At 38.5% G+C, this 72,089-nt stretch overlaps 2 protein-coding genes and 1 long non-coding RNA gene across 4 annotated transcripts; 2 read left to right on the top strand and 1 right to left on the bottom strand.

The window, feature by feature from the left end:
* Positions 1-18,710: 18,710 nt before the first annotated feature.
* Positions 18,711-19,325, top strand: LOC133814923 (uncharacterized). The gene is made up of 3 exons (XM_062247826.1): positions 18,711-18,782; positions 18,891-19,068; positions 19,132-19,325. The coding sequence occupies exons 1-3, from the start codon at positions 18,711-18,713 to the stop codon at positions 19,323-19,325; spliced, it is 444 nt and encodes a 147-aa protein (XP_062103810.1).
* Positions 19,326-28,554: 9,229 nt separating this feature from the next.
* Positions 28,555-33,856, bottom strand: LOC133818708 (inositol transporter 1). Of its 2 annotated transcripts, none has more exons than XM_062251740.1 (6): positions 33,130-33,856; positions 32,275-32,345; positions 31,591-31,926; positions 30,126-30,248; positions 29,837-30,022; positions 28,555-29,420 (listed from the first exon to the last, which is right to left on the bottom strand). In XM_062251740.1, exons 1-6 carry the CDS (start codon positions 33,269-33,271, stop codon positions 28,770-28,772), a joined length of 1,509 nt encoding a protein of 502 aa, XP_062107724.1. In that variant the 5' UTR covers positions 33,272-33,856; the 3' UTR covers positions 28,555-28,769. The 2 variants fall into 2 exon arrangements, with proteins under 2 accessions (XP_062107724.1, XP_062107725.1); XM_062251741.1 differs by having other exon boundaries at positions 30,126-30,233; positions 33,130-33,855.
* Positions 33,857-35,039: 1,183 nt separating this feature from the next.
* Positions 35,040-36,340, top strand: LOC133816408 (uncharacterized). Its single transcript, XR_009885217.1, has 2 exons — positions 35,040-35,239; positions 35,919-36,340. It is a non-coding gene; the product is annotated as an uncharacterized LOC133816408 (long non-coding RNA).
* Positions 36,341-72,089: the final 35,749 nt, after the last annotated feature.

Genomic DNA, 72,089 nt, shown 5'->3' with positions numbered 1-72,089 from the left:
CAAACACTATTCTATAAATACGATTCGTGCGCTTGCGAGTATAAATTTTTAAAACGTACCTGTTTTGGGTCCATCAACTCTCTGTTTTCTCCCTTTCTTTTTCTTTCTTTTCCTTCTTTTCTTTCTTTCCTCAGCCTTCTACCCTTTTCTACAATTCCCACTAAGTATAAAACCTCAGCATATCTATCCCTTGCAAGCCAAATGACCTTACTGCCCTCCCCTTTAATCTCAAGTCCTTTAATCCACTTAAGGGCATTTTAGTCATTTCACCCCAATTCCCGCTAACTCCTCGAGTGTCTCTAATATTTACCGCTTAATTCCCAATACCTAATTAATCTCCAGTTATATTCCTCGATGTCAAAATAGACTCCATTATACTCACTAAATTCCCATGTATACCCCTAGGCTCACCCCAAGCCGGGTATAAATCCCCGCCATGACTTTTCGCTACTTTGCTCACTAGGATCGTCTCGAGTCACAGATCATAGATATATCCACATAATAATGTGGTCTGAACAATTATCACATACATCAATACAGTTATGCCCATAATGGCCAAAATTACGATTACGCCCTTCTAACCTAATAAGTGCCTACATGCATACTAATACACATAGTCATGCATCTCGAATGTTCAAATAGTCATATAACATGCTTTAAATCATAATCATGCATTCTATTCATTAAAGTCGTACATAATTCCCATTATTCCCTCCAGGCATACTAATCAAGGCCCTTAAGCCTTATTAGCAAATTTGGGTCGTTACAACTATCCCCTCCTAATGAGAATTTCGTCCTCGAAATTTACCTGAACAACTCAGGATATTGATCACGCATCACTGTCTCAAGCTCCCAGGTCGCCTCCTCGACCTTACTATTCCTCCACAGTACTTTAACAAGAGGAATCGTCTTATTTCGCAATGCTTTATCTTTTCGATCCAAGATCTGAACTGGTTGCTCCTCATAAGCCAAATCTGCCTGTAACTCCAAATCTTCATACCTCAACACATGAGTCACATCTGAGACATACTTTCGAAGCATAGAAACATGGAATACGTCATGAACCCCAGATAACGATGGCGGCAAAGCTAATCTGTAAGCCACCTGACCAACCCTTTCTAGAATCTCAAATGGTCAAATGAATCTAGGGCTTAGCTTGCCCTTCTTTCCAAACCTCCTCACCCCTCGCAGAGGTGAAACTCGAAGGAATACGTGATCCCCTACCTGAAACTCCACGTCCCTACGCTTAGGATCAGCGTAGCTTTTCTGTCTGCTCTGAGAAGTGAGCATTCTAGCCCGGATCTTCTCTATCGCTTTACTTGTCTTCTGAACCATATCTGGCCCCAAATATCTCCTCTCACCCATCTCATCCCAATGAATGGGTGATCTACACTTCCTCTCATACAACGTCTCATAAGGAGCCACTCCAATCGTTGATTGATAGCTATTGTTGTACGAAAATTCAATCAACGGAAGATACTTACTCCATGAACCCTCAAAGTCAATCACACATGCTCTGAGCATATCCTCTAATACCTGGATCGTCCTCTCAGACTGCCCATCATTCTGAGGATGAAAGGCTATACTGAACTTCAACTGAGTCCCCAAAACCTTCTACAAACCACCCCAAAACTTGGAAGTGAAAATAGGATCCCGGTCTAACACTATGGACTTAGAAACCCCATGGAGACGTACGGTCTCCCTCACATACAACTGCATACTGATCCACAGTATATGTCGACCTCACTGGAAGAAAATGGGTTGACTTGGTGTATCTATCCACTATCACCCACACCGAGTCATGAAGTCCTACTGTCCTGGGTAAACCTCCCACAAAATCCTTAGTAATGTCCTCTTATTTCCATTCAGGAATACCCAAAGGCTGAAGCAACCCTACTGGTCACTGATGCTCAGCTTTCACCTATTGACAGGTTAAGCATCTGGCAACGTACTCTACCACATCCTTCTTCATCCCGGGCCACCAATATAAAGTCCGTAGATATATCGCCCCCTAGAGCTGCGATATATCGGCATACGCTGAAATATTAAACATGTAATTATACTTTTTCAGCCTATTTTGAATTGAGTAAACAACCTTGACTAAGTCCTTTAATGATTTCAAAGCTGCTGACAGACCCTAGGATGTTCAAATATTGCTCTTAATAAACTTATTCCTCAAAAATACTTAATTATCATTAAACATACACAAGACAAGTGTTACTATCTTATTGGATCTATCTAAACCTTATAGTATAATAATTATCACCTTCATAATCAGTCATATTAATCAAACCTTAGGTTATAATTAATATTCTTAAACTATAGGTTAAACTTAGAAAATCTACAAGTGTTACTACGAGTGTCCAACTAAGTCCCGGTTTGAACCAAAATCCACAGTCATAAACATACTACAACTATTACTACTACTATCTAACTAGCTAAGTAAAGTTCTTGGACTCTACATCATTTCTGTGATTAAAGTTCACAGAAATATCATTTACAAGGAACTTAGTAGTATTAATGGATAAAATACAATGAGGGGTAAAACGGTAATTTGAACCCAACCCAGTTGTAGATTATCTATAGAGGATTGAATGACAAATTATGGTTGTAACAATGGATAACGTATTTACTTTAAGTGTAAAGCATTCTATGAGTTCAAAAGTGCAATTTTGAGTCTTTGGTGGAGTCACGAGGAATTAATAAGGTGGTGAAATTATTCGATAATAATTTTATGGTAACTTATTAGAGCTTGAATTCATGGGTCCATGGTCCCCACAATGCCTTTGATTAAATCATCTAGATAGTCTTGATTAATTGATTTAATTATCAATTAGGATTGTCAAAATTATTTTGTGTCAATTTTAGACAATTTTACTAAGAAGTATAATTTATAAAAAAAAAAACAAAGAGAGAGAGAGAGAGAGAGAAAGAAATTTGGACAAAATTATTTATTATGACAAATTTGTGTCAAATTGATAAATAGTGTTAAATCAAGGTTCAAATTATAATTAGTTAATTTGAATAAGTGATTTAATTATTAATTAATTATTGTTTAAATATAATTATAATTATATATATATAAAGTTTTAAAAATACTTTATAAGATTTCGTATATAACCAAATCAGTTTTAATATATATTATATTTATTTAATTAATTAATAAATAAGGGTTTTTGTTTTATTACATAATTATAGAAAATAATAATATTTGAATTTAAAGGCTTTTATGCTTTGAATTTAAAAATGGAAAAATCTCAAGGCTTGGAAAAGACTATAGTATTTGACCATATAGGGTATTTTTAAGCTATTATTTTAATTATTTAAGTAAATTTAATTAATCCTAAAGTGTTGCTATAAATAGGTACTTAAGTCTAGAGTTTTTAGGTAAGTGTGAATAAACAAAACCTAGACTAAAAAGACTTATTGTGGTCGCCCACTTCTTCTCTATTCTTCTCCATAATTTTCCCATCTCATGTGTTGAGAATTATCCACCCTAGTCTAGGTGATGAAAGGTAATTGTGGAAGATTGTGTAAGTTGAAGATCCAGTTCACTCTCTTGTCATTACTCAGCGACATAAAGGAATAAGGGTTAGAGAGAGTAAAGGAAGGAGTCTCAATATCCGCTGCGTAAAAGTAAGATTCTTAAACTATGTTATTTGATTTACTTTATGAAATTCATTAGAAACATGTTTCTAGGTTGTTTGATATGTTAATTTGTTTAATATATGAAACATACATGAAAATATTTATGATTCTATAAAATGTATTCCTAACATACTTATGAACATCAGATTTGTAAATTAAAACAAATACAAAAATGTAGAAACTTACAAATACGCAGCGGAACAATGACTCGTTCCTTAATATTCTTTAACATTTGATTTCTGGTGGTAGCAAAGTATTTTCAAGAATCTAAACTGATTAGATTGTGCCAAAGTCTTACAATCCTATCTCTAAATCAAGTTTAACAAAGAGTGGGCAAGTTCTCAACACATGAGATATAATTAGAGAGGGAAGAACAAGAGAATGAGGGGCCAAGATAGGATTAGATTGTATAGGTTTTCACATATCCAATGAATCAACTGAGACTAACTTATGAAAACCCTAAACATCACATTTCTTATATAGACAACTTAATGGGCTTTATTTAAATTAATTAAAATAATAAACAAAAAATCAAAGTCTTGGCCCCCCGACAATTGACTTGGGCTCTGTAATGCCCTAGTATCTTAGAGTCGTTACCATGTGATTTATAAATGTGTCATTAGCTCACTAATCAAGATTTTAGGTTGAAAAGTGTGATTAAATTGAAATAAAGACTCATTTGACAACATTAGTTATAAAGATTTGGACATCCATTTAAATTCATAAAAGTTATACATTGGGATCCCAAAATACTGTTTCAAAAATGTTTTACAACTCAAAAGTGTAGATACAGTCGACCTAAGAGAAAAAACAATCTATTACAACATATCCCTCAAAACAACCACGGTAGTGACACACGCCGCTCCACGCTCTCCAACTCATGGTTGATCAACCTTTCCCTTGCCCTTACCTTCACCATAGAGCACCCGTGAGCCAAGGCCCAGCAAGAAAACTCAACGCATAACATATCACAATTCAATCCAATAATATACAACTTAAACAAACAATAGATTAAACATATAGCAGACTATGCCGACCCAGGTGCTTTACCAGGCACTGGGTTCACGGTCTTCACCGAGCGGGTGAATACAACACCCTCAGAGGTTCTCACCCTAGCGGCCTGCACTCAGCGTGCTTAAAACTGGCCTTTGCCTTCACCGACCTTCGCGTTCCTGACCTTCACCATTTCTGGCCTTTGCCATTCATTCACAATCATGCACAACATAGCATAACAAATCATAACATTCACATAAAACACTAAACACAGATAATTGGGCCATGCCCTACTCTACGGGCACAAACAGTTTTCTTACATGTGTCCCGAGCTGATTCATTACTTAGATCCCGAGCACGATCCCCTAAACCCGAGCCTTGACGTAGAACCTAGTCACAACGCATCAATACATAGACACCATCAAGCCCTAATCAATTAAGAACTTCATATTAATATTCTAGCCTTCGGGACCTCAAATTATACTAAACCAGGTAGTAGAATCCTTCCTGAGCCCTAACATTTAGGTTCCCGAGCTTAAAACCCAACATAGGACATTTCCCCTAATTTGAGTCGCGGCCTGCCCCCCAGGGTCGTGCCCCACTGCAAGTTAGAGAGCATTGGCTCTCTCATCTGGGGAACACGAGCCGCGGTGCACCCTACTTGCGCCGTGGCGCCTGGGCAAAACCGGAGGCTTGCCAGGCTTCTTTGCACACACGGACTGCAACGCATGAAGAACAGGGCCACGACTCGAGCCCAACACCCAGAAATCCACAAGAAATTTTACAAGCTAAACTCCCTAAAATTCACCAAATTCGAACCTTAAACCTGGAATTCAGTCTAGGATTCATATCCAAGCAACCTAATCAGTATAAACACCTCAAAATTATCCCATAAGCTCATCAAAAACCCACAAACCAATCTAAAGTTCAAACCTCATGCAAGCCTATGGATCACATCAGAATTCAACAGAAAAACACCAAATTGAAACCCTTACCTTACTAAGAATTCGACCTGAGCTAATCCCCAAACACTTCAAACCTCCAGTTCTTCAATTCCTTAGCCAAACTCCCCAAAAATCACCAAGCTTCCAAGCACACCAAAGAGAGGGAAAGAGCCAAGTAGAGAGAGAGAGAGAAAAGTCTTAGTGTTTCCTTTTATTTTTCTTCTGGTTAGATCTAGAGCCTAAGAAAAGTCCAAACCCATCCTCAGCCTCCAAATTGACCAAATTACCTCTAAGATCTAGCCTAGCCACCTAATGCCTCCAAGGGAAATCCCATCATTTGCACCATTCCCGTTAATTCCTCGAGTATTCCTATAAATCCCCATTTAATCCCAACATACCCAAATAATTGCTAAATTACTACCTGTTACCCGGTAAATCCCAAACACATGCTACCCTCCCAGAATACCTCTAGGCTCACCCCGAGTCGGGTATTCAACCCCGTTGTGACTATTTAGTTATTTCGCTCCCTAGGACCGTCTCAAATCACACACCACAAATATATCACCACAATCTCATGGTCTCAAGCACAACATACATATAATTTACATTTATGCCCTCAATAGGCCAAAATTACAAATATGCCCCTATCAACCAAAATGGGCCCACGTGCATAATTAATTCACCTAACACATGCATTTATAATCACATTATCATTTAATCCACGTAATAACATAATTAAATCAATTATTTCTCTCCCGACACGCTAATCAGGAACTAAGCCTTATTAGAAAATTTAGGACGTTACAGGCTCAATCTCTTTGTTTTTAATTTAAATCACAATTGGGCCTAAACTAAAAAAAATTATATATTTATCTTTCAATTAATTAATTCAATAAATAATTAAATCCTTATTCAAATTAATCAATTATAATTTAAAACTTGATTTAATATTATTTATTTATATTGACGCTAATTTATCAATATTGATGAATTTTCTGAAAAATTATCTTTTATTCACAAATTCTTATTACATGTAAATATCACTAAATTGGCCTAGTCAATTTAATATTTCTAATTGATAATTAAATCAATTATTTGAAACTATTAAACTTGATTTAATAAGAGACGACATGGGAACCTGGATCCATGAACCCAAGCTACAATAAGTTCCCATGGATTTATTTATTACAATAAATTATCTCACAACTTATTAGTTCCTCGTGACTCCGCTATAGACTCGGAATTGGACTCTTGAGTTCATAGAACATATTTTTACCAAACCACAAATATGTTATCCATTTTTATAATGGTTACAGTCAGTCAATCCTCTATTGATGCCTTACTAACGAGTCAGATGCAAATTACTATTTTACCCCTCATTTGTATTTTATCCTTAACTCCCACTATGTCCCTTGTAAATGATAAATCTGTGAACTTTATCACAGATATGAGCGCTCAATCATATACCTTTTTAGATTAAGCTATTAAGGAAGTCATAGTTTCACCTCTCATACAGAAGCTATAGATTTCATATCTATGATTAATACTCTCACTCAATTACACTACTAAATCTCCAAGATGTAAGTATGGGCTAGACCATAGGGTAAGCTAATAACGAACAAGTCAAAAGAATTAAATAATATAATTAGCATAATATTATCACTTAGAATTAAAATCAACTTGATCTATGGTCAATGTTGTGACATTGATTGGATTCGATATCAATGATACTTATTTATCTATCAATAATCAATATTGGTCCTAGTCCAATGTTCTTATATACATCTGATCTTATCTACTTGGTCAATGTCTTAGATAAGACATCACTCCCCGAATGTGTAAGTAGATCATATCGTTGATTACTAGATCAGTAAAAATCCAATGCATTGACTTAATTTTAGGACTCGTTCATTTGAACATATAATTACAATTATAATCCACTGTGACCTAGTCACTATAATTGTAACTATTTATATGTTATGGATTTTATAAATGTTTTTATTATTCCAATAATCATGTAATAAAGCAAGCAAGTGACATAGTTGTCAAACTAAATGAATTCTATTTCTTTTATTGATAATATAAAATCGTGTTACATATCTGACATGGTTTTATAAGGGCATAAAACTCAACACATGTGGCTCGACCATGGGGGATATGGACTTTGAAAAAGGCATCTTGCATGACGTTTAGTACTTTTGGGTTTATTTAAAAATGTTTAAACAATGTTATTGTATTACTTTGAGTATGCACATACTTTCTTTTAAAAAGTTTTATTTTATGTGGATTTTGTGACTTATAAAATTTTAAACCTTTGTTTTTTCGCAACGTTCGGTCTTGTATTTTGTTGGGTCATTACATCTGTATTCCACACTAGAGATTTGCGCAGTTCTAGCAATAATGTTAACACCACTGTTTTGTGTGGTTTTATTGTTATCACGCTCTCTAGTGTTAAATTGAGTAATATTGATCATATGATGAAAACTTGATGACATGAAGAGAAGGACCTCAAGAAATCCACTTAACGATGTCTGACATCTTATTGGATGTGTTTTTCAATTCATTCACAACATATTGAAAATAAAACTAATCAAACAAAGCCAAAACAAATTATTAAAAAAAAACTTAAAAATCAGGACAATATACCTTATTTTAATCCAACTACTAAAATTATGATAATATTCGTCTTATAACCATTTTGGGTCCTTTTGACTTGGATGAAAATATTGTCTTAATCTATTTAAAATGATCCCTTAAAATAAACATTGGTTGTTAGACAAATTATTTTATAAAATTACACACCATACACTTTATGAATTATTTGAATATAAACTTATTCGATATAAGGCTGAATTTCATTAATATTTTGCGCTACAAGACAATGTGTTTTATCTAGTTCATGTCAGATAATTATGCATGCAACACTACATTGATAATTTTGAACCTCAACATTTTCAACTTCATTAACTCCAATGCTCCATACACCAGACATGTATTTGGAATAAAATTCAGCTGCCTCTCTTATGCAAATATTACATTCCACGATGCAACCTTCTGGCCAACTTCTATTCCTGACATACATACTAAGTGAACTGTCAGATGAATCATTATATCAAAAAAAGGTGGGCGGAATATATGTCTCTAACTCACACAAGACCTCGACAATTTCATCTTGTAACTTGGCTAACTTAAGCATATCAACCACCTTACAACACAATGACTTGAAAAACAAATACAACCTTGTGATTATCTCAATTTTTTGTAGGTAAGACAAATCGAATTGCCACTAGTAGTGTAAGTTGCATTAGAATATGGCAATCATGAGATTTTATTCCAGTCATTATATAACTTTTCATGTCTACCAATGACATGATATATGAGGAATATCTATCTGAAACTTTTATATTAAACATACATGTGCAAACTTCCATTCTTTCATCTTTAGTGAGGGTGTAAGCATTAGGAGGCAATATATTCATCCTTTATCTAGTTTCGGAGTTAATCCCTTACATATACACATTGCAGCCAAGTCTTGTCTAGCCTTAATTCCATCCTTAGTTTTTCTAGAAATATTTAACAAAGGTCCAATCAAAATATCACATGCATTTTTCTCTATGGCGTAACATCTAAATTTTGGCATATAAGTAAGAATTGCCAATATTCAAGCTAAAAAATAGATTTTTTTATAACAACTTTTGGGCTCCTCCATAACCTTAGCCTTCCCACGACTCTTCTGCTTAATAGGTGTACAAACTTTAGGCTTCCCTAACTCGAACATCATTTTAGAAACGTTCTTAAGTACTTGACTCTCACTTAAAGGTTGAGGAGCCTCCTCAAACTCTTGTTTACCATTGAACGTCATCTTCCAAGTTCAAAGTTTATGAGAATTAGGCAAGAACTTCCTATGTCCCATATAACAAACTTTTTAGGAGTGTTTCAAGTATTCAGAGCATGTTTTTTCTTCACAAATGAGACTAGCCTTATATCCTTTCACACTAAGCCCAGATAAATTTCCATAAGCAGGAAAGTCATTAATTGTCCACAACAAGGTCGCTCTAAGATTAAATTCGTCCTGCCTATACGCATCATAAACCTTAACCCTTTCATCCCGCAATTTTTTAAAGTCATCAATAAGAGGAGCTAGATAAATGTCAATGTCATTACCAGGCTGTTTAGGTTATGATATCAACAAGGTAAATTTCCACTTCATACAAAACCATGAAAGTAGATTGTAGATGATAAGCAATAATAGGCCAACAACTATACTTACTGCTGAGAGAAGTGTGCGGGCTAATCCTATCAGTAGAAAGAACTAGACAAATATTATGAGATTCATTTCCAAAAGAAGGACACTTCATACCAACTCTCTTCTAAGCTTCAGTGTCAGCTGGATGTCTTAATTAACCGTCATTTATTCTCTCATTATCATGCCACGACAAAATTTTTGCATGTTCGACATTTCTAAACAACCAAATGAAACGAGGAATAGGAGGAAGTTTCCACAAAACTTTGGCGAGTACTCCTTCCATGACATCCTCACAATTTCTTTTGTTTCTCTATTGTGACTCATCACAAGTAGGACATGATTTTGCATCTACAATGCTATTCTGATATAATTTGAAATCATTAGGACATGCATGAATTTTTTCATACTTCATGCCTAATGAGCATAATGTTTTATTCGCTCGTAAAATTAAATTGGCATTTCATTACTTTCTGGAAATAAATCCTTCAAAAAACTAAGTAAACCAGTAAATCGAATATCACTCCTGCCATGTTTAGCTTTCAAATTTTACAACCTAAAAAGTGCAGATAATTTTGGAAATTTTGCACTGCTGGGGTAAATCGATTACTTATCATCACTAAGGAGTGTCTCAAACTTTTTTTGTTCTAATCTTGATCCATAATGTGCATCATTAATCATTTCATCTAATGGATCCCAGTTCTCCTCTACTCTATTCATCCTCGCTTCCTTCGGTCTACTTGGCAGAGTTAGAGTGACAGGAACTCTCTCCCCATGTCTATACCAAACCATGTAAGTCTTGTCGATTCCATTGAAAATAGTGTTATTTGATCTTACTAAGATTCATCTTTCTTACAATTTCTCACTTAAGACATGGGCAATAAGTAAAATTTGGGTCTCTCATATTTTCCAAACAAATCGACCTCGTTCCTATATTCCACAGATAATTAATTTACTAACATCAATATTCTATCCATATCTTCTCATATGTTTATGAAAAAATAAATAAACAAAAATAAATAAGCAATCAAGCTTATGTCTATAGTAAAGATAATTCATTAATAAAAAATTGGGCAGCATTTTCCCTGTATTAGTAACCTAATCATCTGTCAATATAATCAAACCAATCAAACAAGGACAACACAATTTAAATACAAGAAAATAATACATAATCCTAGATAAAATCGGGCAGCATTACCCTTACAATAGGGACCTAACAATTTTTCAATAGCAATTCAAACCATTCAACCAACACACAATGAGTATCTTCCTTATACCTCCGTAGGACACAAACAAATTTTCCAAAACCTACTTCACTAAAACACACAAGTACTACACTTTCTGTTATCAGCACAACACACAATTTTATTCTCAAAACCTACTTCACTATGGATGAATATTTAAGATATTCAAACTCCTATAATATTTTTATAATAATATTAAAAAAATTAGAGAATGCACATACCTCTAGCAATTAACAATCAAACAAACTGCAATGGTCCTTGCAAGTTAAATCCACAACCTAAAAAATTAAATTAATTAATACATGAAAGATTACTAAACAAATAAAAATTCAATAAGTTTCACTTTACTATTGTATATATATATATATCTTAATTTTTTTAGTAAATTAAAAATTAATAACTGAGATAATTAATCTAGCTCAAAAAAACTTTACAAATATAATTTAACAAAATAATGTATGAGATCTTTTTAAAAAATATGGAATTTTAATAGTTAATATATAAAAATATGGCATTCTCATATGTCTAATCTTTACTTGAATTATTTTTAAAATGCCATATTTTATATTACTTTTGTTGACATTAAGTTTTAGAAAAATTCATATTCTCACAAATGTCAACCATGCATTCAACAACAAGAAATATTAATCCTGAACAGTTATAAAAAGTACATATACCATTAAGGTGTTCCTGCTATAAGTTAGTTAGACAAACTAACGAATTAATAAACTCAACAATTTCTCACACAGATCTGCACGAATTACACTCCAAATTGCGTGACTTACGATCATAAAGGATAGATTGCTAGATCAATTAACTCGAAGGTTAATCTAAAAACTTATAACAGTAGTTGCCTTTAGATATGATCCGTATTTCATACTATCTCTACTTTAGAAATCTCTGAAGGAATGATTTAGAAGAACATTTTTTATAATAAACACTCTGATATTTTATTACTTCATAATTCTCTGCCTTACACAAAGAGAGATGATGGCCTTATATAGACATGTACTCAAACATACAAACTTAACCCACCCTAGTCAAAATCAACCATAGTTGGGACAGGATAAGGGATAAGATTCCCCTAGAAAAGATAAGGGATAAGATTCCCCGACAAAAGCATAAAGATAAGGGATAAGATTCCCTGACCAAAGGCTAAAAGACACAATATTTATTTAAAGATTGTTTCATGGTTGGCCCTATAGTCAGAGTCATATGTTGGGTCTTCATGAAGTGGGTTCCATCCTGTCGGTTCTTCTTCATCCTGATCACTGCTAGCTGGAGGGCAGGCGTCGTAGTCTGTATACCCCATGTTCCATTCTTTTCCTGTGTACTGGAAAAGATAAGGATCTTGCATATCTGCAGTGTCAACATATGGGTCTTGAGAATATTCAAAGTAATTATTTTTTCGCAAAATTACCCCTTCAGTGTCGGTCAATTTGTATAGTGATGGATATTTTTGCTCTAAAGTTTCTTCGAGTTTGGTGGCTTGATTTGTTTTATTTTTTGAACTATGGAAGGCTTCAAGGGCCCTCTTTATTTTGCGAGTATAGTCAGAAAGGAACATCTCCCAAGGAGCATCTTCTTCTGGCTTGGGCCATAATTCAGGAGGTATAGTCTGATTAATCTGAAACAGACTTTTTAGGATGTCTATTCTTGGCCCCCCAAGACCACATAATGGATCTTCTTTTGACCCATAGACTTCGAATGCGGGGTTTATAACTATATTATGTTCTGCATCAAGCTTGGCATTAAGACTAAGAAAGAGAACAGTATAACAGTTCATTAGGCTGGAAACATTTGGGCCTGGTGGGTAGATAAAAGTAGGCCTGTTATTTTGGACATTTTTCCATTTTTCCAATGGAGCGAACCAGTACAGAATGTCCATTTGGACTTGGTAAGCTGGTTTGAACCTTTCTTGGTCCAAGAATGATTTTATGGATGTGTGCAAGGCCATAGTTTGTACCTCGACAGCTATGGTTAAAACACTGGCCAATTACTAGAAAAGGTGAGCTGCTGGTTTTGGTGTGAAGATAGCATCTCGAAGAGGTAGGATTTGGGCAAATGGATACTTTGGATGGATTCCAAAGTCATTTTGTATAAAAGGTCCAAGTTTGGAAGTCATAAAATTCTGAAGAAAGATTGCTCTGTGAGTTGCTCTTTCTCTGGCTGATTTGTTGGACGTCTTTGAAAGGATATTTTTTGCATCCCAGGGAAAAGATTGGTTGTGTGTGATAGAAGAGGAAGAAGCCATCATGAGTATGAATGGGATGGTATGTGATGATTTTTGGACAACAATGTCAATGGTTCTTGGGGAGTATCCTGAGGCTAGATTTATAGCAGGAGGTGATTTGGATAAGAAATCAGCCACAGTATTGTCTTTGCCTTAAATGTGTTTGTAACGACCCAAAATCACTAATATGGTCTAAGGGCCTTGATTAGTGTGCCAGGAGGGCATAATTGGTTTATGTGTGAATTTATTGATTTAATGCATGATAATCATGCTTGCATGATTATATGAATATAAATGTGAATAAATGTTATACTTGTGAGAACCACATTATTATGTGGGTAAATCTGCAACAGGCGACTTGAGGCGATCCTAGGGAGCTAGATAGCGGGAAAGTCACAACGGGGCTTAATGCTTGACTTTGGACAAGTCAAGGGGTATTTCAGGTATCGGGTGGTTATTTAGATTACCGGGTTATGAAAATAAATAATTGGAGATATATTCGAGATTAGGAAGTCTAGGTGGGAATATTGGGGAAATTTACCATTTTGCCCTCGGGGACGTTTCCGGTACCCCGGGCCTTGGGATTAACTTGATTACTTAAGGATAGACTTAAGAAGATTTAAGAAAATAGTAGAACAAAATAAGACCGACACTTTTCTCAGCCATTTTCTCGCTCTTCTCTCTCAAGGAAAAACTCTGAGAATTTTGGAGAAATTGCTGGAATTTGAGCTGGGATTTCAGAGGAATTCAAAGGGGAAATTAGAGGCTAGCTCAAGGATTATCCAGGGAACATTTAATCAAGGCTAAGGTAAGAATTAAACTGTGTTTTGAAGTTAGAAACTTTGAGCTTTTGGCTGAGTAATGAGGTGATTGTGATTTTGATGTTAAGGGCAGAATTAAGGTGGAAAAGCTTAGGAATTGACTTGGATTCTCCTTAGAGAAGTGGTTTTGCAGCTGAGGTAGGCTCTAATCTAAGGTCTAATGGCTGAGTTATAGTGTTTTCATGTCTGGGTTTTGTATTCTTGAGTTAGAAAATTTCAGTAATTGAAATGGGTTTTTGATGGGTTTCTAGCCTAGGTTTCAGCTGGGTTGTGTTGTTGGAATCTTGTGGGAAGTTTTTGGATAATTGAGTTATGGAATTGGGGTAGTTTTGGGTGAGTTTGCATGAGGTTTGAGAGTTAAAAATGGAGGTTTTTTTGGGTTCGAAGGGGTCGGGCCGCGGCATAGTTCTTGGTGAGTCGCGGCCCTTCGAAGCTGATGTGTGCTGAGGAAGGAGGGCGGGCCGTAGCATGGTCTGAGTAGGGCAGCGGCCCTTAGCTATTTTTCGGCATTGGGAGGTCTCTGATTGGGGCCATGCCATGGCATGGGTGGCTAATGCCACGGCCCTTAAGGGATTTTGGGATTCTAGGCTTGGGAATTTAACCTAGGATGCTCGGGATTGAATCTTTTATCATGTTTGGTGAAGTTCAAGGTTCCAGAGACTAGAAATTTGTCTAGAATCTCATTTAAGATTGTTGATGGTATCCTTTATCTTGGTTGTGACTAGGTTCTAAGCTAGGGCTCAGGGATTGGATCGCGCTCAAGGAGCATCGCTCGTAACTAGTTCACTTGGAAGCCAAAGGTAAGAAAACTGTACCTGGTTGAATATCTGTAATGGGACTAAGGGTTCCCTATTGTGTATGCTTGAAAAGATGGTATTATGCCATGCAAGCTAATTAGTGAACCAACGGCCTAAGGGTGCCAAGGGTTACACTAGCACACAGGGCGTGGCTTGGCCACTGGTAGCCGAGGACAGCTTAATATGCACTGAGCTCGGTTTAAGCGGGCCGGAGTCAGTGGGATAAACAGAGGGTGCGGCCTAAGTTGTCGGCCCTGATTATTATGTGATAAGATTGTTATAAGTGATTGATTGCATCCATGATTCTAAATATATGCTGAATGATTAAAGTGGATTATTTGATGAGAGTTCATGCTTAGTGAATTTACTATCTGTTGTTATTGTTTGTGTTGCACATCATGTTTTCTTGCTGGGCCTTGGCTCACGGGTGCTACGTGGTGCAGGTAAAGGCAAGGGAAAACTTGATCAACCTTGATTTGGAGAGCTCTACAAGCGGAATGTACATGGCCAACTGTTTAGCCGCCACGGTTGAGGTTTAGGTAGGGACGCGAGACCCAGAAATTGTTCATTTTGCCTTAGTATGGTTGACAGATGTCTGTATTTTTGGGAGTCTGTAATCCAACTTTTAAACTCTGTTTCTTTTGGGATCCCATGTATATAACTGCTTAATTATATAAAATGAAACTTTTGAGACCAAAACCTTTTTAACCCTAGCTCATACATGTTTAGTTACACGTTTTTAAATTAATGACTTGATTAGCAAGTCTTGCACCTTTATAAGTACACAATGTAGCGGTCTTGGCTATCCAGAGCGTTACAGTGTTTAATGTCAAAAGAGTAGTTGTCAAACCAGACTGCCAATCTCAAAAGTTGGACATTTGTCGTTTTGCTCTTTTTTAGACCAATCATTCCTTTTGACGGGGCAAAGTCCGTTTCTACCAAGAAATGATGACTTATCAGATGGAATTCAAATTTTGTAATACCCATCTTTATCGCCAATAATTCTTTTAGGGTAGAATGATAGTGGAGCTGAGAGTCTTTGAAGTGGCCACTCTTGTATCCACATATTTTTATTTTCCTTATCTTGTCTTGTTCAAGTAGGACAACTCCCCAATACCGATCACTAGCGTCTGTTTGCAAGATTCTTTTTCCATCAGAAGAAATCTGCAAAGGTGGTAGTGTCTGCATTATCTCCTTTATTTTTTTGACTGCTACAGTTTTCTCTTGTGACCATGGTGGAGTTTTCTTTTTAAGCATGTCACTGAGTGGTCTTGTCATTTCTGAAAGTCGCAGGACAAAATCTCGTAAATAGTTTACAATTCCTAAGAACTGTTGTATTTGGACCTTTGTGAGTTCTTTTCAGGAAACTTTAACAATTATTGGGCTATGTGAGGTTGGGCCTCATATTGGCCTTTAATAAACTTCATCCCCAGAAAGTCAATTTGGGCTTGTCCAATGATCATCTTCTTTTCGGATAACATGACCCCTTGGGCTTCTGTGAGAGAGATGAACTAGGCTAGTAAACTGTGATGGGTTTGTTCATCTTGTGAGAAGAGCAATATATCATCAATGCAGATCAGGGCCTTATCTAGAATGGGGTCGTAGATTTTATTCATGGCCTTCTAGAACAGTGATGGGGTTGTTTTGAGACCAAAGGGAAGGACAGTCCACTGATAGTGGATATTTGGAATGTAGAAGGTCATTTTGGGCCTATCTTACTATTTGATACCCAACTGTCAAAATCCCGCCTTTAGGTCGAATTTTGAAAATATTTGAGCCTTTGACAGACTTGCGAATAGGGAATTTTTTTTTTGGGAGGGGGAATTTATCATCTGCCAAAAATTCCTTCTGGGGCTTGTAATTGATGACCAACCTTTGTTTTCCCCGAGCCTGCTCTGATCTTTTATTGACGTAGAAAGCATGGGATGCCAATGAAGAGGTGGTTGGTCCGATCAATCCTTGTTGTTTTAGTTCTTTGCATTCTTCAGTTGCCATTTTCTGATGCTCTGGGTTCATGCCTAGGTGACTGATAAGTGAATTTTAGATTCACTTATTAGTTTCATTTTATATCTAATTTGTAGGTGTCTAGGTTGTTTTGTTTGGTTTTATGCTTGTGTTGTGTATGTGTAGGGTCCAAGGCGAAGTGGTGCGAAGTTCGTACGAAACGGGAGTGAAACGGAGAAAAAATGAAAAAAATTGTGAAATAGGGTTGCAGCCCCTTGTTCTAGCGCTACAGCCCTGTCCTGGAGAATCAGCATTCCAGAATTTGTCCAGACACTGCAGCGCCATCATCAAGGGATGCAATGCAATTTCTGACTTGAATTAGGGCTGCAGCGCCTGACTGTTACAGAGGGCATGTATTTGGCCTTCCAGAAGCGCAACAACACCTGTTCGAGGGGCAACGGCGCTTGGATCCGTACGAAAAATTTAAGTTACGAATTTTGAAGGGAAAAAGAGGTCTTTTTGAGGGGTTATAAAAGAAAAAGCATAATTAGGGTTCTAATTACGTTTTGGAGGAGATTAGACCGGGGATTACATGCTTGGAAAGGAAAAAGGAGGCTAGAATTCATCAACATCACCATCATTACATCTAGTTTCTTTCTTCCTCCTTTTATTTTAGTTTTTAATTATGAACAACTACATTGTGATTGTGTTTAAGTTTGTAATGGAGAACTAAATTCCTTTTGTGCTAGAGTAATAGATGAATCTATTTTGATTATTGAATTAAGGTTTTTATTATTATCTTTATGAAGTTCTTCTTGTTTGTTCATATCTTCTTGATTTAATTTTCTCATATTAATGTTTGGCCATCATTATTGTGAATTGAGATCTAGGGTTTATGCTTGAGAAAGATAAACTTAGATTGGACATAGGAAGATTTGACATAGAGTGATTGTGAGATTGAGAGATTCCTTGAACTCTATGAATTTGGCTTAGAAGAATGTTTGCTTAATGAATTCTGTATTAATTAATAGCGAATAGAGATATCATATTGATTAATTGAGATTAATTGCATATATGCTTGAGAAAGATAGATGCATTGTATTAGGATTCTAGAAATTACAAATGAGGAGAACTAATTAGGATAATAAAGAAACCATGGTTCATAATTAATATAGTGAAATCATTACTCTAGTACATTTATCTTTTATCTAATCACTTTCCAAGATCATTAGCTTCCATTATTTTGCTAGTGCATTTTCTTTATTTTATTGTTTGAGCTATTTGTTGAATTTTCTAATTAAAATTATAGACTTACAAAGTTATAGTAATTGGTGAATTAAATATTTAATCCCTGTGGGTTCGACATCCTTTAAATTAAAACTATATTGAAATACACCGTACACTTGCGGTAGAAAATTTTGTACCAAGTTTTTGGCACCGTTGCCGGGGATTAAAATTAATTTTACTAATATTGAAACTTTAAGTCTTGATTTTTAATTAGATTTTAATTTGTTTTGTTACTAACATTATAGATTGTGCTTGTATTCTCAGTATATGGGAAGGAATAAGAGTTCTACACCTGTTGAGCCTCTGAATCTTGAAATTGAGCACACACTCCGTCAGTTGAGAACTAAGAAAAGGACTGAAGAGCTTTATATGGACAACAACGGGGTGAACAACAATGGTGACAATGGCATTAATAATAATCAACCAACAGCTGGTGGGGCTCTACTTAATCCAGCGCACCGGGCAGTGCGTGACTTTTGCATGCCCGTTGTGAATGAAAATCTCAAATCCAGCCATTGGTGCCAGCAACTTTGAACTGAAACCTAGACTAATCAATATGGTGCAACAAAATCATTTTGGGGGTTTAGCTACTGAAGACCCTAACATTCACTTGGCCATATTTCGGGAGGTATGTGCCACAGTGAAGATGAATGGCGTGTTTGATGATGCCATCAGATTGCATCTCTTCCCTTTCTCTTTGAGGGATAGAGCCATGAGTTGGTTGTAATATTTGCAGCCTGGAACAATTACAACATGGGATGAGATGGCAAGAAAGTTCCTGATTAAGTTCTTCCCTTCTTCCAAGTCAACCCAATTACGCAGTGATATTGGGCAATTTCAGCAATTAGAGGAAGAACCATTCTATGAGGCTTGGGAAAGGTTTAAGGACTTATTACGACGTTTCCCACAGCACGGTTATCAAAATTGGATGCAAGTTTAGATTTTCTATCAAGGGTTAAATGCTCCAACACGAACAGTAGTTGATGCTGATGCTGCTGGGGGTGCTCTATTAGCCAAGACAGTTGATGAAGCCTTCACTTTGATGGAAGAAATGGCAACCAACAGTTATCAATGGCCCAATGAGAGGTCAGGCCCAAGGAAAGTTGCTAGGTTATATGAAGTTGATCAGATGACAGCCATGCATGCCCAAATTGCTGCTTTACAAACCTAAATGGTTGCTCTGTCAGCGCAGAATAATCCTTTGGTTATGGAGAGTGTAGCAGCAGCTGCTACAATGCAAAGGCAAGATATGAGTCCAGAAGAAGCCCAATTTATGGCAAACCGTTCTTTCACCAATAACTACAGAAGCAACAACATGCCTAATTATTATCATCTAGGATTGCGTAACCATGAAAATTTCTCTTATGCTAATAACAAAAATGTGCTGCAACCACCTCCGGGATATAATTCTCAATAGCAACAAGAGAAAAAGCAATCATTGGAAGATATTTTGGGCACTTGTATTATGGAGTCTAACAAAAGGTTTGGAAAAAATGAAGCAAGATTCGACAATATAGAAACCCATATGACTCACATGGGTGCTTCAACGAAGAAAATTGAGACTCAAGTGGGCTAATTAGCTATTGCTGTGAATTCTAATCAGAAGGGAAGTTTTCCTAGTGACACTGTGGTAAATCCAAAGGAATCATACCAAGCAGTTTCTTTGAGAAGTGGTAAGGTGCTTGATGAGGGTAATGTTCAAGAATGTTCAAAGGAGAAAGTTGAGCCAATGGTACAAGAGGTAGACAAGGAAGATCAAGCCAAGAAGCAGAGTGTAAGTGACAAGATTGGCATGAGAAAAGATAGCCTTCCAATGTATCAACCTCCCATTCCTTACCCTCAACGATTTCAGAAGAATAAATTAGATAAACAGTTTGCAAAGTTTTTAGAAATCTTCAAAAGAATTCACATAAACATTCCATTTGCATATGCTCTTGAGCAAATGCCAAATTATGTGAAATTCATGAAAGAAGTCATGTCAAAGAAAAGAAGATTAGAAGACTTTGAAACTGTGAAGCTAACAGAAGAATGCAGCGCCATCTTACAGAAAAAGTTGCCTCAAAAGGTGAAAGACCCTGGCAGCTTTACTATACCATGCACTATTGGAGGTTCATCCTTTGATAAGGCATTATGTGATCTTGGAGCGAGTATTAATTTGATGGCACTTTCAATTTTTAAGAAGTTGGGGGTAGGAGAGGTGAAGCCCACTACCATTACTCTTCAATTAGCAAATCAGTCACTTACTTATCCTAGGGGAGTGATTGAAGATGTATTGGTTAAGGTGGACAAATTTATTTTTCCCGCTGATTTCGTGGTATTGGATATGGAGGAGGACCATGAAATCCCCATTATTCTTGGTCGTCCATTCTTGGCTACTAGAAGAGCTCTTATTGATGTACAGGGTGGTCATCTGACATTAAGGGTTAATGAAGAGGTTAAATTCAACATATATCAAGCACTAAAGCAGCATGACAACACAAGCACATGTCACCGTGTAGATTCTATTGAGGTAGTAGTAGAAGAGACAATGAGAAAAGAATTATGTGGTGATCCTCTACAACATTGTCGTAATTCAAGTATTACTCAATCTGATTTGAAGAAGGTGAATGGTAAGTTTGTGGGTGATGAAGTGGCTGAATGTGTGATGGCTCTTAGTGGTATTCCTAGTGCTAGTGGTATTAAAGTTGAAGAAACTCTTTGTCAAGCTAAAGAAGGTGAAGTTGAGAAGGAAGTGGTGGAAAAGCAAGATTTGAAACAACTCCCAAATCATTTGCGCTATGAGTATCTAGGAGAGAATTCCAGTTGCCCGATGATCATTTCATCAAAACTCTCGGAATGTGAAACTAAAAAATTGCTAAGGGTTTTGAGGAAATATAAATATGCAATAGGATGGGCAATTTCAGATCTGAAGGGAATAAGCCCAACTGTTTGTATGCACAAGATTCTGTTTGATGAGAATTACAAGCCCTCCATTGAGAATCAAATAAGATTGAACCCAACCATGAAAGAAGTGGTGAGGGCAGAAGTTTTGAAGTTGTTGAATGCTGGGATTATTTATGCTATTTCTTATAGTAGTTGGGTTAGTCCTGTGCAAGTTGTACCCGAGAATCAAGAGGATGACAATGTTCTGGAGAATATAGAGGGGCCAATGAATATGGATGTTCCTTTGGCTATTGGTGGTCCAATTGATCTTAATATGCAATACTCGCATGACATGATGCACTATATTGTTCAACAAAACATAATAACTCATAACTATTTGGCTGCTCGGGGGGAATATGAGCATAACCAGGTTGATCAGCTAAATTTTTTGGTGGCTCAGTGGACATTAAACAAAGGACAGACTAATTATTTCGCTTATCCTCCTCCGTTTCATGGGACACAAGAACCACCACCACCACCTCCTCCTTATTAGCGAGCATGGACTGTTTGTAAGTTTTCTTCCTTTTCTTTGTAGTTAAACATTAGGGACAATATTTGATTTAAGTTTGGGGGAGGGACTTTACGAAAGCTTTTTTTTATTATTATTTTAATTTTCATTTTGTTAATGTGTTTAGAGTCGGGTTGTTGTGAGTCATGTTTGAATCAAACCAATAATAAAAATTAAGGATACGTAATGAATGTTATGTACATAAAGTTAGGAAATAAAACCACTTTGCATCTGTGTGCTTGATTTTTCTGCTGCCATGATTGACTAATATATGAGAAAGGATTGAATTTTTTTCCATGATTGTTAAATTCGTGCTAATTGATTGTGTTATGCGTGTTAAATGGGATTTGTGGAAAGATTTGGTTGATTGCTCTAGAATTTGTGTTATTTGTTATTTGAGATGAAATCATAGATAATGTGTGCGTAAGAAGAAGATGTAGGCAATTTTGTTTGGTCCATTTGAGCCTTTCTAGCCAACCTGAGAAAAAAATTGTATCTTTAGTCACCGTAATTGAGCCTAGGCCTATTTGTTGTTTGAAACCCTAAATTGTTGAAACTTAATGAAAATCTTATCAAATATCCTAACCAAAATAATATCATGAGCATACAAAGATAATTTGGGATGAGGTTTTGTAATGGAAAGCATTTTGGGTTTTCAAGAGAGGAAAAGATGAATGAGAGAAAGTTTCTTCTTGAAAGAGAAAAAGAAAAAAAAATTATCATGGAGATACACTCCCTTAAGGAAATATATTGTATACACAAATTTTGGGGGAGTGAGCTTTGAAAAAAAAAAAAGATGAAAAAGAAATATATTTAAAATAAAAAAAGAAGAAACGAAGAAGAGAAAATATATATATATATACATACCTCATTCATGTCAATGTTGTTCAATGTGGGTGTTGGGGATTTATGTGTATATGGTTGTTTGAGAGGTTAGTATGCTTATGGTGTTAGTGCCTAAGTGACTTTCTTATCTATCTTACCTAAGTCATACATTGTAAGTCATTAAAGTCCTATTGATTCTTAAGCATGCGTTGTTTACATTAGTGGAGAATAATGAGTAATGCAAACTTATGGAATAATATTGATTGTGGTATGATTGTGAGAATTTGATGTGCATAACTATGTCAATTGCTTGAGTTTTAATCATTATGGTAAATAGTTAAAGGATGTGAATGATGATTAGTTGATTATGGCAGGCAGTGGTTGAGATTAAAAATCTGGATTGTGTTGTTGGGAAATTTCTGAAGCTTTATGTAAGCATGGTATTCAGGAAATTGAAGCTTGAATGTTATTGTTGGTTTGATTCGCGTTGTGTGAGTGTGTTTAGTTGTCTATGTTTAGTTGTTGTTTAGTGTATGTTTTGAGTCGTTACTCGAGGGCGAGTGATTGTCAAGTTTGAGGGAGTTTGATAAGTGAATTTTAGATTCACTTATTAGTGTCATTTTATATCTAATTTGTAGGTGTCTAGGTTGTTTTGTTTGGTTTTATGCTTGTGTTGTGTATGTGTAGGGTCCAAGGAGAAGTGGTGCGAAGTTCGTTCAAAACGGGAGTGAAACGGAGAAAAAATGAAAAAAAAATTGTGAAATAGGGTTGCAACCCCTTGTTGTAGCACTGCAGCCCTGTCCTGAAGAATCAGCGTTCCAGAATTCGTTCAGGCGCTACAACGCCATCATCAAGCGCTGCAGCGCCTGACTGTTACAGAGAGCATGTATTTGGCCTTCCAGTAGCGGAACAATGCCTGTTCGAGGGGCAACAATGCTTGGATCCGTACGAAAATTTTAAGTTACGAATTTTGAAGGGCAAAAGAGGTCTTTTTGAGGGGTTATAAAAGAAAAGGCATAATTAGGGTTCTAATTACATTTTGGAGGAGATTAGACCGGGGATTACATGCTTGGAAAGGAAAAAGGAGGCTAGAATTCATCAACATCACCATCATTACATCTAGTTTCTTTCTTCCTCCTTTTATTTTAGTTTTTAATTATAAACAACTACATTGTGATTGTGTTTAAGTTTGTAATGGAGAACTAAATTCCTTTTGTGCTAGAGTATTAGATGAATCTATTTTGATTATTGAATTAAGGTTTTTATTATTATCTTTATTAAGTTCTTCTTGTTTGTTCATATCTTCTTGATTTAATTTTCTCATATTAATGTTTGGCCATCATTATTGTGAATTGTGATCTAGGGTTTATGCTTGAGAAAGATAAACTTAGATTGGACATAGGAAGATTTGACATAGAGTGATCGTGAGATTGAGAGATTCCTTGAACTCTATGAATTTGGCTTAGAAGAATTTTGGCTTAATGAATTCTTTATTAATTAATAGCGAATAGAGATATCATATTGATTAATTGAGATTAATTGCATATATGCTTGAGAAAGATAGATGCATTATATTAGAATTCTAGAAATTACAAATGAGGAGAACTAATTAGGATAATAAAGAAACCATGGTTCATAATTAATATAGTGAAATCATTACTCTAGTACATTTATCTTTTATCTAATCACTTTTCAAGATCATTAGCTTCCATTATTTTGCTATTGCATTTTCTTTATTTTATTGTTTGAGCTATTTGTTAAATTTTCTAATTAAAATAATAGACTTAAAAAGTTATAGTAATTGGTGAATTAAATATTTAATCCTTGTGGGTTCGACATCCTTTAAATTAAAACTATATTGCAATACACCGTACACTTGCGGTAGAAAAATCTGTATCAGTGACTTGCCTTGGTAGGGTTAGTGTCTTCATTGAGCTTGAATGGTAAATTGATGAAGAACTAATGATTTTTCCATAGAGGGCGTTCACATTTTTGGAGGAACTCGGCATGACTTGTGGCACAAGAATTTTCTATGAGTCATTGTCCGGCCTTGGAGAATGGATCAGGAGGCATGAGAAAGTAGTTTGGTATGGATTCCCATGGAGCAAAATGTTGTTTGTAGCCAAGGCCACCAGGAAGGATTCATAAACCCTTTTTCTTGGTGTAGACATCAAAACCAATAATTAGATCCTTCCGTGGTAATTTTGAGCCAATTACTCTATGAATGATAGAGCATCCTGAGAAGAATTGTAATTTAATTGGTTTACTGATGAGCTCTATACAGAAAATGCTTCCATTTGCAGCATGGAATAATTGTTTTTCTTTCCTCCAATATTCTGGAGGGAGAACATCAGGGTTCATAATATAGTATGATGCTCCTGTATCGAAGAAGGCTGCTACTTTGACTGGCCGAGCATATTTTGTAGAGACGATCTGCATGGAGATGATTGGTGATGGCTGTATTGTGTTGATAGCTGCCATGTGGTAGAATTCATCTGAAGCCTTCTGTTGTTCGAATGCACAGAGGGACTTTGGATTTATCTCATCATCAGTAGAAAAGATGGATTCTAGGTCATTTTCTTCGAGAGATATGCCAGTTTCTTATTGAATGTGAGAGATTAGTTTGGCAGTTTTCCCTTTGGGACATTGTTTGGCATAATGTCCTTTGTCGCCACAGATGAAACATATGTCGAACTTCTTCCTGAAATAGCGCTTCCTTCTTAGAAACTTGAATGAGCGACGTCCTTTTCCCTTTGAGGATTTAAAGGTCTTAAAGTTTTAAAACCTTTTGCTGTGTTTCCTTTTTTCTGGAAGACAAGAACATACTGATTCTTATGGGCATTTGATCCGCAGGTCCATTTGGCTGCAAACCTATCCGAGCTTCTTGGATTGTTTCATGAATTCTTGGATAAATTTGTGCTAAGAGCACATCTTTTCCAATGCCTTTAGAACTAGCTAATAGATTTCTCCAATCGTAGCATCAACTAGGGTTCTTCCTGTTCCTAAGAGAAGTCTGAAGGTTTCTTCTCCTAGTGGTTCTGGTATGGAAGATAGGAAAGCCTGTTTTAGATTTGGATCATCAATTCCACCTATTTGGTAGAACCGTTGAGTCATGTTTTTGTAATGCTTCTCCAAATGTCTCTTATCCATTGAACAACATTTTAGTTTAAAGAATTATGCGTGTAGTCTTTCAGTGACTTGAGTGTCTTGTCCGCAGAATTCAACGTACAGATAGGTCAGGGCATTGGTATAGATGGAAGTTGTAAAAACGTCATCTGTCTGTAATCGCCCAGACTTGTCCACCAGTCTTGTAGGGTGCCTATAAACGGGAGACAAAGTTGAGGAGAACCGTTCCTGTCTGTGCTTCTGTTCTTTGTGATTCTAGGCTGAGCCAAGCCTGAAACTTTTGGAACATTTCATGCCATTTTGATGGCAGGAGGTCATCTAAAGTAAAACTTTGAAAGTTTAAACTTTTACTCTTTCGTTTTTAGGGAACATGTGGTGTTGATTCATTTCCACTTTCGTCTTCACTTGTGATAATTGGTTCGGTCTGTGAGTTTGATTCAGCAGATTGAACCATCAAATGTGAAATTGCTCCATCGTCATCGCTGGATAAGTTTTCACTGGATAGACTTTCGAGATCACTAGGTATAGTATCATTAGAAGTTGAACTCATTTCTTCAGACCAATCATTTGAAGAATCTTCTGAACTAGCTGAAGAGCTTTTATCGTCTGAGTCTGTTTCTTTTTCTGCGATGTGGAGAGTGCTTGTATGTCGAATCATTTGTGACAGAGGATTTGTGGCTGGATGAACCATAAGTTGCTTGAGTTCGCCTGTCGGTTGGCTTGGTGATTCTTTCTTCTTCCCCTTTTTTGTCTTCTGTTGTTGGTTTTCATCAAGCATGTGTCTCAGTCTTACAACAGGGTCCTCTTGCACAAATCCAGTAATAGAAAAAGGTTGGGAGGTCATTGGTATTGTAGCAAACTGCCAAGGGACCGGCATCGTAGTTATCTCGAACGGGGACGGTGTTCCCAAATAGCTAGTTGAAAGAGCCTTTGTCAATTCTTGAGGGATTCATATTGAGTTTTAAGGCTCTTCATCTCGGCTTCTTTTGCCAGGAATATTGGCATCGAGACTGAGTTTGCTTTAATGATGGCTAGAAGCTCTTCATGAATCTGTTGAATCTTTGCAGTGAGTTTATCGATGACAATAATCTTAGATTGTTTTACTGCCGTCTCTATCTGGTATTTTGTAACTCGACTTGCTTTAAGACCTTGTTTTGGGCAATCATATTTTCTGATTGCTAGTTGAGAACTTCGACTGGAGATACTTTTTTGAGAAACCCATCCACGTTCCCGGTTGTGGGGTTTTGAACCTTTGGTTGGTGAAAGACCGTACCTTGGTCGTCTTGTTTGTCAAATTTCTTGAGAGGAGGAAAATCTGACTCATAATCAGTAGTAGTCATCATACATACTTGTGGAATTTGTTGGAACTAATTTTGAGCATGAAAAGCTTCTCCATGATGTTGCATCCATTTTGATGTTTTTTTGTAGCATGGCAAAATTTTTTGTTGAGGAGCCGAAAGTGGAGGCTCTTGGGAGCCTGTTGGAGGAAGCTCAATGTCCCATCCAGTTGGTTCTGGAGGAGAGTTAGGTAAGTCTTTGGGAGCAGAATATTTGACTATATAGTCAAACTTTCCAGAGGATTGGCCTAACAATCATATTCATTTTTCTCCTTGATCTAGCTGTTGCTTAAGTCGTTTTCTTGAGCTAGGACGTCGCTTTCGCTTTGGGAGGTCTTCTTCTATATTTAGGCAGCTTTTGTAGTCGCAAACATCCCAATACTTATGTCCATCCGAAGATTCAAAAGCATAAATAGTCGTAAAACGTGGTTTTTATATATACATGCATAGTTTTTATAGTTTATATAAATAACATTAATATTTTTTTTTACTTTAAGCACTATCCATATCCACATAATAATGAAGATACGTAAAAATAAAATAAAAAATTCACTCTTGCAAAATGTATAGCTTTACATATATCTTTAAAATAAATGGGTATGTCCAATTCATTTAAATTTTGGACGCTATTTAGCTTAGATTTGAATTTTCTGCCCAATAAATTTTCAAACAATTAAAAAGATAAAGTAATTGAAAATTTTGGAAAGAAAAAATAAATAAAAAGATATTTTTATGAGCAAAGTTACTGCAACGCATTCTTTTATATATAAAATATATTTTTATGAGAAAATTTCCAATTCGGTACCGTTCATAATTCATTTACAATTTTGATTGATTTATAGTATTACTTAATTAATTAGTTATTTTATTTTATTAAATATTATGTTATCTTATTAAAAAATTGTGCAAAAATTTAGTACATGCGAATAATTTAAAAATATTTATTTTATTTTATATTTTAATCCACAATTATATACTATACGGAAAATTCTTTAGTCGTGGTTTTTGCCCCTACCGGTAAGGGTGTTTCTATTTTTAGCACATGAATAAAATATAATCGATTTTTTTATATGACGATATACACTATAATTATAATAGACATCTTACCAATTTTCAGGAAATTTCAAATAAGTAACGATGCTAAAAAAAACTTCAAAATAATTAGTTTCACGTGTGTATAAAACAAGCTTAAAAATAACCTATTTTTGTGTTTTCGATACATGGATAAATTATAATCCAAATTTTTTTATATGATGACATACAATGTAGTCATTTAGAATCACCACAAATTTTTGAAAAATTCTAAATAATTTAAAGAACTTAAGTAAGAAACTTGTTTTATACGCATATGAAATGAGTTATTTTGAAACTTATTTTCAGTACCATAAATTATTCAAATTTTCAAAATACTGGTGGAATGTCTTAAATAACTATAATGTATACCGTCATATATAAAAAAATTTGATTAAAATTTCTTAATGTGCCAAAAACAGAGGCGCCCCACCCCACCGGTGAGGCAAAATGCATGCCCCCATCCTTCACTTTGAACCCTATATCATAGTCGTCCCCTGTAATATACCATTGTTTAACTCATGTTACATTGCACATTGAACCCAACTACTGAACTTACAATCCATCCTCAACAAGTGAAAGTAAAGCAAAATGTCTAGAATAAAGAGAAGTACATAAATACCGTATCCATATTTATTACCCTTTTTTTTTCTTTTTCTTTTCTTTCAGGTGATAGGAAAAGCATCAAAATCCTTTAAGCTCAGCCAACTATGTTGGCACCCGCGCAAAGGACGATCCCTTGCCTCCCCTAGCTTTTTCCTAAAACACTAGCACAAGTACAATAAAACAAACCCAAATAATGATAGGATCATATCTACTATAGTATCTACGACTCGTTTCTCTGCTCAAGTAGGCTCTGAGTGTTTGAACCACTGCCCCAAGCCCTCTCCTTCCAAATATTCTCCACTTCCTCAAATGTCAATCCCTTCGTCTCAGGCACATAACAACTCACAAACACAAATGCGATCACTGCTATACCAGCAAGAATCAAGAATGTAGGACCGGTCCCCAGAGCATCAGCTATTGAAAGGAATGACTGGGCTACAATCAAATTCGAAACCCAATTTACCGTTGCAGACATACCTCCGCATATCCCACGATATGCTTCGGGATATATCTCTGAGTTCACCGTCCAAGGCACAGGTCCCATTCCAGGTGAGAAGAAAGCAATGTAAAGTGCTAAACCTATGACTGCAAACCAACCAGAGAGTCCACCTGTAGAACCAGACGAACCAAACAAAAAGGACCCTGAGAGGATGAGAAGGGATACAATTACCCCAGCTAAACTTGAGAGGGCCAACTTCCTTCGTCCTGCATAATCAATAAGGTATATTCCGAGAATTGAACCCGCAGCATTCATCGCAGCAACAATCAACGACAGCAAAAGAGCTAACTGGTTTGACTTGAACCCAGCCATCTGGACAATAGTTGGGCTGTAGTACATGACCGTGTTGATACCAGTAAATTGTTGGAAAGCCTGAACAACCACAAAAGTTTCATCAATTTACCACACAATTTCATAAGAATCAACAAAGATCACACTACCAAGAATACACTTGACATATAAGCTGACATTAATATATTTGGATACAAAACATTGAGGGTGGCAGGTAAAAGGATCATCGAAGAAAATATTATAAACCCAAACTTGCCAAAAGATCTTTACTGCTACCATTCACTTAGGAACAACATCTTATAAACAATTTCATATGTTTCAAATATTTTTCAAATGTAGTCCAACTAACTAAACAATGCATTATTAAAAATAATGAAATAAATAGCTGGTTCCATTAAAGAGTGAATCATGATGCAAATTGACTAGTTAATATTAACAATGGATGTAGGTAAAAACCCTCATTTCAGAAAATGAGGATATTGAAGTCTTGATCTAACCTGAAGTCCGGCACCAGCTAGAAATGCAAGTCTGATTTCCTTTCTCTTAAAAACATCCAAGTACCTAACATCTCTCTTCTTTTGGCGTTCTTCCTCCAACTGAGAGTTTAGGTATTCTACTTCATCCTCTAAACGAGAAATGTCATAAATTTTTGAAAGTACAGAAATCGCCTCAGTTTTTCTGTCCTGTGGATTAACATCTAACCATCAAAATCACTACAAACAAAAAGCCCAAAGAACATAAATTTTAATTGAAGAAGTAGATGGGATGATCCAAGAACTTCATTACCTTCATAAAAAGCCATCTGGGGGACTCTGGCATAAAGAGCATGAGAACAAATTGGATCACAGCTGGCACGCCCGCAACGCCAAGCATCCATCGCCAAGTGCCAGGAACCTGCATGTCAAGTAACTGAATAATGGTTAAAACAGAATAAAGGAAAATAACTTTAGACAAAAAAAATTAAAAGCAAGAAGCACCATATGTACAGATAAAATTCCAAGCCAGAGAAAATAATTCCTAGTATTTTTTAATCAAAAAGTTCTAATATGAAAACTGTGCAGAAGTTATTTTTTGATGTTAGTGACGGGTTATGATCTCTTAAAACTAAATGAATTGTATCAATAAGTACTATTGCACTAAATAAACATCTCCACGCACTTCTATCTCCACATGAGTACTTGGAAAACAATATAGATACATGAGACTTCCCAAATTAATAAATCTATATGTTGTTTTATTAAAAGTAGCAAAAATAAAAATAAATTAATAAAAATGAGAAAACTTTTCTTATTATCATTTTACCATCAGAAGTAGACAATTTTGAACGAAATTTACCAAGAAAGTTTGTTAAGTAATTGATGTATTGTTAACTATTAATATAATGGAATATGTACTACCCCAATAAAAAGAGATGAAATAAAGCACAGCAAACTAATAACTTGCTACTAACAAAGCAATTTTTGTCATCTATATTAGGCGGGAGAGAACAGAAGAGATTCCTTATTGATGTTTCTCAGTGAGAAATCTTATAAGAGAAAGCCCCAAATTCTATCTTGTTGCTCCCCCTTCAAAGCTGCAAAATTGAAAACCTTTCATGCCAGTAAATATATATGAGAGGAGCATTAAATAAAATCTTTTTCTGCAAATAAAATTTGTACAAAATGGAGAACAACTCCTAAGATATCCAATTTAGAGTTTTGTTGGGGAATGAATTTAAACATATGGTTGGCTGCCCACGATAGAAACGAAAATATATATAGGTAAAGAGACAAAAGTCGTTATTTTCCATCAGCAAGTTTCAAATATGCAATTACTAATGAATGATACTTAAATCCAAGTTGAAAATTAACTATATAAAAAAGCGTCTGCTCTAAGGGCCACTGTACAACTTCACCAGAAGATTCATGCTGGGTTCAAACTAAAAACAGCTCACTTCAAAATCTTATCTAACAAACGAAGAAAGCACAAGTATACACCATCATCTAGTTCAAGTATTATGTACTGTTTAACAGAATGCCACCACAACAGAGTCAGAAATTAAATAATTTGAAGGAAAATATTTTAATCCAAATTGCTACCCAAAAAATATCTATAATAAAGATAATAAAAACACTATTTCTTTTAAGGATTCCAGTGAAAGCTAAAAACAAAATTTTGTTAGCCAAATAGCAGTAACTTCCTCAGGAGGACCCCACCCAATAAATAATAATATATAAATATATATCAACCAAAAGAACAAGAATTATCTAACCTCAGTGAAAGCAAGATTTACAAGGTACGAAAGAAATTGTCCACCAGTAATCATAAGAACATTCATTCCCACTAATCCTCCCCTTATTTCCGATGGTGATGCCTCTGCAATATAAACAGGAGCAGTAACAGATGCTACGCCAACACCAAGTCCAACAAGTAGTCGGCCCAATATGAGAATATAAGGATCTGGTGCAGCAGCCATTACAACAGATCCAAGAGCAAAGACAATATCAGCAAGAACAGTGGCCCTCTTACGTCCATAAGCATCATTAATCCAACCTCCTGCTGATGCTCCAATCATGGCACCAACCAACGCCATGCTCACAATTGATTCCTGTCACCACAAAAAATCAGATATATTCAAAGGAAGAAAAGGTTCATAGTATCAAAATCATCTCCCGGAAGTAACATGTACTAACAAAGAGATAAGTTCAATAACAACCACCACAACATAGATGCATAGCTCCAAATATATCACCATCATCACCACACCCGACTATTTGGGATGACCCCAACCATCATATTATCTATATAATTTTTTTCTCTCAAACTGTTCTTTTCCCCCAACTCTGTGTTCATAAAAGTATAGTTTTCCTTTGTTTTTCACTTCTATAAGAAAACAAATAGTAAGACTTCGTAATGTCCTACCAAAAATGAAAGATTTATGGGTAAAAGCTCGTACCTGTAGAAAACTACTTTCCCTAACAGCCACAAAATCATCTTTGATGTATAAAAGTGCTCCAGATATGACACCTGCAGTTACCAGTTTCATGAGAAAATAATTTCAAAACCCAAAAAGACAGACAAAGAAAAATGAAGGGATGCATAAAAGACTATAGACGAATACAGAAATGTGATCACGAAGATGCAATTTCTAACTAAACTCCCGAAACACCGTTCCTTACCATTCTATCTTAGACTTGAGCATAAGAATTTCGATTAAAATAAAAATAAAAAATCCAGGACCGAGTGATTCAAATTTAGAGAAAATGATCAAATTAAAGGAAAACTGGAATGTTTTGTTCAGCTCTGTAGAGGCACCATGTTCGAGCAAACAAAAGGGGTCATAGCTAAATGCTTGGAAGATTAACACAGTAACAATCCCATTCCTTTATTGATTTTAACTGTTAGAAACTACATTTCTTCCAAGATCAAGCATGTATGTATGCTACAAATTTATACATAAACGAATATACAAAGATATGCAGAGCATAATAAACCCTTATCTCCTTAATTATATTAAAGATATAAATATATTTAAATGGAATTATCCCCAAAGATTAAGAGCAAACAACCAATACAGCTTATCTTTATATAATTTATTTACAAAATTATTCCTCAATTAAATAAATATAGACAAAAAAAAATGATGCAATAGTTTCTCACATTTAATAAAAACATGATCAAACCTTTTTAGTTAGACGATCCAATCAAGAGCAAAACTCAAAATGGATTATAATAATAATAAAAGAAAAGAAAAAGATGAATAATATAATCCCTATACTTTATATATATGGATGATGGTGAAGTAGAATACCAGTATCGTAACCAAAAAGCAGACCACCGATCCCAGCAACCACAGTGAGACCCATAATATAAGGATTCTTCAAAAGTGGTATTTTTCTCTCTGGGTACATATCCAAATACCCAGAGCTTCCTGGTAATGTCTCGATCGTCATAATTCCAGAAAAATAAAAACAAATGAATAGCTAAAGATCTCACTCTTCGACTACACTGAAATCACCCAGAAATAAAACAATATATATGTGTGTGTGATTTTCTTTTTCTTTCTCAAATCCAAAAATGTTAAAGTGAAATTCCAGATGAGACTTGATCAAAAAAGAAATTCCAGATGAAATATTTTCATAGAATTTCACTTCCAGTCCAACTGAATGAATACTCAGAACCAATCCCAGCTGAGAAAAGGTAGGTCTCGGCCGATTAAGCAAATTCAAGCTCTCTTTTTTCTTATAAAGTTTGGAGAAGATATAGGTAAAGCGGAAAGAAAAGGTAGGAGAGAATTGAGGTTGTTTTCTGTTGAAGACAGCTGAGAGGCCTGTGAACGGAAGGAGGCCAGGCAATGGACAGGTTGGAGTTGGTGATGAGAGTTGAGAGAGAGGGAGGAGGACAAATATAAAAGGGAATTAAAAACTGATTGGATTGGGTGTTCTCACAAAGTAACCGTCTATCCCTCACAGACTCTCGCTTTGTGTGGAAAACGAAAACTGTTCAGAGTCAAACGGAAATTTGGGATGGCTGTCACTGTGTGTGCAGAATACATAATATCTGTGTGAATGTGTATCACGTGCTATATTTGGCAGTTGTGATATGTTAAAAGAAAGGCAATAATTTAAGTAAAGTTGTCGTGCACCGCTCCGCTTCTTAACCTAATAACTACACATTTTATATTTGGGATTTTTTTTTCTTTTGAGAGAAAATATTTCGGATTCAATTACCCAATTTATCAATATTTTGTGTAATGTTATAATTAATTAAGTAATAATTTTTCTCTAAAAAAAAAATCAAGTAATACTTTTCCTTTTTTTTTATTTATAAAAATAGTAATAATTTTCTTAATCAATTTTATAGGTATTATTGCTATATTGTATGTAAAACTTGACTTCTTATCCATCTTATTTCATAAAAATGTCTACCTGTTTATCTCATTTCTCTCTCTAACACAACCATTATTACTTTCTTACTCACAAAGCAGAAAGCACACCCATAAAACTAAAATCACACTTCCCCAGTCGCAAACATCATCCCACTTATTCTTGTGGAAAAAAAAATCATACACGTTTATAGTAAAAAAGTCATGAGTAATTTTCTTGTCACTTTATCTAGTGTTGTATGCATGTTAGAATCAATTTGAGAAATTTTATGTTCAATGTGTTTAATTTTCTGCATTTTTTTTTGTTCTTGAGAAGTTGTATTATGGATCTGCGTTTTCTTAATGATGTGTTAACGATGTGTAATATTCTCATTTTGTTTTATGGGTATTTTGGTAATTTTAACTTGTGAGGGTAATTTTGTAATTTAATACTCTTGAGAGGTATTTTTATAATTTTTTGAAATTATGTATTATGTGATTATATGAATATACTTATGTGATATTAATATTAGTGTAAGATAATTTACATTGAAAAATACCGAAAGTGCTCGAGATATGTGTTAAGCGACGAATTACGGTTTCCTTCAAGTACTAGGGGATTTATTGTCAATAATTGTTAAAAGAGGGGTCATAATGGAATAAAGATAACTTATGGGGAATAAGCTAATTATGGATTATGAAAACTAATAGTTTAGTGGGGAATTACTAAAAAAGGTTTAATGAAATTGTTAGAATGACTTAGATCAATGGTAAGATGGTAATTTGGTGATAGTGAGACATTATAAATAGAAAGTGAGAGACTAGGGTTAGGGTTAAGACTCAAAATTTGAATTTGGTGGCTACTCTACACATGATCAAATGAGAGAACTCTCTCTCTCTCTCTCACACCCTCTCTAGACTAGGGTTCAGGATCTAAGGAAGAAGAATGATGAGGATCTCTTCATATATGTATGGATCACTAGGCACTCATGTGGGGACTCATTTAGGATGCTTTGGGACAAGATTTTCAAGGCTTAGGTTGTTGCACATGATCTTGGTAAGAACTTCTCATACTTTTAAAGTTTGTTTAATAGTTCTTGAAGCTTTGAGTTATGTTAATGGTAGATTTGATTAGAAAGCATGATAGGTTGGGATGATTGGTTTTATGTGCATGTTAGAGACTACGTTTTTTACATATATTGGTTAGAAACATGCTAAGGTTAAATTTATTAAGTTATGATTGCTAGTTTTGAAGATTGGAAAGATAGCTTGGGGAAGAAGAAGTTTTGTTGCAAGAGAATGTTAGAGTTATGGAGTTAGGGGTTGCTCATGAATTTTTTGGTATTATATAAATCTCTAAGAATTGTATGATGATATAGAGGGATTCCATACAAGAAAATTGCAAAAATAATCGTTCAAATCATATTTAAATTGAGAGAGTTATGGTTGTTCAAAGAAAAGTCGCGATTTGAGATTTCTCCGTTGGGCGCGACTGCGCCCAAGGGGTAGCCCAACCGCGCTACATGCCCAGAAATAATGTTTTTTTTTCTTCATATTTTGATGCTTTTGGTTAGGGCTTTGATGGTATAGTTTAAGGATTTTATGTTTGGGGATTTTAAGACTTTCTTAAGGACACTTTAAGTGTGATTGGGTCTTAGGAAGTATAAGATTTGGTTCATGACCTTTGGTTAAGTTATGAGTCTCTAAAAGATATATGTTGTATGTTTTGGATTTAGGACTCGGCAAGGCACTTGAAGGGAGGTGATTGTGTCCCTGCTGGACCTAAGGTGAGAAGACTGGTCACTGTAACATAGGGTGTGCGTTTGAGTGTACAAGGTTTCTATATGTGTGATTTAATGGTTATAATTGTTCATGTAGCGTCCCAAAGTAGCGTCCCAAATTTTCTAATAAGGCTTAGGGTCTTGATTAGCGTGCTGGGAGGGCAATAATTGATTTAATTATGCTAATATGTGAATTAAATGATTATGTGATTAGAAATGTATGTGTTAGGTGAATTAAATTTGCATGTGGGCCCCATTTGATTGTTAGGGGCATATTTGTAATTTTAGCCCGTTGAGGGCATAAATGTGATATATGTGTATATTGTGATTGATACCACGAGAGAGTGGTGATATATTTGTGATGCACGATTTGAGATCGTCCGAGGGAGCAGTTTAGCTAAATAATTACACCTATAAGATCTCATTTATATAAGTCTATATGTATGCTCCCTATTGCACAAAATAACATACAATAGAAAAACATAAATACATACATAGAAGTGATTTTCATACAAAGATTCATAAATACAACAATAAAATCCTTAGAGTACTTACGAGATGCGTAGTGGAACAATGACTACACCCTTTGGATTCTCTAATCTTTTGTCCTTGTTGAATGTTAGGTATTACAAGGAATCCAAACTGCTTTGAAACAAAACCACAATCTTCCAAGTCTTTCTCTAAAACAACCTAATGTTTGTGTGGGCAAGTCTCAACACATGAGAAGATATTTCCTAGAGAGAAAACTAAGAGAGAGTGGGTGGCTAGGTATAGAATATTAGTAGTGAAATTTTACCTTGTCAAATTCAGCCTTTTTTTAATACATTCTATAACACTAGTATATACAGGCAATTAGCTAGGACATAAAATAGGTTTTAGTTACCCATTTTATTTTAATTATTTAATAATTATAATTATTTAAAAACTTGTCAAAATAAACTAATTATAATTTTGACATTTATTTAATTCATTTTATTAATATTAATACTAATTTATCAATATTAAAAAAATTGTCTCAATTGGCTATAATACTCTCTTTTTGAGACTTTGCAATAAAAACCTCAAAGTTTCTTCTATTTCTTTTCTCACAAAATATCAATAAATAATTTAACACTATTTATTTTCATTGACCTAGTCAATGTGATATTTTTATAATTAATAATTAAATTAATTATTCAAGACTACTAGGTTCATTTTGATAATAGATGACATGGGGACCATCGATCTATGAACTCAAGCTTCAATAAGTTACCGTGAGTTTATTTATAACAAATAATTTCACTACATTATTAATTCATCGTGACTCCATTATAGACTCAGAATTGCACACTTGAATTCATAGAACGTTTTACACCAAATGTAAATAAGTTATCCATTGATATAACCATAATCGTCATTCAATCATCTATAGATGATCTACTAATGAGACAGGTGCAAATTACTGTTTTACCCCTCATTGGTATTTTATCCTTAACTCCCACTAAGTTCCTTGTAAATGATATTTCCGTAAATTTAATTACAGAATTGAGTACTCTATCATTTAACACTTGAACCAAGCTATAAGTAAATCATCATTTCACTTCTTAAACAGAAGCTATAGATTTCATATCTATGATAAACACTCCCACTCAATTATACTACCAAATCTCCAATATGTAAATATGAGCTAGTTCGTAGGATAAGCTGGTAACGAACAAATCAAAAGACTTGAATAATACAATTAGCAGAATATTAATCACTCATAACTAAGATTGAATTGACCTATGGTCAACGCTGTGATATGATTAGATTAGATAATAACGATACTTACTTATCTTGTAAATAATCAATATCGGTCCAAACCAATGTAACAAAATACATCTGATCTTATCTTCATGGTCAATATCCTGGATATGACATCACACCAGATATGTAAGTAGATCTTATCGTAGATTACTCAATCAGTAAAAATCTAGTGTACTGATTTAATCTTAGGACAAAATGCTTTTGAACACATAATAACAATTATAATCAACTGTGACCGAGTCACTATAATTGTAAATATACATATGTTCAGGATTTTATAAACGTTTATATTAATAATAATTAATCATGTAATAAAACATGTAAACAACGCAATTTGATTGAACAAAATAATGTCTACTACTTTATTGATAATGAATGAATTACATAAGAAATGTGGTTTTATAAGGGCATAAAACCCAACAACAATGGGGTTGAATACTCGGCTCGAGAGGAGCCTGGGGGTATTTTGGAAATATAATATGTGTTCAGGAATTATCAGGTAACGGGTAGTAACTTAACAATTATTTGGGCATGTCGGGATTAAGTGGGGATTATAGGAACACTCAAGGAAATAGAATGACATGGCAAATGATGGGATCACCCTTAGAGGCATTAAAGGATTTAGAATGGGCTTAAGGGTATTTTGGACTTTTTGGCAAAGGGATAAACATGGCTTGGGATGCTGAGACTCTAGAATGAGTTAGAAGGAAACAAAAGGAAATTCCCAACTCTCTCTCTCTCTCTCATACTCGGCTTACTCCCCCTCTCTTTGGGTGCTTGGAGTTTGTTGAAGAAACTTGAGGATTCAAGGCTAGAACTTGTGAGGATTGAAGCTTGAAGACTTGGGGAATTAGCTCAGTCCGGATTTATAACAGAGGTAAGAAATCTGGTACTGAATTGTCTGAGTTTCTGCTGTAATTTTTGGTATGATTGCTTAGGTTCAGGTCTAGTTGATTTTGAGTGTTTGATGAGATTAAGGAAATGTTTCTGGTTTGTTGTGGTACCTAGGCTGCATGGATAGAAAATTTAGGCTCAATTTTGGGTTTAATTGGTGTTTGGGGTGAGAATTAATGGTTTAGGCTTAGGGAAAAACGCAGAGAAAATGGTGGTTTATGGGTTTCGGAGGCCCGAGCCGCGGCCCTGTTCTTCAGATGTCGCGGCCCACGTGTTTGAAGAGGCTAGAGAAGCCTCTGGTTTGCCCAGGCATCGCGGACCTAGGGGCATGCTGCGGCCCGCGTCCTTCAGCATAAAGAATTATGCTCTCTGACCTGTAGGCACGCCACAGCTCTAGAGGGCATGTCACGACACAAATTGGAAAGAAAAGGGAAACTAAGGTTTTAAGCTCAGGAATTTGAATGTTAAGGCTCGGGAAGGATTCTTCTACTCGGTTTAGTGGAATCCAAGGTCTCGGAGGCTAGATTAATATTTCGAAGTTATTTACTGGTTTAAGGCTTGATGGATGATTGTTATAAATGTGTTGTGACTAGCTTTTCAACGAGGCTCAAATTAGGGGACTGATCGCATTGGCTTATCAGCTCAGGACACAAGTAAGAAAAATGTTATACCCGTAGAGCAGAGCACGACCCTGTTGTTTATATTTCAGTGTGCGAACCTATTGTTTATGATTAATATATTTGTGGATATATGGGATTATTATGCTATGCTATGCATGTTTGTGAGTGAACGACGAAGGTCGGGGACGGCGAAGGCCGAGAACGGCATGAAGCCGAGTACGGCGAGGGGCTAGGATCGGCGTTGAGCATGTTGAGTGCAGGCCGCTAGGGTGAGACCCTCCTAGGGTGTAGAACCACCCTCTTGGTGAAGATCGCGAACCCATGGCCTGGTAAAGTGTCTGGGATGGCGTAGGCTGCTATGTGTGTTAGTCTGTTGATTGTTTTGTTGTATACTATGAATTGTTATGTTATATATTATACGTTGAGTTTTCTTGCTGGGCTTCGGCTCACAGGTGATCTATGGTGCAGGTAAGAGCAAAGGGAAGGTCAACCAACCATGAGTACAAAGAGTGTGGAGCGACGGGTACATGTTCGGCCTACCTGGCTACCACGACCAGGGTTATTTTGCGAAAAGTCCTATGTTGGTTTGTTTTGTCGCTTAGGTCAATCGCATGTATATTTTGAGTTGTAATACATTTTCTAAACATTATTTTTATTGGGATCCCAACTGTATAACTTTTTATGATTTCAATGAATGTCCAAATCTTTTTCATTTATGTTGCTAAACAAGCTTAATTTTTATTTAGTCACACTTTGAACCTAAAACCTCAATTAGCAATAGCTCACTTAGTAATGACTCTAAGGTAGTAGGGCATTAAAACTAGGTATCAGAACGTGACAAGGTTTATGGTTCCTAGAGATTGATCGAACATGTACGCACGCTGCCAGTGACAAGCTCGACTCAAGGTTGGTTGGTAATTAATGAGTTATATGCTTAATTGCTTGTTTAAATTGCCCTGCTTGCCTGAATATATATAGATAGAGCATGATGAATGTGTTGATATATGCATGATGTTAGGGCATGGCCCCCTTGATTGTTGTATGCTACGTGTGATATGTGGACTTGCTAGTTGTGGTTGATTGATGAAATTGGGATGTGGTTTTTGGATGTTGTTATTATGCCTGATGTGCGACATCATTGATTGTAGGCATGTTGTAGTAATGCCTCGATGATAAATCAGACTCAGCGGAAATAGGGCCGAAGATGACAACCAGGGTCAGGACCCTCCACCAGCCCCACCAAATTGGCAACAGTTATTTGTTAGATGGAAGCTAGGCTTCATTGAACAGAAGAAGAGCTTCAAAAGTTGAGGCAGGAGGCCCCTCCTCAAGGCATTGGGTTACAGGTTCCACAGGCTGTGGCACCAGTGCCAACCCAGCCTGTTATGGAAAATAGGTGGGAACCTTTGTATGAAAGGTTCAGGAAGCAGCATCCTCCCACCTTTGAGGGTGGCCCAGACCCATTGCGGGCAAAGCAGTGGATGAACATGATTTCTTCCATCCTGGATTTCATTAGAGTGGAAGGGAATGAGAGAGTAGCATGTGCCATCTACATGTTGAGAGAGGATGCCCGCATCTGGTGGGATGTTGTGTCTCAGAGAAGGAATGTTGCAGTCATGACTTGGGAAGAATTTGAAACATTTTAAATGAAAAGTATTACAGTGTCACAATCCGAGCTACCACTAGTTAACGATTAAAGAGGAGGACATACTAAAGACCTCTTTCCGCACAAGGTATGGACACTATGAATTCCTAGTCATGTACTTTTGATTAACCAATGCCCCAACAACCTTTATGGACTTGATGAATGTGGTCTTCAAGGATTATATGGACAAGTTTGTGATCATATTCATTGATGACATACTGGTGAACTCTCAGTCAGAGACAGAGCATGAGCAGCATCTACGCCTGGTACTACATCGGTTGAGAAAGCCTAGGTTATATGCTAAGTTCAGCAAGTGTGCGTTTTGGCTACCCTAAGTAACATTTCTGGGTCATATTGTCAGTAAGGAGGGGATTCTCGTAGACCCAAGTAAGATTGAGATAGTGAAAGATTGACCCAGGGCGAGCAGTGTACCAGAGGTTGAGAGCTTTCTGGGATTGGCATGGTACTATTGGCGGTTCGTTGAAGGAATCTCCAGAATATCCACACCATTGATCGAACTGATGCGTAAGAAGACTAAGTATGTGTAGACAGACAGGTGTGAGAATATTTTCAAGGAATTGAAGCGGCGAATGATCACCGCTCCAGTATTAAGTCTGTCATCAGACAATGAAAAGTTTGTAGTCTACTGTGATGCCTCTAGACAGGGTTTGGGGTGTGTACTGATGCAAGTTGGAAAGGTGATAGCCTACAAGTCGAGAAAATTGAAGGAATATGAGCAGAGGTATCCCACACATGATCTGGAATTGGTAGCGGTGGTATTTTCACTAAAGGTTTGGAGACCTTATTCATATGGCGAGAAGTGTGAAATATATACCGATCATAAGACTTTTGAAGTACTTCTTTACTCAGAAGGATCTAAATATGCGTCAGAGGCATTGGCTGGAATTGGTAAAGGATCATGACTGCGATAATCTATGCCATCCTGGGATTGCCAATGTGCTGGCCGATGCGTTGAGTCGGAAAGATCCAGGACAATTGCTCAGTTCTAGGTAGCTTAAGAAATGACTAGAGTAGGTATTGAGTTAGTAGTTGGACAGCTAGCCAACATCACTCTTCAGTCCATGCTCCTTGAGAGGATCAAGGAGGCACAGGGGGAGGATCCCCAGTTAAGAGAACGCACAGAGAGCGTCTTAGCCAGAGCAGCTAAGAACTTTTCTATTTCAGAGATGGGTTTGCTGAGGTACAAAGGTCGGATTTGTGTTCCGATGGATTCTGGTATCCGGCAGGAGATTTTGGATGAGTCTCATACCCTCCCTATTCCTTACATCCAGGTACGATGAAGATGTACCAAGATTTGAGAACGTTGTATTGGTGGCTGGGAATGAAGAGGGATGTGGTGGATTATGTGGCCAAGTGTTTGACTTGTCACCAGGTAAAGGCTAAACATCAGAGGCCAATAAAGTTACTACAGCCTCTAGGGATTTCAGAGAGGAAATGGGAGGATATCACCATGGACTTTGCGGTTGGATTACCAAAGACTGTGGGACAACATGATTTGGTGTGGGTGATTGTGGATAGGTACACCAAGTCAGCCCACTTTTGGCCTGTTAAGACAACTTATACAGTGGAGCAGTATGTTGAATTGTATGTGAAAGAAATTGTACGATTACATGGGGCTCTGAGGTTGATAGTATCCGACAGGGACCCTACCTTCACCTCCAAGTTTTGGGAGAGCCTGTAGAAGGCTATGGATACGCATTTGTGGTTCAGTACCGCCTCACCCCTAGACAGATGGACAATTTGAGAGGACGATTAAGATAATGGAGGATATGTTGCGAGCCTGCGTGCTAGATTTTGGGGGATCTTGGAGTAAGTATCTCCATTTGATTGAGTTTTCATACAATAACAGTTATCAAGTGACTATCGGAGTGGCTCCGTATGAGATGTTATATGGGAGGAAGTGCAGACCACCCATCCATTGGAATGAGACGGGTGAGAGGAGATATCTAGGTCCTGAGGTTCTTTAGAGGACCAATGAGGCGATTGAGAAGATTAGTGTAATGTCCCAAATTCCTTAATGTGGCTTAGTGCCTGGATTAGGGGGGCAGGAGGGCCATAATTGATTTAATATGTGATTATGTGATATTCATGATTATGTGAATTATATTATTATATGATGATGTTTACATGCATGTGGGCCACTTCTTATAAGAAGGGCATTTTCATAATTTCTAGTCGTTGAGGGCATATTTGTATATTTATGTGCATGTATGTGATATATGGGTGAGACCACATTATTATGTGGGTATGTTTGAGCTATTCGGCATGAGACGATCCTAGGATGCAAGTTAGCAGTTTGATCATAACGGGGTTAATTATTGGGCTCGGGGTGAGCCTGGGGGTAAATTGGTGTTTAGTACTGTTATCCAATGAATTAGCATTTGTGACGTGGCGAATAATCTCTTGACACGTGGCTGACACCTGGAGCGTCTGCTAGAGTATCGACCAGGAGACACACCAGAAGCAGGACAGACCTGTCTTTACCACGACCAGACTGGTCGGTGGTTCCGCTGGCAAAACAACATTTATGGAAAGATCTTATGTATCCCGAATTTATTTCATGCAATCTTCTGAATATCCCATGATTCAGGGGATAATATCTGTAACAATATTGGGCAACCCTCCATGAGCCAATAAAAAGCAAGAGATGGCTCATGGGAAGGGACTTTTGGGGCCTAGAAATCATAGAGATTATAGAAATTATCTGAGTAAAACTTGTATTGTTTATGAGGAGTGTTGAAACTCATTGAACCCAAGTTCTTTGATCACACTTTTGGTCCCATATCAATATCATTCTAAGTGGACGTAGGTCATTACCAGATCCTGGGGCCGAACCACTATAAAATACTGTGTTTTCTTTACTTTTGTCATTACGTTATTATCTATACATATTCGTCTATATCATTCATATTTTGACTCCGTGTCAGTTGGCTAAATCGTGGGTCAACATTCTGGTGCTTTCATTGATAGGACGATTAATCATTGTTGATAAAACTAATGGCGAAAGCAGGGAAGAAAGCTGCTCAGACCGCCGCCGCTGCACCGTCGAATCCGCCACCTCCTCCTCCACCTGCAAGCATGACGGAAGATGAGCCGCAGCTAGATTTTGAAGAGGAGGAAATGGACGATGCGACTTTGAGGAGCACCTTGGGCACGTTGCAGGAAGAGTTGGCTAGTCTGAGAGCCAATCAAGAGACTGCCGCAGAAGCTATGGCAAGGCAGCAGCAGGAACTTGATCGTCAGCGGGCGGAGTTAAGCGAGAGACAAGCGGAGGTGGATCACCGCCAGACCGAGGCCATGGCAGCGCTTGAAGCGGCCTTGCTGTTGGCCAGAAATCAGGCCGCGCCTGCCTCGCAGCCTAATCAACCTGAAAATGGGCCACCCCAGGGAGGTCCCAATCCTAGCCCACCGGTCCATCCTTCAAGTCCGCAGAGGCCTGAACAGCCCCAGATGCCCCATGACGACATCCCACTGGACCCTGAGGCAGATCCACCATCTCACGCTGCTCGAGGTAATCCCCCGCAGCAGAGGCAGAATAGGGCCGAGCGACAGCCTCGTAGTCCTAGACGCCGCGAGAATGATGGGCCACACCAAGCGAACAGGGGTCACTACCCTCCTGGTAACAGGAGAGACTCGGAGTTAGGCTTTGCGGTCCGTGGATCCCAACGGCATGATAATGCACGGGGACATCGCGACCAGCGCAGGCCACCCTCTAACGCTCGGGGTGTTTCTGCCAGAGACGGAAATAGAGGGAACAACCAGTCTTACCACAGCCAGTCGAAGTTCAAAGATGGCCACGGCTACAACGAGGCTGACTCAGGGAAGGACAATGCTGATGGGAGGAACGGAAATAGAGGTAAGAGCAGGAGCCAAATACCTCAAGATGATCAACCAAATAGACAAGATGCTGGGGGGCAACCCAGGCAAAATAATGTCTTCAACCGGCTCGGAGGTAGCGAGCAACAGAGAAGAGAGGAAAATCTAAGAGACATACTCAATGATCGTCGAGAGAAGCATGGTGAGAACATCCCCCCAGTAGCAGAGACTGTAGCTATTCCTACTGCGTTGCAAGCCCAGATAGACGCACTAAATCAGGCTGTGCAACAGCTGGTCGGAGGAAGGACCTCTTACATCGATCACGATAGAAGAAAAGGCACTCCATTTATCCAAAGAATAGCCAACGCAGAAACTCTCGGCAAGTTCAAGATGCCTACGCTCCCAAACTTTGATGGATACGGGGATCCCGTCTCGCATGTGAATAAGTTTGAAATCCAGATGGACATTTAGAAGGTGTCCGAAGACGCTCGGTGCAGGATCTTTCCTGCAACACTTTCTGAAGCCGCGCAGGAATGGTTCTTTAAGTTCCCACCTGCCAGCATAGTTTCCTGGGAAATGTTCGTAAGGGAGTTCTACGGGCAGTTCTACGCAGGTCGTGTCCACCCGACCGAAGCAAACCAACTGGTCGAGATCCGCCAACAAGATGGAGAATCACTAAAAGATTACATCCAGCGCTTTATACGAGCGGCAGCCGGAGCAAAGACAGTCGGGGACGAAGGAAAAATGATGGCTATAACCGCGGGAGTGAGGCGCCGTTCGCCCCTGTGGAAAAGTCTTCGAAAGGATGGGGTCAGAACCACCCAGGAGTTCTTAGATCGAGCTGATCAGTATATCAAGCTCGAAGAAGCCATTGCCGATGATGGAAAACCCTCGAACAAGGGTAAGAAGGCCGCCGAACCCGCCAAAGCCGCCAATGGCACCAAACCAAATGGCAACGGCAAGGGCAACGGAAACGGCAACGGTAATGGCAAGAATGGTGGGAAACGGCCACACAATGAGCCTTCCACCTCCGACAATAAACGAGCCAAGGGTAATCATTATGAACCTAGGTTCACTAACTACACTGCCCTCGTTGAGTCTCGAGGAGAGGTTTACCAGGCCACAAGCTCTAGTGTGCCCTACAAGAAACCTGGGCCCATTCGAAAAGACATTTCAAAAAGGGACACTACCAAATTCTGTCGTTACCATAACGACTATGGACATGACACCAATGAATGCGACCAGCTAAAAGATGAAATTGAGTTCCTCATTAGACAAGGACACTTGAGAAGGTACGTACGGGCCTCGGGAACTTCCCAACGAGAAGCTCCAGGTGGCAACGAGCAGACGTCCGCACGCCAACGCTCGCCACCATTACAGCGTGCCCCCGTAGCCGGAACACTTTTAACCATCTGTGGAGGCCCGCACCTCACAGGAAACAGCGGAAAGGCTAGAGAACGATATGCTCGAACTCTACGCCACGACCAGGACATCAAGATGATAACTGTGGAGGACCGAGTGCCGAAAAAGGCCCGCTCAGAGGAATGCGGGATAACCTTCTCTGAGGGTGATGCCCAACACGTCCGGTTCCCACATTCCGATCCGCTGGTCGTGGACATCCAAATGGCCAATATGATGGTAAAAAGAGTACTGGTCGATACAGGAAGTTCAGTGAACATCCTGTATAAATCAGCGCTGGAACGCATGAAGCTGTCCGTGAAGGACTTGGAGCCCTGCAATCAAACCATATACGGCTTCTCTGGAGAAGGACTCGCACCAGCCGGAATGATCAAACTCCCAGTGACAACGGGTACAGCGCCTGCCTCAAGGACATTACTCGCCACTTTTGTAGTGGTCGATTGTCCTTCAGCGTATAACGCAGTTATTGGGCGACCCATACTGGTTGAACTGAGGGCCATCATCTCCATGTGGCATCTAGCCATGAAATTCCCAACGGACACAGGGGCAGGATGCGTTTTGGGAAACCAAAGGGAAGTCAGGGAGTGCTATAACGCCTCAATCACAAAGGCAAAAAGTGGAGCATCGAGGAGCGCTACCCCAGAATGATTGCAGATGACGGAAAACAGACAAACCCAATCAGGTGGAAAAGTCACCAAATAGGGTGTTGCCCAAAGTGAGGATATAGATTTGGATCCTCGCTTTGGGGATTTTGAAGAAAATGTTGGACCCGTCGAGGACCTGGAGGAGGTCCAGCTCGATGAAAAAGACCAGACCCGAATCGTAAGGGTTGGGAAGAATTTAGAACCTAACACAAAGCAGGCGCTGGTGGAATTCTTGCAAGAAAACCAGGAAGTTTTCGCCTGGTCACATAAAGACATGGTCGGAATAGATCCTGCAATGATCAGCCATGTCCTAAACATAAACAAAGTCTTTTCACCGGTGCAACAGAAAAGAAGGCTGCTCGATAAAGACAGATCAAGAGCCTTGAAAGAAGAAGTCGAAAGACTTAAAGAGAATGGGTTCATCAGGGTGGCGTTTTATCCATCATGGGTCTCCAATCCGGTGCTGGTCCCCAAGCCTAACGGCAAATGGCGGACCTGTGTGGATTTTACAGACCTCAATAAAGCCTGCCCAAAAGACTGCTTCCCACTCCCGAGGATCGACCAGCTAGTCGATGCAACTGCTGGGCATGAGATCCTTTCGTTCATGGATGCGTATTCAGGCTACAATCAGATCAGCATGCATCCACCTGATGAGGATCATACCAGCTTTCGGACCGATACGGGCTTATATTGTTACAAGGTAATGCCTTTTGGACTAAAAAACGCAGGTGCGACTTACCAACGACTAGTCAACCACATGTTCAAGGAGCTGATCGGAGTAAGCATGGAGGTATATGTGGATGACATGCTGGTAAAGTCCAAGAAGGCTGAAGGACATGTGAGGGATTTGCGAAGGTGCTTTGATGTGTTAAACAAGTACCATATGAAGTTGAATCCCCTCAAATGTTCCTTTGGAGTCGGGTCAGGAAAGTTTTTAGGGTTTATAGTGAATTCAAGGGGCATCGAGGCCAACCCCGACAAGATAAAAGCCCTGATCGATATGAAGTCGCCAGAAAAGATCAAGGATGTCCAAAGTCTGACCGGAAGGATAGCTGCCCTTAGTAGATTCATCTCAAAATCAACTGACAAGTGCGTTCCATTCTTCAATCTACTTAGGGGAAATAAGAAGTTTGAATGGACGGAAGACTGCGAGCAAGCATTCCAGAAAATAAAGGCTCATATGTCGCAACCTCCCATCCTATCAAAACCAATCGAAGGAGAGACTTTGTATATTTATCTGGCGATTACCAAAGTTGCTGCTAGTGCGGTACTGATACGGGAAGAAGAAGGCGTGCAGAAAGCTGTTTACTACGTCAGCAAAAGGCTTATCGGTGCAGAATTAAAATATCCACCGATCGAAAGATTAGCATATTGCCTAATTCTAGCCTCCTGAAAGTTGCGACCGTACTTCCAAGCCCATCCTATCATGGTTCTGACCGACCAGCCCCTTCGGCAGGTCCTCCAAAAACCTGAAGCGGCTGGACGACTGTTAAAATGGGCGGTCGAATTGGGACAGTTCGACGTAACTTATTCACCGCGAGCAGCAATAAAAGGGCAAGCCTTAGCCGATTTTATTGCGGAGTTCACCGAACTCCCCAGCAACGAGTTGTGCGAACAGCCTGAGGCGCCCATGCCTCAAGACAAGACTCCTTCGTGGAAGCTATTCACAGATGGATCATCTAATGAATCTCACGCTGGAGCGGGAGTGATATTGATAACGCCCGACGGGCATCGATTTCACTGCGCAATCAGGTTTGACTTCGCAGCGTCAAACAATGAAGCGGAATACGAAGCACTCCTCGCTGGACTGAGAATGGCCAGGGAAATGAATATAAAAGCGCTCGATATTTACAGTGACTCCCAACTGGTCGTGAATCAAGTCTTGGGAGAATATCAAGCGCGAGGGCTAAAAATGATGGCCTACCTTAACAAAACAAAAGATTTGCTAGCGCAGTTTACAAAATACACCCTCCAGCAGATTCTGCGAGACCAAAATTCGAATGCAGACGCCTTGGCCAAACTTGCAAGTGCTAAAGATGCTGACACCTTGAACATAGTCCCAGTAGAGAGATTAAGTGAACCAAGCATCGATGCGGCCAAAGCCAGCATGGAAATTCGAATAGAAGATACATGGATGGCGCCTTACCTGGAGTATCTGACAAATGGGACATTGCCAGCAGATAGAAACAAGGCCAGAACTCTGCAAAGACAAGCTACTAGGTACATACTACTCGACGGTGTTATGTACCGAAGAGGATACTCAATGCCACTGCTCAGGTGTATCACGTCAGAAAAAGCTAAGGAACTCATGAAAGAAGTGCATGAAGGCTTCTGCGGAGATCACGCTGGGGGGCAGAGTTTGGCGAAAAAAATTCTCTGACAGGGCTATTTTTGGCCAACGATGAACGAGGATTCAATGGAGTACGTACGAAGGTGTGACAAATGTCAGAGGTTCTCCAAAATCCCACGAGCAGCTCCAAACGAGCTAAAGCAGATGCAGAGCCCGTGGCCTTTCGCAATATGGGGAATAGACTTAATTGGATCCCTGCCAACAGGAAAAGGAGGAGTAAAGTACGCAGTTGTGGCAGTTGATTACTTCACAAAATGGGTCGAAGCCGAACCACTCGCAACCATCACAACCAAGAAAGTTCTCGACTTTGTCATCAAGAACATTGTGTGCCGGTATGGTTTGCCCAGAAAAATAGTATCAGACAACGGAACCCAATTTGACAGCGACCTATTCACCGATTTCTGCGAAAGGCATGGGGTAATTAAGAGCTTTTCTTCAGTCGCACACCCCCAAGCGAATGGGCAAGTCGAAGCTGTAAACAAAACCCTCAAGGACACCCTGAAGAAAAGACTTGAAGAAGCGAAAGGAGCATGGCCAGAACAACTACCGGAAGTCCTCTAGTCGTATAGAACATCTCATCGAACAGCCACAGGGCGTACCCCATTTTCCTTAGCTTATGGGTATGAGGCCATGTTACCCGTCGAGATAAATCCCCCCTCACATCGGCGTTTAACGTACGATCAAGAGCAAAACAGCCAGCTAATGCTGGAGTCCTTAGACTCAATTGATGAGATACGAGAAAAATCTCAACTCCGAGTGGCTTCTTATCAGCAAAAAGTCGCCCGGTACTTTAACTCCAAAGTTAAAGAAAGAAGATTCAACGTCGGAGACTTGGTGTTACGACGGGTTTTCTTGAATACCCGCGACCCCACTGCTGGCGTGCTCGGACCTAGCTGGGAAGGACCTTACCAGATTGAAGAAGTCCTTCACCCAGGCACCTACAAACTTGCACGCTTAAACGGAGATCTCGTTCCACGTTACTGGAATGGAGAACACCTGCGCAAATATTACCAATAAACAGCCCTTCTTAAAGGACTGGCTTGTTCAAATTCTTCTATTAATTTTTACAAGTTTTGCAAAGAGGGTTAGCCACGGTGTATGGCTAACTGCTCGTATATGTAAGATTTTGTTTCAGAATCATTCGTAAAGACATGATTAGTCAATTTTTAATACGAAATTATAAGGGACTGTGCTCAGCCAGTCGTTCTTGCCAACCTTTGTGAATTTACATTTACAAATATTTGTTCACTACGTGTGTTGTTTTGCTGTATTACAAGTATCATTTTTCCGCACGAACAGGAATGTTCGAACAGACCATGGTCAAGGCAAGTGACCAAGGACCTAAAGCTCCTCGATCACTTGGGGGGCATATAAGGCACATCGATAGCAAAGCATACTCTCAAGGTATGTAAACACATGAACAAAATGAGTGAAAGCATGCTTCAAGTACTTAGAGTATTTTTTCAAAATATATGTTTTGATAAATCATGACAAAGTACTATGCTAAGTTCGGTTATACGGACAAACGTTATAATAAGTAAAAATATTATAACACCAAGAGTTAAGCTTTTACACCACAAGCATTGCTACTTAGATGTAATTGTTCAAACAAAAAGATTTACTGCCTGTGCAGCAAAGTTTAAAAAAAAATTATTGTCTTTACATTGCGACCCGTGGGTCGCATGTTCCAAAAGAAAGAAAGACAGTTAAATAAATTAAGGGCCATGGGGGGAAAGAGGATCCTGGGCAACAACCTGGTCAGTCTCTTCCTCGATGGTTTCTTCGTCCAAACCAACGACGCTTGGGGTTGCTGGAATCGCGGCTCTTGCCTCCTCTTCAGCCAGTTGAGCAGCGCACCGAGCCAACTCCGCAACTCTGACTTCCTCTGAAAGGTAGCTAAAGTCAGCACCCTGATTGTGTTTCCAGAAGTTATAGAAACATCGGAGTGTCGTCCTCTTGTACTTTTCCAGATTCTTGGAGTTGTCAAGCTCCGACTGCTGCACCTTGCCCTCGAGAGTGGCAATAGTCTCGTCTTTAGACTTGACTACCCCCTCCAGATGCTTGATCTCGTGGAGATGAGTTTTGTTGTACGACCGGTACTCTTCCCTCAGCTTAACCGCTGCATCTTTTGCAGCTTCAGCCGCGGACAGTTTGGTCACCGCTGCATCCCTCTCTCGGGCCACCGTCTCCAACTCCTTAGCATGTTTAGCCTCAGCAGCCGAAAGCTCCTCAGCCGCCTTCACCTGATGTTTCTCGAGAACTTTAGCCTCAATCTGCTCAAAGTAGGCCTGGGCTCGGGTACGAGCAGTGATGGCAGAAAGTAAGGCCTGTAAATGAAAGAAAAAGAAGTCAAGACTTATCACGAGAATTGAAAAAACAAAGACTCGAGGAGCAAAGAAATACTTACGCTGGAGATCTCGTTCAGAGTCCTGTTCAGGATCTGGTCGACTGGTAGCTCTACAGCTTGGATCATGGTGGCCCCAACACGCTCACCTCTGCCAATGCGTTCAATTCGATCCTTAGCGGATCGAATGGTATGGCTCACGAGCCTGGCCTCATGAGCCTCTTCGCGAGAAAGATGCTCCCTAGCAGGCGCAGGGGGAGGGTTGGACCGAGCAGGGGTGTTTTGCTGTTCAGAAGGAGCTGGAGGAGGGGTAGGAGTTCGCCCAGTTGGCGCAGGACTTTGCACGGTTGGTGAGCCCTGAGGAAGGTCTTCTGGTCGACTCTTCTTGGCTGAAGGGCCTCGACTGGTTTCACCAGTTCGTTTCTTTGACCTCCGCTGAAGTTGAGGGACTTCCTCTTCCTCTTCGGCCTGGTACATGTCAAAGATGTTGGGAGTCGACATATCTGCATGAAAATAAACATAAGAGGTTAGTAAGGGAAGAAAAAGGTGAAAGTAAGACAACAGAAAGAAGATAATAAAGTGAATACCCGAGCTACAACTACTGGTCGCTATACTATTGACTCTATTAATCATATACTCATTTTCTGGCATGAAGACGTTTGGCCCTAGATTTGGAGCATATGTAAAGTTGCCATCCCCGTCAAACATGTGACAGGGGATTGGCAGACCATTTAAAAGCGAAATAACGTTACCATTGTCATCAGAAGACTCTCCCAAGTCAACAACTGGTTCTTTGGCCTTTTCTTTCCCATTGCCTTGGGGAGCAGAAGGCCTTTCTGCAGAAGGGCTGCCCGTGGGTTCCCTGATTGTAACTCCTGTTGGCCTCCTCCTTGGAGAGGGCACAGGAAGTTGCTGCTCGGGAACCCCCCCCGGCACTGGGTTCGTCCGTTTCGGACCCTCTATTGTCATGGCGAGGAGCCAGAAGGCCAGATGACCTCAAATTCTTTTCTAGTGTCAAGGTCTTGACACATTTGGTTGCGGCGGACATCTTGGCCAGAGTATCAGACCTCGACACCATGTATGGTGTTGGGGTCGGGCGCAACCAGGGGCCTGAAAAGCAGATCGAGTTTGAGAAATGACGATAGGAAATACTATATGATAAAGTATCGACCAGGGCAAAGACAAATTTGTACCTCCTCTCGCGAAAGCCAAGTTGTCACTGGATATATCCGGAGTAAAGAAGTACTCCTTGTTGTAATGTCCCACGTTTGATATGTGGGTGGTGCCACTCAAAAACGTCCGGCCAGTTTCCTGATGGCAGAAGTGAAAAAAGCCCGTCCCGTTGTGTTGGGGATTGGACTTGAGGTCAAAAAGGTAGTTAACCTCATGAGGTGAAGGTTCTGGCCATTTGTTAAGTTTGTACAGGACGTAGAGTGCAGCCAACATCTTATATCCGTTAGGGGTTATTTGAAAGGGAGCGACGCCGAAATAATTGGCCACCCCCACAAAGAAAGGATGAAGAGGGAGATAAGCCCCCGCTTCAATGTGATACCGAGACCAGGCGCTGTTTGCTCCTCCTGGACGGTTAGCCCTCTGCTCCGCAGTAGGACGGGTAATGGTTACCCCCGTTAGGGGGTATTTTCTGAAGCAGTTCGCGACCATCCGAAGGGTCATCGAACTGGCTAGAGGAGTGTACCACTCGACATCAGGCGGATTGCGATGACGAGGACGAGCCCTGGTTTGGATATTGGGGTCAGGAACAAGATTCTCTCGACCGCTGGTCGAGGGAGCCCCCGCCTGCGAATCAGGCTGGGCAGATGAAGAAGGGTTACTTTCAGATTCAGGCCTTTTCTTGCCAAAAGATTTTGAACGGGCCATTGAAGGAGAAAGGTGCGGTCTGGATGAGGCTCGTGAGAAAGGTATCTGGTGGATGCGATCGGCTGGTCGTTCTTCTCCCTCGAGCAGTTGGGCGAGGAGGTCGTCGTCGATGGGTCTCTCGCCTCCCCACAAATCTGGCATCAAAATCTGCAAACAGAAGAATGGGGAGGTGAGGTCAGAGGAATCTAGGAGATTCTTAAAGTAACGCTGGTCGAGTATAAAAGCTAAGCCTTTATATAGCAGCATTCTAACTAAGTCTCTCTGCGCAAACAGTTTAAAAAACGGACCAAAAGGGTGAAAGTGAAAAGTTTTTCTGAAAAGCTTTTTCGACTCCCCTCACAACGGGAAGAAATTATTTCCAACTGGTTTAAAAAATCGAAATGCTACTTCGATCCTACGTCCTAAAAGGCACTAATCCTGGGTTTTAAACCTACTCAAAAGCCTACTTTGCCTACAAAAAACATCTTATATACAGGCGTTAAAAAAAAAATCAGAAACCAAGAGATTCAAACAGTACACTGTTTAAAAGCATGCACCACGAAAGGTTAGAAGCATGGAGTTTCAGAGTAACTTACCAAGGAAAGTGGTCGTGAAGATGGAAGTGAGAGTTTCGGGAGTCAATGAGCCCACCGTCTGATCCTACAGCGCAAAGGAAGGTTCGCCGGAGAGAGTAAAGCTCTGGTTTTTAGGGTTTTTCGACAAAGAGATGACGTGCGTAAAAAGGAAAGAAGTGCCTCAAGTAACCTTATATAAGTTTGTCTTGGGTGTTCAAATGGCGTGATCATTAGTTTTCCATTTTCGAAGTATGGGGAAGCGTAATGGCCGTCATAATTGTTTCTGGGAAACTAAAAAGCCTTGATTAGACAGGAGTGGTTTGCTTTTTTCAAGAACGCACGAAGGGCTCTGACACGTCAGGAGGGGTTACCGAAGGGTCGTTCGTTCAAAGTTTATTTACTGTTCGTGGTAAATAAACTTTGGGGGGCAAATGTTATCCAATGAATTAGCATTTGTGACGTGGCGAATAATCTCTTGACACGTGGCTGACACCTGGAGCGTCTGCTAGAGTATCGACCAAGAGACACACCAGAAGCAGGACAGACCTGTCTTTACCACGACCAGACTGGTCGGTGGTTCCTCTGGCAAAACAACATTTATGGAATGATCTTATGTATCCCGAATTTATTTCATGCAATCTTCTGAATATCCCATGATTCAGGGGATAATATCTGTAACAATATTGGGCAACCCTCCATGAGCCTATAAAAAGCAAGAGATGGCTCATGGGAAGGGACTTTTGGGGCCTAGAAATCATAGAGATTATAGAAATTATCTGAGTAAAACTTGTATTGTTTATGAGGAGTGTTGAAACTCATTGAACCCAAGTTCTTTGATCACACTTTTGGTCCCATATCAATATCATTCTAAGTGGACGTAGGTCATTACCAGATCCTGGGGCCGAACCACTATAAAATACTGTGTTTTCTTTACTTTTGTCATTACGTTATTATCTATACATATTCGTCTATATCATTCATATTTTGACTCCGTGTCAGTTGGCTAAATCGTGGGTCAACAAGTACATTACCAGGAATGAGTGGGTAATGGGATATGATTTAATAATTATTTGATAATATCGGGAATAACGGGAATTGGAGGACGTTAATTATGATTAACAGGATAGGTGGGAAATGACAATTATACCCTTGGGTGGCTTTGAGAGGTTAGAATGGCCCTAGGGGCATTTTGGTCATTTGGGCTATTAGATATACTTAAGCTTAGATGGTTGTAGAAGAAACTAAGGAAAAATAGAGGTTTCTTTCTCTCTCACTCTCTCGGGTTGGATTTCTAAGACAAGCTAAAAGATTTGAAGCCTAAGGTTTTGAGGCTTGAGAGTTTAGGTTTGTGTTGCAGCAACTGAAAGAGATTTAATCCGTAACTGAGGTAAGGTTTTCCGCTTGAATCTCAAGGTTTTTACTCTGTTTTTAAGGTGGTTTGTAAGTTGAGAGTTTGATTGTGTAATTGGGTATTTGATGGTGTTTTAGGTGTTGAGGCGCTTAGGTTTTATAGCTAGATTGGTGATAATGTGATTTTTATGTTTGGTTTTACTATTGGGAATGTTTGGTTGAAGATTTGGCTGAGTTAGAATTGAAGAAATTGTAGGGGAGCTGGGTTCGCGAGGTCAAGTCGCAACCGAGTTCATGCAAGTCGCGACTTGAATGAACCACGAAGCCTCCCCTGGGCTCTGTCTGGCAGGCATGCCGAGACCCTCAAGGGCAAGTCGCGGCCCGCCTCTGACACCCAGACAGGGGGCTCTCTATCTTGGGGGCGCGCTGCAGCCCGTGGGGGCTGGTCACGGCCCTCCTGTCCTCTTTGTGCCAGGTCGGGTTTTAGTCAGTTTTGAGCACGAGTTTTTGAGTCTCAAGGCTCGGGATCGAATTTACTAACCATTTTAGTAGGATTCGAGGTCCCGAGAGCTATGTTTTAGTCCTTGAACCTTTTTTTTACTTATTTTATTGATGGCATTTCATATTTGGTTATGATTAGATGACCTCTAAGGGCCTAAGGACAGGATCATTCTCAAGGGTCATTCTTTATTTATTTTACGCTCGAACCTGAAGTAAGAAAACTGCACCCAGTATGTGACATGCATGGGCTCTCTGTCTTGGGGGTGCGCTGCGGCCCGCCTATCCTCTTTGTGCCAAGTTGGGTTTTAGTCAGTTTTGAGCACGGGTTTTTGAGTCACAAGGCTCGAGATCGAATTTACTAACCATTTTAGTAGGATTCGAGGTCCCGAGAGCTGTGTTTTAGTCCTTGAACCTTTTGTTACTTATTTTATTGATGGGATTTCTTATTAGGTTATGATTAGGTGACCGTTAAGGGCCTAAGGACAGGATCATTCTCAAGGGTTATTCTTTATTTATTTTACGCTTGAACCTGAGGTAAGAAAACTGCACCCAGTATGTGACATGCATGGTTATTGATGAGGCATGTTGAGTGCTCTATATATGGACATTGGTTGCATTGTAAATGTCTGGTAGCATTGCTTACTTGTGAATGGCACTGACTTATTAGTCAGAAATTACAATGGTGTTTAGTACTGGTCGGGACGCTTTGACTTATCAGTCATGGTCGACAATAGTACTAAGCACTTGTCGTATGGAATTGACTTATGAGTCAAGACCGACATTAGCGTTCTGACCATAGGCCGAATGATTAGATCTAATCAACATGATCATTAAATGCTTGACCAACCTATTGGTCGAAGAAAACTAAAGCGCTTGGATAATCTATGACTAGTTACTCAGATCCAGGGCTAAATGGCTTAGGTGACTTGATAGTCACATTGCTTAGGGCGCAAGACCCTAGAGAGGCTTATTAGACATCTATTCAGGGCGCAGGATCCCAGAGAGACTTATTAGTCATCTATCAAGGGTGCATGACCCCAGAATGACTTACTAGTCATCTATTTAGGGCGCAGGTCCCTAGAACGACTTAATAGTCAACAATCCAGAGCGCAGGACCCTAGAATAATTACATGATCATTCATTATTATTCTTATACATGCAGTAATAAGTTTTCTTGCTGATCCTTGGCTCATGGGTGTTATGTGGTGTAGGAAAAGGGAAAGAAAAGCTGACCCAGCCTTGAGTGGAGAGCTTAGGTGGGTATGTGTACATATGTGGCCACTTGACCACCACAGTCAAGGTGTTTCTTAGGGGAACTAGGGTTTAACCCTATTTTTGCCACTTAGGTTAGTGAATTGTAACTTTTGAACTGTAATGATCATTTTGGATTGTAAATAACTTTGTAATCACTTTTATGGGATCCCATGTACAATTTAATGTTTTTAATAAAATATATCTATTCCTTTTGACTGAGATTTTCACCCTGGCCCATTAATGACACTTAGATGCACATTTATGGCCTAATGACTCATTTAGCGAGTTAAGCACTATTTAAAGTACACAGTGTGACGATCTTGGCTAACTAGGGCATTACAACTTGGTATTAGAGTGTGCCAAGGTTTAGGGTTCCTGTAGACTGGCTGGGCATGTACACTCACCACTGAAGACAAGCTGGACTCATGGTTCGTAACTATTTATGTGGTTATGTGTTAAACTGCTTAAATAGAATATAAATGCTTTATCTGCCTGAATGAGATATAGTAATAGAGTTGGCCCTTGACTGCTTCATGATAGCTAGAACGTGCTTATTAGCATTGTTATTGCTAGAACATGCTTATTATCATCGTTAATTGTTAATTGTTAAGTGCTAAATGCTAAATGTTATGTTTATGAATTGACATGCTTATTAGCATGATTGTGGAACATGGAGGAGTATCTGCGTGATCTTGGACCGTGAGGCAACAAGAGGTTTAGTTATCACTACCTAACTGGTCACATTGATTATTGGAACAAGGTATAAAGTTGATATTATGCTTCCAAGACAGATAGAATCATCAGTTGGCCAGGCAGATCAAGGCCAGAATGATAGACAGGGTCAGGAAAATGACTAGAGTCAGATCCCTCAGCCAGCTCCTAATAACTGGCAGCAACTGCTTGTTGATTTACAAGCCAGAGTAACGAGGCAGGAAGAAGAAACCTGCCTCTTGAGACAAAAACATGTTCCTGCAGGGAACGCTTTACCAGAGGCACCACCTGTAATGGTGCCAACAGTTGCCAGAGGTTGGAAGTAAATGGGAACCTCTTTATGAAAGATTTAGGAAACAACACCCTCCAATTTTTTAGGGTAGTGCAAATCCAGCTAAGGCTGAGCAATGGACGAGCATGGTTACCACCATCCTTGACTTTATGAGGGTGTTTGGTAATGAGAGGATGGCTTGTGCCACATATATGTTTCAGGAAGATGCCCGAATTTGGTGGGAAGTGATATCCCACACCAGAAATCTTAATGCCCCGAGTTGGGAAGAGTTTCAGACTCTAATCAATGAGAAGTACTATAATGATGCCATCAAGGCTACAAAAGCTTAAGAGTTCAGCAAGCTATTTCAAGGAAGTCTGTCAGTGACTGAGTATGCTTTAAAGTGTGACAGACTGGAAAAGTTTGCAATGGAGCTGGTGCCCACTGATGGGACCAGAATGGAGAGGTTTCTTCAGGGGCTACAACCTAGAATAGCCCGTGATATTTGCATTACCACTGTGCCTGGAGTGCTACTTATGCACAGGTAGTTGAGAAGGTGCTCACAGCTGAGAGTGCAAAGAACAAGATCTGACAGGACAATGCAGCCAGAAGGTACTTTAGGAGGGTGGGACCTCCATTTATAGGTTCAGGTAGGGGTGAGGCCCCAGTGATCAGAAGAGGAAGGCTCTTGACGCCTTCCCAGCTTCAGGCCCTGACACGCGACCATGTGGTATTACAATGGGCCGCCAGGGTGGCAGTGAGGCCTAGAGGACCTTTTCTGAGTTCCCCTAGGTGCAACAGGCACCATATAGGGGAGTGCCGGGAAAGAGCTTGCTTTTTATGTGAATTAGTGGGACATTTGAAGAAGGATTTCCCGAGAGTAAGAAAGGAAGATCCAAGAAAGGCGAACAGCTCGGCCTTTACACGAGTGTTTGCATTGACTCAGGCAGAAGCTGAGGCTTGTACCTCAGTAGTTACAAGTCAACTTTTTAGTGTTGGAACCCCTATACTGTTTGATTGATTCTGGTGCTACACATTCTTTTGTTGCTAGTAGAATTATTGATAGACTGTGTAGACCATGTGATTATTATGTTGTGAGGTTTGGAACCTTATTACCCACTGGGGAGCTAGAAGTATCCAGGAGATGGGTCATATCATTGCCAGTGACAGTGGAGGGCAGAGAGTTATCAATTGATTTGATAGAGTCGGTTATGACCGACTTTGACATGATTCTGGGTATGGATTGGTTGGTGAAGTATGGGGCAACCATAAATTGTAGAAGGAAAATGGTAACCTTTGAGCCTGAAGGTGAGGATCCTTTTATGTTTGTTGGCACTGTGCATGGACCTCATATACCTATGATATCTGTTTTAAGGGCTAGAGATCTATCGCAAGAAGGTTGCATAGGATTCTTAGCCAGTGTGGTTGATACTACTCAGTTCAAGCTAGTGAGACTAGAGGAGACCAAACTAGTCTGTGAGTTTCTGGATGTGTTTCCATAAGATTTACCAAGGTTGCCACCACACAGAGAGATTGAATTTGTGGTTGAACTTGCACTAGGGATAGATCCAGTGTCTAGAGCACCTTACAGAATGGCCCCACCAGAATTGAAAGAATTGAAGGTACAGCTACAGGAGTTATTAGACTTGGGTTTTATCAGACCTAGTTTCTCATTGTGGGGTGCACCAGTTCTGTTTGTGAAAAAGAAAGATGGTTCTCTGAGGATTTGTATTGATTACAGAGAACTGAATAAGTTGACAATCAAGAACAAGTATCCTCTGCCAAGGATAGATGATCTATTTGATCAGTTGCAAGGTAAAAGGGCATTCTCTAACATAGACCTTCGATCTGGTTATCATCAGCTGAGGGTCAAGGAAGGAGATATATCAAAGACTGCCTTTCGTACCAGATATGGGCATTATGAGTTCTTAGTCATGTCCTTTGGGTTGACTAATGCCTCAACTGCTTTTATGGATTTGATGAACAGTGTGTTCAAGGATTATTTGGACCAGTTTGTGATCGTCTTCATCAATGATATTCTGGTTTATTCTCAGTCAGAGTCAGAACATGAGCAACATCTGAGGTTGGTTCTACAGATACTGAGGGAACACAGGTTGTTTGCAAAATTCAAGAAGTGTGAGTTCTGGTTATCTCAGGTAACTTTCCTTGGGCACATTGTCAGTAAGGAGGGGACTAAGGTGGACCCAGTCAAGATAGAGGCGGTTAGAGATTGGCCAAGGCCAAAGAATGCTTTAGAGGTTAGAAGTTTTCTTGGGTTAGCAAGTTATTACAGGCATTTCGTGGAGGGTTTCTCAAAGATTGCCACTTCATTGACTGAGCTGACACGCAAGAATCAGAGATTTGTGTGGTCAGACAAGTTTGAGAATAACTTCTAGGAATTGAAGCTGAGGTTGATTACAACTCCAGTTCTGAGTCTTCCAATAGATCAGGAGAAGTTTGTGATATATTGTGATGCCTTACATCAAGGTTTGGGTTGTGTTCTTATGCAGTCAGGGAAGGTGATTGCTTATGCCTCACGCCCATTGAAAGAGTATGAACAGAGATACCTCACCCATGAATTAGAGTTGGCAGCAGTGGATTTTGCATCAAAGGTATGGAGGCATTACCTTTATGGGGAGAAGTGTGAGATTTACACCGACCACAAGAGCCTAAAGTACTTTTTTCACACAGAAAGATCTAAACATGAGACAAAGGCATTGGCTGGAGTTAGTAAAAGATTATGATTGTGAAATTTTGTATCATCCAAGAAAGGCCAACGTGGTAGCAGATGCTTTAAGCTAGAAGGCAATAGTACTGAACGTTTGTCGTATGGAATTGACTTATGAGTCAAGAGAGGCATTAGCATTATGATCGTAGGCCGAAATGATTAGATCTAATCAACATGAGCATTAAATGCTTGACCGACCTATTGGTCAAAGAAAACTAAAGCGCTTGACTAGTCTATGACTAGTTACTCAGAGCCAGAGCTAAAAGGCTCAGGTGACTTGATAGTCACATGGCTTAGGGTGCAGGACCCCATAGAGACTTATTAGTCATCTATTCAGGGCGCAGGACCCCAGAGAAACTTATTAGTCATCTATTTAGGGCACAGGACCCCAGAGAGACTTATTAGTCATCTATCCAGGGTGCAGGACCCCAGAATGACTTACTAGTCATCTATTTAGGGCGCAGGTCCCCAGAACGACTTAATAGTCAACAATCCAGGGCGCAAGAACCCAGAATGATTACATGATCATTTATTATTATTCGTATACATGAAGTAATAAGTTTTCTTGCTAAGCCTTGGCTCACGGGTGCTATGTGGTGCAAGTAAAGGGAAAGAAAATCTCACCCAGCCTTGAGTGGAGAGCTTAGGTGTTGATGTGTACATATGCGGCCGCTTGACCACCACGGCCAAGGTGTTTCTCAGGGGAAGTAGGGTTTAACTTTATTTTTGCCGCTTAGGTCGGCGGATTGTAACTTTGACCTGTAATGACTATTTTTGATTGTAAACAACTTTGTAAACACTTTTATGGGATCCCATGTACAGTTTAATGTTTTTAATAAAATATATCTATTCCTTTTGACCGAGATTTTCACCATGGCCCATTAATGACACTTAGATGCACGTTTATGGCCTAAAGACTCGTTTAGCGAGTTAAGCACTATTTAAAGTACACAGTGTGACAGTCTTGGCTAACCAGGGCGTTACAATTAGAGCTCGATTGCTCGCCTCCTAAAGTTGGTAGAAGAGTTATTCTGACTTGAGACGCATGAGCATAGAGTTTCAAGTTCGTGATCATGTATTTCTTAGAGTTTCTCCCTTGAGAGGGGTGAAACGGTTTGGATTAAGGGGAAAGGTGATCCCTAGGTTTGTTGGCCCCTTTGAGATTATGGAATGGGTTAGGTAGCTTACAGATTGGTGATGCCTCCAACTCTATCAGAAGTTCACAATGTGTCACGTATCCATGCTCCAGAAGTATGTATAAGATTCTACTCACGTGCTGAATTATGAGAACCAGGAGCTGGATCAGGATTTATTGTACGAAGAGAAGCCGGTTCAGATTTTAGACCGAAAGGATAAAGTCTTGCGGAGCAAGACCATCGCCTTAGTGAAAGTGTTGTGGAGGAACAACAAAGTGGAAGAGGTGACTTGGGAACTTAAGGCAGATATGCGGGATCTGTATCCCGAGTTATTCACGTAATTTTGAGGACGAAATTTCTGTAAGGAGGGGATAGCTGTAGCATCCCAAATTTGCTAATAATGCTTAGGGCCTTGATTAGCGTACTAGGAGGGCAATAATTGATTTAATTATGCTAATATGTGAATTAAATGATTATCTGATTAAAAATACATGTTTAGGTGAATTAAATATGCATGTGGTCCCCATTTGGTTGTTAGGGGCATATTTGTAATTTTATCCCATTGAGAGCATAAATGTGATATATGTGTATATTGTGATTGATACCACGCGTGAGTGGTAATATATTTGTGATACACAATTCGAGACGGTCCTAGGGAGAAGTTTAGTTAAATAGTCATAACGGGGTTGAATACCCAACTCGGGAGGAGCCTAGGGGTATTTTGGGAATATAATATGTGTTCGGGAATTAGCGAGTAACAGGTAGTAACTTAGTAATTATTTGGGCATGTTGGGGTTAAGTGGGGATTTATAGGAACACTCGAAGAATTAGCGGGACATGGAAAATGATGGGATTACCCTTGGAGGCATTAAAGGATTCAGAATGGACTTAAGGGTATTTTGGACTTTTGGAAAAGGGATAAACATGGCTTGGGATGCTGAGACTCTAGAATGAGTTAGAAGGAAACAAAAGGAAATTCCCAGCTCTCTCTCTCTCTCTCATACTCGGTTCACTCCCTCTCTCTTTGGGTGCTTAGAGTTTGTTGAAGAAACTTAAGGATTCAAGGCTAGAGCTTGTGAGGATTGAAGCTTGAAGACTTGGGGAATTAGCTCAGGCCATATTTATAAGAGAGGTATGGAATCTGGTACTGAATTTTCTGAATTTCATTTGTAATTTTTGGTATGATTGCTTAGGTTTAGGTCTAGTTGATTTTTAGTGTTTGATTAGATTATGGAAGTGTTTCTGGTATGTTATGGTTCTTAGGATGCATGGATAGAAAATCTAGGCTCAATTATGGGTTTAGTTGGTGTTTGGGGTGAGAATTAATTGTTTAGGCTCAGGGAAAAACGCAGAGAAAATGGTGGTTTATGGGTTTTGGAGGCCCGAGGCGCGACCCTGTTCTTCAGGTGCCATGACCCGCATGTTTGAAGAGGCTAGAGAAGCCTTTGGTTTGCTCAGGCGTCGCGGCCCTAGAGGGTATGCCGTGACCCAAAATGGTAAGTAAAGGGAAATTAAGGTTTTAAGCTCGGGAATTCGAATGTTAAGGCTCGGGAAGGATTCTACTATCCGGTTTAATGAAATTTAAGGTCCCGGAGGCTAGATTAATATTTCGAAGTTATTTACTAGTTTAAGGCTTGATGGATGGTTGTTATGAATTCGTTGTAACTAGGTTTTCAATGAGAATTGAATTAGGGGACTAGGCTTGGGATCACATTGGCTTATCAGCTCGGGACACAGGTAAGAAAAATGTTGTATCCGTAGAGCAGGGCATGACCCTATTGTTTGTGTTTCAGGGCATGACCCTATTGTTTATGCTTAATATATTTGTGGATATCTGTTATTATTATGCTATGTTATGCATGTTTGTGAGTGAACAGTGAGGGACCAGGATTGCCGTTGAGCACATTGAGTGCAGGCCGCTAGGGCGGGACCCTCCTAGGGTGTTGAATCCACCCGCTCGGTGAAGACCGCAAACTCAGAGCCTGGTAAAGCGCCTGGGATGGTATAGGCCACTATGTGTTTAGCCTGTTGGCTGTTTTGTTGTATACTGTGAATTGTTATGTTATATGTTGAGTTTTCTTATTGGGCTTTGGCTCATGGGTGCTCTATGGTGTAGGTAAGAGCAAAGGGAAGGTCAACCAACCATGAGTACGAAGAGTGTGGAGCGATGGGTACATGTTCGGCCTACCTGGCTAGTACCACAGCAAAGGTTATTTTGGTAAAAGTCGTGTGTCGGTTTGCTTTGTCGCTTAGGTCGATCGTATGTATATTTTGAGTTGTAATACATTTTCTAAACAGTATTTTTATTGGGATCCCAACTATATAACTTTTTATGATTTCAATGAATGTCCAAATATTTTTCATTTATGTCGTTAAACAAGCTTAATTTCTATTTAGTCACACTTTGAACCTAAAACCTCGATTAGCAAGCAATTGGCACATTTATAACTCACTTAGTAACGACTCTAAGGTAGTAGGGCGTTATAGTTCATGTTATGTTTATGACTATGCTTTGTCATATATGTTATGAGGGTTATGATTATTTCATGCTTTTGTGTATTGATGCATGTTCACGTTGACTTTATAAGATTTGGTTATATCATGCTTTGAGTATGTTATGATGAATATAACATATGTGGAAAGAGCAAGGAAAGTTGTAACGCCTTACTACCCAAGGACCGTTACGGTGTGCATTTTAAACAATGCTATACTCGCTAATCTAGTCATTTGGCCATAATCGTGTAACTAAGTATGATTAACGATTTAAAGTTAAAATTTTTGGTTAAGATACAACGTTTCATTAAAATGTTTACTATATACATTGGGATCCCGAAAATATATTTTAAAGGTTAATTACAATAAAATATTTACAACTAGCCGACCTAAGCAGCAAAATAGGGTTTAACCCTAGTTCCTCTTTAAACCCTTGGTTGTGGTGGTCGAGCAGCCGCATATGTACACATCGTCACCTAAGCTCTCCAACTCAGGGATGGTCTAGTTTTTTTTTGCCTTTACCTGCACCACATAGCACCCGTGAGCCAAAGCTCAGCAAGAAAACTCAATATGCTCATGAATAGTAATAACATGTTACTAAATCATAATAGTCATGCTTAGCAGTAATAATCCTACTTATGCATGCACACAAGTCCAAAGAATGACTCATGGGCCCTGCCCTTTGTATATATGACTAATGGGCGCTGCCCTTTGTATAGATGACTATCAAGTCATATTGAGAATAGATGGCTAATGTGTCCATCTTAAAATAGGTGACTAATGGGTCACACACTTGGGCTCCGTACCCTAAATAGATGAGTGACTATGGAGTCACGAACTTGGGCTCCACACCCTAAGCAGATGAGTGGCTATGGAGTCACAAACTTGGGCTCAACACCCTAAGCAGATGAGTGACTATGGAGTCACGAACTTGGGCTTTGCACCCTAATTAGATGAGTGACTATGTAGTCACGAACTTGGGCTCTGCACCCTAATCAAATGAGTGACTATGGAGTCGCGAGCTTGGGCTTTGCATCCTAATCAGATGAGTGACTATGGAGTCATGAACTTGGGCTCTGCACCCTTAGCCATGTGATGTTACAGTCACTTGAGCCTTTTGGCTCTGGCTCTAAGTAACTAGCCTTTGGACTAGATAAGCGCTTTTGATTTCATCGAACTTAAGGTCGGTCAAGCATTTCAGACTTATGTTGATAATGCTTATGTCTATTAGATCTAATCTTTTTGGCTTGCATTAAACATGCTAATACCGTTCTTGACTCATAGGTCAATTCCATACAGCTAGTGCTCAGTACTACTGTTGGACTTGACTAATAAGTCATAGCTTCACAGTCAATACTGATACCATTGCCGATTCTGACTATGGAGCCAGTTCCACTCACAAGTAAGCAATGCACTTAGGCATATATCATATGTCAAATATCCAAATATAAGGCATTCATCATGCTTAATCAATAATCACAAGCATAATTATAATCATGCACAATTACAAAGACTCAAGCTCTAGCAAATTCCATGTTTGACATTCATGCCATGCCATAATCACATATATCGTAATCACATGAGCTGCTATGCATTTACAATGCAATCAATGTCCATATATAGAGCACTCAACATGTCTCATCAAATGCATGTCACATACTGGGTGCAGTTTTCTTACCTCTGGTTCGAGCGAGAAATAAGTTAAAAACAACCCTTGAGAATGATCAATCCTTGGATTCCTTAGCAGTCACCTAGTCATAACCAAATATGGAATTCCATCAATAAAATCAACAATAAAAGGTTCATGATCTAAACCTCTCTCCCAGGACCTCGAATCCTACTAACACAGTTAATAAATTCAATCCCGAGCCTTAAGAATTGAAACCCTAAGTCAAAAACCCTAAAAAGTGCCCAAAATAATGCCCTGGAAAAATAAGGTAGCGCTACAACGCTGCCCCCCAGGCGCTATGGCACTACAAGTAGAGCTGCCAAGCCCTAAACAACGCTGTAGCACCCAGCCCTGGGCACTGTAGCGCCAGAACCAGGGTGTTCCAACTCTGGATTTTCCCCTTCGAGTTCTCCAAATTCCAAACCCCAAAAACTAATTCCAAACCTCAACCAAACCCACAAATGAACCCAAAAACCAAACGTACAAGTCTTAGGCATCAAAACCCGATCAAACTTTCCCAAAAAAAACCTCATTGAATTCCCAACTATCCAATCAAAAATTTCAACTGAAAACCAACTGAAAATAGAGCAAGAAAATAGAGATTTCATGGCTAAAACCTTACCTCAAACTCAGGATTGAACCCCCTTCAAAGGTTGAACACAATCATAAACCCTCAAGCTTTAACTCCCAAGCTTGAATCATCAAATGGAGCTTCAAAATTTCAAAGGAAGAAGAAGAAAAAAAGATGATTGGGAGGAAGAGGAGAGAAGCTCTGTTTTTGGTTGCTTTAATCCACAACCTTCCTGTTTTGAATATATCCTTTGGTCAAAAGACCAAAATGCCCCTAGGTTAAATAATTTCCTTTAAAACTAGGAAGGGCAAAATCATCATTTCTCATCTATCTCGTTAATTATAATTAACGTCCTCCAATTCCCATTATTCCCAATATTCTAAAATACTAATAAATCATATCTCATTACCCTATAATTCCCTGTAATGTTCTAATTATCAAATTACCCCGAGACTCACCCCAAGTCCGGAAATTAACCCCGTTATGACCAAACCGCTAACTTGCATTCAAAGATCTTCTCATGCCGAATAGCTCGAAAAAATCCACATTATAATGTGGCCTCATTCATAATTCACCAACATGCATGTCAATATACAAATATGCCCCCAACGGGCCAAATTACCATAATTCCCTTATAATGAAAAGTGGACCCATATGCATGCATTTATCATCATATAATAATATAACTCACATAATCATTTAATGGAAAAATACATCAATTATGGCCCTCCCGGCCTCCTAATCAACGTCCTAAGCCTTATTAGGAAATTTGGGTCATTACAGAAGTCGTATTCTTTTAACTTGGTATGTGGTAAGAACCAAGGGACTATCGCAAGGGCAGTGGGCCATTACAAGGGCGGTATGCTTGTGGTTGTAATGGCCAGAATGATATTGATAAATGATTGGAATGATACAGGTAATCTGCATTATGATTTTATTATGTTACGTTATGATATGCTATAATATATTATACTATATTATGACTCTTTTATCATATGTTATAATTTAAGATGTGATTGTTGAGCAAGTGTATGTTTTATGATTGGGCTTTGGGGTTGTGACCTACATAGCTCTTCTTGCTGGGCGTTAGCTCACCGGTACTTTGCGTTGCAGGTGCCATATCTTAGTTTTGTTTCGTGACGACAAGTGAAGTCCAATCTAGAAAGGAAATGTATATCATGAGAGTCGCTCAACCTTATTACGATCAGAGGGACGAAAACGTCAAAGGTTTATTTGACATTTTTTTATTCATGTGGTTTTAAAAGTGTTTTATTATGAATGAAGATCGAAAATATTTTTGTTTATTTACTTGCATTTAAGATAAATGTTTTATTTTAAATTACAGATATTCAAATGCTACATGTTTTAACAAAGTTTTATGCACTATATAGTCTATCATTTGGTTTTTAAGCTTTAAAACAATTTGAAATGACTAGTACCCTAATATGATCTCATGGTTAGGATTTTGGGGCGTTACAATTGGTATCAAAGCCAAAAGTTGTATATGTAACGACCCGGATTTTCAAGACTCGATAATGCGAAAATATAAATATTTTCATTTAACAAAAAGTCTCAAAAACCCGTATAAAAAAAACTTTTTAAAAAGTCGTATGGCCATACTCAACATTTAGTTACAAACATATTTTATAAAGAGTAGAGTGAGCCTAGTTTAGGAAAATTACACAGCATTTCCAAAAATAAAACGACTTCCCAAAAGGTCGGTCCACATGTACATTTGCAAGGTAGACTCCAGCGCTCACTGCTCTGCCTTGCCCATGCTCTTACCTACAACATGAAACAACTAGGTAAGCGAAAACGCTTAGTAAATTCAACCTTAAAACAAAGCATGTAGAGAATTAGGGTTTCGGATCCATCCAGACCCTACACAATCAATTTCAAGAACGCAAAAGCGTCCTGGCAAACTTATGGTCATGCCTGATAACCAATGATAAATTATTTCATATAAACAGATAAATTCCTGCACTCAGAAAAATCCCAGAACAAGCAGATATATTATATCACAACTATATCTTATCAAAAAATATATCCCTGAACTCAGAAAATCCCAGAGCAAGCAGATATATTATATCGCAACTATATCTTATCAACAAATATATCCCTGCACTCAGAAAATCCCAGAGCAAGCCGATATATTATATCACAATTATATCTTATCAACAAATATATCCCTGCACTCAGAAAATTTCAGAGTAAGTAGATATATCATATCACAACTATATTTTATCAACAAATATATCCCTACACTAAGAAAATCCCAGAGCAAGCAGATATATCATATCACAATATAATTCGAGACCAATGCTTGAAAATTTCCAACAATTCAGGCATAACGTGCCCTCCAACATAATTGCTAATCCTTAAGAGAGAACCGAGTCTCAACACTAAGATCTAGCCAATAAATATCTCCATCAAGGGTAACTATCGCGTTACATAGGGCATCACTACTTATCCAAGAGTGAAATTGAATTTACACAGTTTTACAGAGACTTCTATGCTAATCAGTGGTGGTGGTGAGCAGTTGCCCCTAGGGTGTTCAAACTCACTCAATCTGGCAACCCCTAGTATCTCTAGGCACTCTCACTGAATGACCAATATTCACGGCTTCTATCCAGGAATAACTTATCAGAGCACTTGCTCGGGTTCTAACCGTTCACTGATTAAGTAAGCATGAGGGCCCTAGGTCCCATTTATTTTGGCGCCCCTAGGTTTAACCAGCTAATCCTCACCTCTTGGCCACTCGTCGTGGTAATGAGTTGGACATAATAAAATCAAGCAGTGTGACAGGGATCAACCGTCTAGGATATGACGGATATCTACCGTTCATATTTTCTAAATCAGCACTCACTAGACTAACGTCTCTAAGAAACTTTCTACGAGAGTCTATATATGTGCATGTATCCCTCCAACTTTCTATGAGAGTCTGTACTAACATATAATACAATAATCGTTTCATGTTGCAGCCATACAATATAAGTTGACTTACTTGGAGTCCTTAACACTCAACAGGTTTTCACCCTCCAACATTCAGTCTAGTTACGCTTAGCCAATACTGTAGTTATCCATACAGTATACTCGAATTAATTATGGCACTCATAATTCATTATTATTATTTTGGGCAGTTTGGTCATTTTCAAAATCATTTGTAAGGATTAATGATCCTTATTTGGTTTTTAAACCCATTAAGGAAATTCATACAAAATATTTGAGACTAAACCCTAAGTCTCGGGGAGACCTATCCTATGGTCTCGATACCTAGGCTCGGGTATCATAATAGTATTTTCCCACAATCCGCTAAAAATCTTATTCTTTAAAGGTATCTCTATTAACCCGCACTTTCGACAAGTCAATTAAAATATGTAAGATTTTAGCCGGTATTATATCCAGAAATGACTAATAAATTCCTTAATTATTTTTAAAGAAAATAAACTCTTAATTTTCCTTTTATTTTTCTTAAGGTTTTAATCTCTAAAAACCCGTTTTAAGAAAATAGCCTAATTTGTCTTAATTAGGAAAACAGTTAAAAATTTCCCATCTTGACTAGTTAATTTTTTTTTTCAAAAACAATTAATCAAGTTTACTTATTAGAAAAATAATTCACTTAATCATTTTCTCAAAATATAGGGTTTTAAACCCTCTTTTAATTTATTAACTATTAATAAATTAAATCTTTTATTTTTATTAAAGTTTTTAAAAAGAATAAAGATTCTTTAATAAAAATAATTCACACTCAACTCAAAGTGGTATTTTAGTGAAAATATGTTTTCAAGACTTGCCAAGTTTATTTATTGAAATAAGCAAAATTTTACTTTTTACCTTAAGTTCCAAAAGTTCATTTTTGCACTAAGTGTGAAAACCTTATTTTTCACATTTTTAACTACATACTTTGTTAGTTCATAACTTGAAATTTACTTACCCAATTGTTACAAAAATTTCTCAATTCCATTTTTGGTATGCCATTTAGGTCTTTGTAAAATCTTAGGTCAAAATGAGCATTTTTTATTGGTGAAATCATTTTCCAATAATGAGGTAAAAATGACTTTATTTTCAAGTCCTTATTTTTTCCAAACTTTGATAGTTAATAACTTTCAAACCGTTCAGTATTTTCTTACCAAATTTTACAGTGGAATACTTGGTTATGCCAAAAATATGTCCACAAAATTTTAGAAAAAAATGGGTTCATTTTCCCTATACAGTGGCTGTCCAAACTTGGTTCCAAAAATAAGAATACGAAAAAACAATTTTTTACCTAAACTTTGAAATAGCATAACTTACTCATTTCTAAACATTTTTGAGTGTTTCAAAAGCTCAATCTTATGTACTCAATCTCAACAACATCACAGTATAATTAAATTTTACAAAATCAATATACAGTGAATGCTAGACTCCTTGGAAGTCACAGCTCAAAACATGTATTTTGTTTTAAGGTTTCCTACAAAAACCCCCAAGGGTCCAATAGATTCGTTTCGAATTGCTTTATTGTTAGGATCATTTAGAACTTTTTCAAATAGAAATTTTTTTTTTTTTTTTTGTCCTTCTGAATTAATTCTCACCTGTTTCTGTTCAGTAAGTAAATAATTTGTTTTAAAATTCAAATTTGATTTTACTGTAAATTCATTAATTAAGTGCAAGAAAAAAAGAGTTCCTATTTTCAAAAATCAATACACAAGCATCATAAAAATTATAAAACAACTACCATAACCTTATTACATCACCAATAAGAAACTTTAAGCATTAACTATACAAAATAATGCTTAAAACTAAAAATCATACAATAACAACCATAAAAACCTTTCAAAAACCCTAACCAACTCCCCCTAACAACATAGATAATTAGCTATTTGAAACTCTATGAATAGAACTTTACAAAGGTCTAGATTCTTGAAACTTTACCTTAGGGAAAACCCTTCCTAGACCAAGCTTAGCTTCCAAGTCTCCTTAGTGTTCTTGAGGTTGAATATTGAGAGAAAACTAGAGAGAGTTTTCAAAAAAAAAGATGAGAGTGAAAGAGGGAGAGTGGGGGTCGGTTTTGGGGAGGGGTTGGAAGAGTTTATACAACTCTAAACTATCCTAAAAACACTCAAGTGTTTTACCCACTTGCCTTTATCCCTAATATTTAAATAAATAGGATTTAAACTTAATTATTTTTTTGTTCACACCCACTTAAAACCTATCACATGGCCAGCCACCCATTTCTTATAAATGTGATCATTTTTTGTATAAATGTTAATAATTATTTCCTAAGAAGAAAAGTCCAATTTGACTTTCTATACCTTTTTCACTCTTATTAAGTTTTAAACACAAAACTTAACACTAAATAATTAAATTAAATGTCTCTCACATTTAATTTAATTAATCACACAATAAAATTTAACCTAAGGTCCATTCATGGAATAAAATTCCCCATTTCGGTAAAATTAGGCATTTAACACAAAATACCCTAAATACTCCATT

The sequence above is a fragment of the Humulus lupulus genome, chromosome 2, assembly GCF_963169125.1.
Source record: "Humulus lupulus chromosome 2, drHumLupu1.1, whole genome shotgun sequence".
Classification (NCBI taxonomy): Eukaryota; Viridiplantae; Streptophyta; class Magnoliopsida; order Rosales; family Cannabaceae; genus Humulus; species Humulus lupulus.
The sequence above is the reverse complement of the archived record's forward strand: the minus strand, read 5'-3'. Positions and strand labels throughout refer to the sequence as shown.

Excerpts from the sequence above, each read along its gene's own strand:
- LOC133814923 (XM_062247826.1), top strand. The coding sequence starts at position 18,711 with ATGGTGCAACAAAATCATTTTGGGGGTTTAGCTACTGAAGACCCTAAC. Across the intron at positions 18,783-18,890 it reads ACTTGGCCATATTTCGGGAG|CCTGGAACAATTACAACATG; the intron begins GTATGTGCCACA and ends TAATATTTGCAG. Across the intron at positions 19,069-19,131 it reads ACGACGTTTCCCACAGCACG|TAGTTGATGCTGATGCTGCT; the intron begins GTTATCAAAATT and ends CAACACGAACAG.
- LOC133818708 (XM_062251740.1), bottom strand. The coding sequence starts at position 33,271 with ATGACGATCGAGACATTACCAGGAAGCTCTGGGTATTTGGATATGTAC. Across the intron at positions 32,346-33,129 it reads GCTTTTTGGTTACGATACTG|GTGTCATATCTGGAGCACTT; the intron begins GTATTCTACTTC and ends TGGTAACTGCAG. Across the intron at positions 30,023-30,125 it reads CCAGATGGCTTTTTATGAAG|GACAGAAAAACTGAGGCGAT; the intron begins GTAATGAAGTTC and ends GTTAATCCACAG.